Raw genomic sequence first — 72,089 nt, forward strand, 5'->3', positions numbered from 1 at the left:
CATCTTTTGTATGCCCTTTATGTTTCTTCAGAACTAGAATACCCCTGTAACCCTCCTTCCTACATTCTCTTTGCACCATGTATTGATAAAAATCATGAAATCCATACCATGCATTTACTTTTGTAGATATTTTTATGGGCACAGCTTTACTTCACACGGGAGCATTGAGGTTGACTAACTACACTGGTTCTATCAATTGGCCATTTGGCCTCTTTGTCTAGAATGTCTATAAATTTTTTTCCCCCGATACATATAATTATGCATTAATATTTTGTCTATGATATTGACTACATATGACAATATATGTGACTATATAGATACATGTCCTCGACATTATTAAAAGTGGCTAGCGAGAATAGGTCAGTGGTTGCTGTTGTTGGGAAGGGGCATCTCCAAGGAATAAAGAAGCATTGGAAGCAACCTGTAATGGTTAGTGAGCATTTTTTTTTCCTATGTTGTGTAATTTTATATATGCTATAATTTTGCCCTTCAAAGGTGATATCTTTGTATCATTCTTGATATATTAGATTTTCTGACCATAAGTTTGCTTTTTTACTATTATTTTTCAGATGAGGGATCTAATGACAGTTCCATCCCCAAAACCAGCTATGTCTGCAATCAAAATCCTCACATCTGTGGGTGTTGCCGTGGCTGGGGTGGCCATCATATCGGGCATATATCTTTCATCCAAGAAATGATTCACTTGACAGATACAGAGATACTATCATCTACAAACTACAGGATATTAAGTATTAACTGAATCATGGGCTTAAACAAATGTTGCTATCCGCAGAAAAGTTGGGGCAAAGTCATTTAAATTTTTTCTTTTTTTACACATAATGAATCGCAATTTTACCTAAATCGCACATTTTATTTTATTTTTTTATAACTAAAGTAACTAGTTTGCGCTTATAAATGGCAAGATGCCGAGATTGAACATATATGCTTTCAACAGTGAACACATGCTAAACACCCGAGTTCCGTCATCCGAAACCCCATGATTGCAAGTTGCTCCTCACTGCAATCTTGTGTTCCTCACGCTGTCACGGGAAAGGATTCCTTAATAATTTATCCCTTTTTGGTTAATTTTCACTTCAAACATTCTCAATTCTCCCCCTCAACTCTGCCCCATCCAAACACCATTTCAGCAGGCAAAAATTTTAAAAGAGGATTACCCAAAATATTAAATCCATCCAACTCCACTCCTTTTTAGTTGCCGCCAACATTTGAAGGTAGTTTCAAAATTTTTTCATATGAAGTATGGATATTTTGTTAAATTGTCGTGTTGGTATATTAGACACATTCTGAATATGACACATACGCGTTTTTCATGTCCACACATGTCTTGTTCCAAAAAAAAACAAAGTTGACAGACACGGTGAGAATATAACATACATAGTACCCCTAACTTTTTCCCTTCCACCTTTTTTGTCTCCACACCCACTCAACCTCTCTTCGTCACTGTCAGTCTGTCGCCACCTTCCACCACCTTCGATCTCACCTCATACAGGTGATCGTCATCCTCGTCACACCCTTTCGGCCTCTCCACATCCACTCACTCTCAATCTCAGCATCTGCTCTTTGCTATCGTGGGTGTTTGTTGCTGCTCCCTGCTCGCTGCCGTGGGAGTTCATCGCCTCTCCGGTTGCCGTCTGCCTCCTCCATTTCAAACAAGAGAGAATTTTCCTTTTTCCATAATTCAAATTTTGGTTTTGTAATTGTATTTTGCTCTGTGTTTCTGAGCTTCTCTTTAATTCTGTTTTTACTCTGTGATTCTCTTGTCTCCTTATTGATTTATCATTCATCAATTGTTAAGTTAGACCTCTGCTATTGTGTGATCATCAATTCTAATACTTCATATTTGATTAGTGATTACATTATTCAGTAGTTGTTGTTTTGTACAAAAGATATTAGATTGTGCAAAAGTAACTTTTGTTCTTAATTATTGTAAGATTGTGAGAGATGAGTTCAGAGAATGTTCAAAACGATTCTAAAAAAAGTGTAGATAAATCCTTATGAAAATTTGCAATAAAGAAAGAAAAGGTTGAAAGTGATGAAAATCTTGAGTTTCAATGTAAATTTTGCAAGGTCTTATTTAGTGGTTCTTACACTAGAGTAAGAGTACATATATTGAAGATTTCAGGAAAAGAAATTAGATTTTGTGTAAAAGTTACATCAAAAAATCTTGAAGAACTTAAGAAACTTGATAGTGAAAGCACATTGTTGCATAAAAGTAAAAATTTTAAGTCAATTCCTCTTTCACCCTTATCTAAAAGAAAAAGAAGGATTACTGGACCTTTAGTGAATGCTTTTAATGTGAATGAAAGAGAGATTATTTACATATTGTTAGAATATTTTTTTCATCTGAATTACCTTTCCGTCTAGTAAAAAATCTTTATTTTGTCAAAATTTTTTCTTATGCTGTCAATAATTATATTGATGGTTATATTCCTTTTGGGTACAATAAATTGAGGACAACTTTACTTGAGAAAGAAAAGCAACATGTGAAAAAAATGTTAGAGCTTACCAAAAATTCATGGAGTGGAAAGGGAGTAAGCATTATAAATGATTAATGGAGTAATTCTTAAAGGATGCCTCTTCTTAAAAGTTGTAGATTGTTGAGATGAGATCAAGGACAAGGATTATGTTGCAAAGAAAATAAGAGAAGTCGGTCTCTCAAATGTAGTGCAGATTGTGGCTGACAATATGCCAGTTCGTAAAGCGGCTGGTTTATTGATTGAAACTGAATTTTCATCTATTTATTAGATTTTTTGTGTTGTTTATACTCTTAGTCTTGCTTTTAAAGGATATTTGTGCAGCTAAGAATAAAGAGAAGAATAATTTTGTTTATGAAAAATGTTCATTGATTATTCAAATTGCTGAAGATGCTTCTTTCATAAAAAAAAATTTCATTGTTAATCATCATATAAGATTATTTATTTTCAATGAATTTAATTTATTAAAGTTATTTAATGTTGCTCCTACTCGATTTGCCTCCACCATTATGCTGCTCAAAAAATTTAAGTTATTTAAGTAAGAACTCAAAAAGATGGTTATAAGTGAGAAGTAGTCTTCATACAAGAAAGATAATATTGGCAAAGCTGAGTTCAAAAAAAATTGAGTGAAAATTGATGGCAAAAAATTGATTATATTCTTACTTTCACAAATCATATTTATGATATTTTAAGAAGTACAGATATGGATGTACCTACAATTCATATGGTCTATGAGATATGTGATTCAATGTTCAAAAAGGTAAAAAGTGTTATATATCTCTATATAAAAAAAAAAGAAGATAAAAACAAATATCTGTACATCTAAATCTGTATCGTAGTGTGACCCTTATAACTTTTATTTATAAGTAAAGATAATTGAATTATTACTAATTTTTTTTAATCACTAATTATATAAGTATTATAACCATTAATGATTGAGAGAAGATTCTAGACAAATTTTTTCTTATCAAGATAACCAATGAAAGAGTTAAATGTTTGAAGATGTATTTTCCTAATGAAGAGAGGAGAAAAATAAACATTGAATTTATAAATTTTTCTTATGGTAGAGGTGCCTTTAATCCCTTGAGTGATAGAGGCATAATTAATTCAAAATCTTAGTGGCTAATTCATGGTAGTAAAATAAAACTTCAACCAATTAATTTTAGGCTACTAGAGTAACCATCTTCATCTTCTTGTTGTGAAAGAAATTAGAGCACTTATTTTTTTATCCATTTTCTAAAAAAATAAATTGAAGCCTAAATGTGTAGAAAATTCAGTAATTGTCCATACTAATCTTTGTCTTTTTTTAAGAAAAACTCCACAATACAACAAAGGAGAAACTATAATGTAGAATATTGCGAGAGATGACTTTTTACGAATTGATAAAGAAAATAGTATCTTTGAAGTTGTCCACCTTTCTCTTAATGAACCGAAGTTGAAAAAAATAAATTTTTTTAATAATGAAGATATCAACCATATATGATAGAGAAATAGTACGACTTTAGATAATTTTTTTAGTATATATATAATGTACAAAATTTTTACTAATTTTATTAAAATATAAGAATTTAAAATTTTATCTTTTGAATACCTATATATTATAAAAAAAAAATGCATATCATATAATTGTTTTCGAAAATAGTGATTGGTTGAATGTTAATAAATATATTATTTATATAGCGAATTCACATGTTCTTGCTGCTAATAATTCTCTATTTTCATGATTGTGGTATAAAAGACTTAGGCAAGCTGCTACTAGAACTATTCATACTATTCTTCTCAATGTAGTATTCAATCTTCTAATAAAATTGATCCATCTGTTCTCTTAGTTTGTGATAATTGTGCCACTGTCAAGATCCATACAAATGTGCCGCTACTATTAAAATTATGACCTTGCTCCTCTTCAAATTGTCGATTCTATTAGGATGTTTGGGCTTTGGGCCCTGCTCTCTTGATTTCACAATTAGGATATATATATGTCACATTGCACCGGATTCGATGGTTTCAGAATGTTTAGACTATTAAATAGTCTTATAATAAAATATATTTTTTAAATTTTTTAATAACTGCTAAATAGTTTTTATCTAACTTTAATTATAAATTAATTCCTCATGTATTATTTAATTATAAAATCTATTTTTTATTTTATAAATTATTTTATCATTCATCTATTATGTTTATAATAACCAAAAACAAAAATAATAACGAATTAGATCTTCCATTTATCGAATAACTTTTTTGGCAATCCCAATTGATTAAAATTTTATCTTTGATCCATTACATCCGTAGAAGGTTGTGAAATCGCGTTTCTTAGAAAATCAATCGATTGGATTAACAAAATAATCGATTGGATTTCAGATTTCCCATAACTCAATCGATTGAAATTCAGGTTACCACAAAACAATCAATTGAAAGTTGCAAGACAGTATGGTTTGTCCAAAAATCAATCGATTGGTCATATTACCCAATCGATTGAACTCATCAAAGCAATCTGGGTTTAATTAATTCAATCAATTGGTTATGTTACCCAATCGGTTGACTTACGCTATTAGAATGATATATGAAAGTTTAATCGATTGGTATGTGATGAGCGGATAATTTATACGCTTTTTGGCATTGTTTTTAGGTAGTTTTTAGTATGATCTAGTTACTTTTAGGGATGTTTTCATTAGTTTTTATGCTAAATTCACATTTCTGGACTTTATTATGAGTTTGTGTGTTTTTCTGTGATTTCAGGTATTTTCTGACTGAAATTGAGGGACCTGAGCAAAACTTTCATAGGAGGCTGACAAAGGACTGCTGATGCTGTTGGAATCTGACCTCCCTGCACTCAAAATAGATTTTTTGGAGCTACAAAACTCCAAATGGCGTGTTCTTAATGGCGTTGGAAAGTAGACATCTAGAGCTTTCCAGCAATATATAATACGTCATACTTTATTCGTAATTAGATGATGTAAACTGGCGCTCAACGCCAGTTCCATGCTGCATTCTGGAGTCAAACGCCAGAAACACGTCACGAACCAGAGTTGAACGCCCAAAACACGTTACAACTTGGCGTTCAACTCCAAGAGAAGTCTCAGCTCATGGATAGATCAAGCTCAGCCCAAGCACACACCAAGTGGGCCCGGAAGTGAATTTATGCATCAGTTACTTACTTCTGTAAACCCTAGTAGCTAGTTTAGTATAAATAGAACTTTTTACTAGTTTATTAGATGTCTTTGACTATCTAGTCTTTTGACCACATATCTGGTCCTTCTCCCTATTTTCGAATTTCATATCATATTTTGGGGGCTGGCCATTCGGCCATGCATGGACCTTCATCACTTATGTATTTTCAACGGTGGAGTTTCTGCACACCAAAGATTAAGGGTGTGGAGCTCTGCTGTGCCTCAAGTTTCAATGCAATTACTATTTTCTATTCAATTCGACTTATTCCTATTCTAACATATTCGTTACACTTCAACATGATGAATGTGATGATCCGTGACACTCATCATCATTCTCACCTATGAACGTGCGTGACTGACAACCACTTCCGTTCTACCTTAGACCGGGCGCATATCTCTTGGATTCCTTAATCAGAATCTTCGTGGTATAAGTTAGAATTGATGGCGGCATTCATGGGAATCCGAAAAGTCTAATCTTGTCTGTGGTATTCCGAGTAGGATTCCGGGATTGAATGACTGTGACGAGCTTCAAACTCGCGATTGCTGGGCGTGATGACAAACACAAAAGGATCAAGGGATTCTATTCCAACATGATCGAGAACCAACAGATGATTAGCCGTGCTGTGACAGAGCATTTGGACCATTTTCACTGAGAGGATGGGATGTAGCCATTGACAACGGTGATGCCCTACATACAGCTTGTCATAGAAAGGATTGACAAAGATTGGATAAAAGCAGTAGGAAAGCAGAGATTCGGAAGGAACATAACACCTCCATACACTTATCTAAAATTTCCATCATTGAATTACACGAGTAACTCTATCTTTATTTTCTGTTTAATTTATTATTATTATTCGAAAATTCAATAATCTCTTAATATAGTTGAGTTCGCCTGACTGGGATTTACAAGATGACCATAGCTTGCTTCAAACCAACAATCTCTGTGGGATCGACCCTTATTCACGTAAGGTATTACTTGGACGACCCAGTACACTTGCTGGTTAGTTGTGCGGAGTTGTGACAAAATGTGATTTATGTTTGAGAGCACCAAGTCTTTGGAGCCATTGTTGATGATCACAATTTCGTCCACCAGTATGATAATACAATCGATTGAAGTTTGTACGTGACTAATGGCATATTCCAATTCAATCGATTGGTATGAGAAATCAATCGATTGGTTGTGTTATCCTATCGATTGAACTGTGCACTACGTTTTATGTTACGCCGTTCTCAATTTTCCTATGTTTTTATAAATTATTATCTTATTATTCATCTATCTTATCTTTAAAATTCTATCTTTAACTTTTAAATCTTTATTTTGATTTAGATACTATAATATTATCTTTTCTTTAATATTAAGATTATCAATTGGTGAATACTCTATCATCAATTACTCAATCCCACAATTGGAATCATGTATCAATCTCTTTGATTATCAAAATTTTTATTATTTTTCTTTCGGATATCCATCTACTTAATATCCAATTTTTCTTCAGTTTTTATCCATCTATTTAATATCCAATATTTATTCATCATTAATTGATAATCACAGTTGCAACAATCAGCAAAGATCCAATCAATTTTTTCATTGTAGTGTTCAAAAAATAATCCACCGTTTTGATTACAAAATCGAGGTCAATGAATAGAAACTCTATAATTTTGCAGTTCTTCGTTTTGATTCTTTATTCGTGAAATTGATTGTGTAATAAAATTTTTTTCTTTTAATAATTCACAAACATTGAGAAATACTAAAAAGTAAATAAATTTTATTATTTTTTATTATTAATTAGCTAGCAATATTGGATGCTATTTATTTTTTTAATCTTATAAGACGTAGTGCACTGAATTTTTTTTCATTGGACATTTTTAAGATGTCAGATATATTTACGGACACTGAGATGGATCAGCAATACCAGGAGGACAATGTCATTAACCAATAAGAATAGCTAGTTTGTGACCAAGATATGATGAATAAAATGCATTCGAACAAGATTTCAGAGATGAATTTATTGAGGGAGCGTATTTTTCTGAATCTGATCTGTTAGAAGATACCCTTGAAGCTGCATATGCAGTTGACTCCGTGTAAGGCATTACAATTTTGAATTTCAGTGAAAATTATGCGGAGAAAATTGGTAAATATCACTTTTCTACTTTGCAGTTTGCATTTTATTTTTATCTGAAGTACTCAAAGTCAAAAAACTTTAGTGTAAGGAAGAGTAAGACTTTCAAGAATAGTATTGGCGAGGTTTACAAACAAAAGTTTGTATGTCATAGGCAAGGATTCAAGGAGGAGAAGTATTACACTATGGAAAAAAGGAAGAATGAGCCTAGATTGGAAACAAGAACTGGGTGTGAAGGCCGAATGGATGTTAAATTTGTACCAGAAACTGGAAGGTGGCATATCTTTTATTTCTCTGACGAACACAACCATGATCTATTGGATACACAATTCAGTGCTGTGTTGCCTGCCCACAGAAAAATATCAGATGTAACACCCCAATTTGCCTAAGCTTTACCTCGCGTCGTAAAGCAAAGATTAATCAAGGATTACGACAGTTCTAAGTTCATACATATGATATATAGAAGGAATAATATTATCTAGAAGCCTGATAAAGGATATAGTTCAAAAACGGGCTTTAAAAGCGCAAAACGAATTAACGAAATGTCTAACTTAAAGCACAAGGAATAGATGTGATATAAACAAAAAATAATAGTATAATAGTATAGTATCATAAGAAACTAGCCATGGCTCGCGGAGTTTAAGTCGGCTAGCTAGATATATAGACAAAAGAAATTGAAGTTTAAAATGGCTTATACAAGTTTTGTTCTCTCTCAAATACAAGCCTCTAGGCCAAAACAAAAATACAAAAGCGAGAGACAAATTTAAAACAAACCAAAAAGACTCCAAATGGTATCCGGATCCTCCGCTTCTGTCACCAACCAAACAACTCACCGAGGTGGGTTGCGACCTGTATATGAAAAACACAACAGAAATATGGTATGAGAACCGGAGGTTCTCAGTATGGTAACAGTGCCCAGTGATGTAGGATATAAGACCCCGGGACGCCAAAGGCAATCCTAGACTCCATATCCATCACAAGAATTCAAGCTTAAAGCATTCTAAACCAAATAAGCCTAATATGTAAAACCTTAACAAAACTTAAGCCTTAGCACCATAAAAGGGTGATCTATCTTAGGGGATTTCTAATCTAATCAAACACCGCTGTCCCACAGCATTCACCAACCGATCTTCTATGCGATCCCATCGCCACCGCCTTCCAAACCTCCTCAATCCCAGTAGAAAACACAAATATATACAATACAAGTAAAACACAGATAGAAGAATGTATAGCAATTAATTCAAATAGCAATTAGACATGTTATACAGATATGAAAACAATATCAAGTCGGCAAAGCATACAAACAGATAGAAAATGCACATGATGAATGCCTGCCCTACTGGCTGTGATATCACATTGTCGGTTCAACTGCCAACCCGACATATCTCTATGGAGATGTTGCCCTTCGGAATCATGGTGTGGGACCCCGAGATATAGTGCTCGAATCACTATCCAGGGTTTTGCGCCTGTACGCTCTGATGATCCGAAGGGATGCGAGCGGGATCTTTTGCCACCGACCTCACATCTAAGCGCAAGCAGGACGAACCACCGACCTTACGCCGCCGCTGCTACCTCGACAAGCGGGATCTAACCTCGGCCCCTGTCGGGCGAATAGCGTCTCATAATCTCAATGAAAAAATAGTGCAGTGGTTTACAAAAATATTTTTAGTATAAGATAGATTCATCACTTCATCCGGAGCCCTCGACTCTTTTCAACCACTGTTCATTCACATTTCAGTTCCAAACTCAACAGTTCCCTAATTCTCATATCATTCATCAACCATTCATCACATGACATTGAACCACCTTCAATATGCCAGAAACCTAGGCCTCTATTTTCTAAATTTTCCCAATAATATCGTCTAAACCCTTAAATCCTTTCCCAGTCTTCAAGTATCCAAACATATGCCCAAGATCCTTAAAAAGGTGTTATAGAAGCTTACAACCTCGTCGGGAAGGTGAAATAGTTGAAAATAAAATAAAATTTGAGAAACAGGGCATGTGTAGACGCACAGGGGGTGTGCATGCGTACGCCCAAGAAGATTTTGAAAGTGTGCGTATACATAGGGGTGTGCGTACGCACATGTGCTAAAATTTACAAGCCTGTTCACTCGTACAAGCTGTGCGAGCGCCTCCAACAGATGACCCTTCCCGACTTGTGCGTGCACTTAGGGCTGTGCTTACGCATAGGTCGTAATTCTTCATTGATGTGCACGCACACAAGCTGTGCTAACGCTGCAACCAGAGCCATTTTTCCTGCCTGTACGTATGCACAGGTTTGTGCGTCCACACAGAATAAGATTTTTGCAAGGTTGTGCATGCGCACATATAAGAAATCCTGAAATTCTGCAACTTAGCAGATTTTCAAATTTTCAATACCAACTTTGAATGATCATAACTTCCTCTACAAAATTCCAAATTTTACAAACCTTATATCAAATTAAAAGGTTTTAATGAACTTTAATTTCAAACAATTTTCAACCAATTTTTAAAATTGAGGCATAAGTTATGATCAAACAAAGTTCATTAAAAATCAACTTTCACCCAAAGTTCCCAATTTACCAATTCTCTCAATTATCATATCTCAAACCAACCAAAACAATACCAAACTCCCCTCTACAACACAATTTATCCACTTGGGTCACTTTTCACAATTAATACCAATCTTTCCATCCTACTTCATCATTCTCAACATTAATAATCAAATATGTATAACATTCTAAACACATATCCCCTAATAATCATTTATCACCATCAATCTTCATCATTAACTCAACCATGCTTCATATTATTAATCAACGATGCTCAAACATCCAAATCCATCATATCTCAACATCATCATTTAACCATATCAATAATACCAATTTATTGTACACCATCAACCAACCAATCATCAACAACATACAGAATTTCAAACCTATCCTATGGTCACTAGCCTAAGTGTCCATGAATATTATATACTACATAGAGGAAACCGAAACTATACCTTGGTCGATCCCCAATATGTCCAAAACCCACCAAATTGAGCCCAAGACAAGCTTTCAAGTACAATCTATGCCACCAACAATCTCCAACAAGCACTAACAAGCTCCAAACATCACCATAAACAAGCTATATGTACATAAACCATCATAAATCAAACTAGGACTCATTATAATTGAAATTTCACAAGAGTTTCAATGCCTCATACCTTGCCCAACAGTTTTGGAAGCCAAAACCAACATCAATCAAAGGCTATAGTGTACCTAAACACCCAAAAATAAAAAAACCTCACTTAGCCAAAACCCTAAAAACTCGAAACTTTAAGGAGAAGAATAGAAATAATTTCGTGGTTACCTCTCCAATTTCTTGTATGGGTTTTGTAGAGCTCTTCACAAGGAACGCGTAGCCGCAAACGGTGCGGTGTTTGGTACACGAAATCGTGAGTTCACACTTTTCTCACAACTCCGCGCAGCTGACCAGCAAGTGCACTGGGTCGTCCAAGTAATACCTTACGTGAGTAAGGGTCGATCCCACAGATATTGTCGGTTTGAAGCAAGCTATGGTCATCTTGTAAATCTCAGTTAGGCAGATTCAATTGGTTATGGGGTTTTGATAACTAAAAGATAAATAAGACATAAAATAAGATAGAAATACTTATGTAATTCATTGGTGGGAATTTTAGATAAGCGTATAGGGATGCTTTGTTCCTTCTGAATCTCTGCTTTCCTACTGCCTTCATCCAGTCATGCGTACTCCTTTCCATGGCTACCATCCGTTGTCAATGGCTACCATCCGTCCTCTCAGTGAAAATGGTCCTCTACGGTTTCCCACATGGCTAATCAGCTGTTGATTCTCGATCGTGTCGGAATAAGATCCATTGATCCTTTTGCGCATTGTCACTGCAACCCACAATCGCGTGTTTGAAGCGCGTCACAGTCATCCCATCCCGGATCCTACTCGGAATACCACAAGCAATGTTTAGACTTTTCAGATCTCAAGAATGCTGCCAATTAATTCTAGGTTATACCACGAAGACTCTGATCGCACGGAATAGAAGACTCTGTTGTCAGGAGAGGCGACCATGCGTCGTGAACTAGGAGGCCAAGAGCTATGCATTCAAGGTTATTTTCAGGTAGAACGGAAGTGGTTGTCAGGCACGCATCCATAAGTGAGAATGGTGATGAGTGTCACTTGATCATCACATTCATCATGTTGAAGTGCGAATGGATATCTTAGAACAAGAATAAGCTTGAATTGAATAGAAAACAGAAGTAATTGCATTAATTTATGAGGGGCAGCAGAGCTCCACACCTAATCTATGATGTGTAGAAACTCCACCGTTGAGAATACATAAGAACAAGGTCTAGACATGGCCGAATGGCCATGCCTCCCAAATAACATGAAACAATCAAAAAGGGTTCAAAGACCTGATCCCAAGATCAAAGATGATCAAAAGATGAAAATACAATAATAAAAGGTCCTATTTATAGAGAACTAATAACCTTGGGTTTACAAAAATAAGTAAATGATGTAGAAATCCACTTTCGGGGCCCACTTGGTATGTGCTTGGGCTGAGCATTGAAGCTTTCACATGCATAGGCTTTTCTTGGGGTTAAACGCCAACTCTGGTGCCAATTTGGGCATTTAACTCCAGCTTTTATGCCAGTTCTGGCATTTAACGCCAAAAAGGGTCTCTGACCGGTGTTTTGACGCCCATTTGGACCATCAAATCTCGAGCAAAGTATAGACTATTATACATTGCTGGAAAGCCCAAGATGTCTAATTTCCAATGCAATTGAGAGCATGCCAATTAGGCTTCTGTAGCTCCAGGAAATCCACTTCGAGTGTAGGGAGGTCAGAATCCAACAGCATCTTCAGTCATTTTTCAGTCTCTGAATTAGATTTTTGCTCAGGTCCTTCAATTTCAGCCAGAAAATATCTGAAATCACAGAAAAACACACAAACTCATATTAAAGTCCAGAAATGTGATTTTTGCATAAAAACTAACAATTATATACTAAAAACTAACTAAAGTATACTAAAAACATCATAAACATAATGCCAAAAAGCGTATAAATTATCCGCTCATCACAACACCAAACTTAAATTTTTGCTTGTCCCCAAGCAATTGAAAACAAAATAAAATAAAAAAAAGAGAATATACAATGAATCTCACAATATCAATGAAACTTAGTCCCAAGTAGATGAGCGAGCCTAGTAGCTTTTTGCTTCTGAACAGTTTTGGCATCTCACTTTATCCTTTGAAATTCAGAATGATTGCCATCTATAGGAACTCAGAATTTTAGATAGTGTTATTGATTCTCCTAGTTCAGTATGTTGATTCTTGAACACAGCTACTTTATGAGTTTTGGACGTGACCCTAAGCACTTTATTTTCCAGTATTACCACCGGATACATAAATGCCACAGACACATAACTGGGTGAACCTTTTCAGATTGTGACTTAGCTTTTTTAAAGTCCCCAGTTAAAGGTGTCCAGAGTTCTTAAGTGCACTCTTTTTGGATCATGACTTTAACCACTCAGTCTCAATCTTTTCTCTTGGACCTTCATGACATAAGCACATGGCTAGGGACAGCTTGATTTAGCCGCTTAGGCCAGGATTTTATTCCTTTGAGCCCTCCTATCCATTAATGCTCAAAGTCTTGGATCCCTTTTTACCCTTGCCTTTTGGTTTAAAGGGCTATTGGCTTTTTTTGCTTGCTTTTTCTTTTTCTTTCTTTTTCTTTTTCGCCAATTTTTTTTGCCACTTTTTATTTTTTTTCACTGCTTTTTCTTGCTTCAAGAATCAATTTCATGATTTTTTAGATTATCAATAACATTTCTCTTTGTTCATCATTCTTTCAAGAGCTAACAATTTTAACATTCATAAACTTCACTATAAAAAATATGCACTGCTCAAGCATTCATTCAGAAAAACAAAAAGTATTGCCACCACATCAAAATGATTAAACTAATTTCAAGATAAAATTTGAAATTCACGTACTTCTTGTTCTTTTATAATTAGGAATATTTTTCATTTAAGAAAGGTGAAGGATTCATGCAATTATTCATAGCTTTAAGACATAGACACTAGATACTAATGATCATGTAATAAAGACACAAACATAGATAACACATAAAGCATAAAAATAAAAAAACAGAAAGATAAGAACAAAGAAATCAAAGAACGGGTCCACCTTATTGACGGCGGCTAATTTTTCCTCTTGAAGATCCAATGGAACGCTTGAGCTCCTCTATGTCTCTTCCTTGCCTTTGTAGTCTCTTTTCCACTGAGCTCCTTCTACACATATGTCCATGAGGACTTGGTCCAACCTTTGATCAAAGTTGACCCTTCTAGTGTAGGGGCGTGCATCTCCTTGCATCATTGGCAAGTTGAATGCCAACCTTACATTTTCCAGACTGAAGTCTAAGTATTTTTTCCGAACCATGGTAAGCCAATTCTTTGGGTTCGGGTTCACACTTTGATCATGGGTCTTAGTGATCCATGCATTAGCATAGAACTCTTGAACCATTAAGATTCCGACTTATTGAATGGGGTTGGTGAGAACTTTCCAACCTCTTCTTCGAATTTTATGTCGGATCTCCAGATACTCATTCTTCTTGAGCATGAAAGGGACCTCAAGGATTACCTTCTTCTTGGCCACAACTTCATAGAAGTAGTCTTTGATGGACCTTTGAGATGAATCTCTCCATCTCCCATGACTCGAAGGTGGAAGCTTTTGCCATCCCTTTCCTCTTTCTAGGTGCCATAAATGGTTATGAAAACACAAAAAGCAATACTTTTTCCACACCAAACTTAAAAAGTTTGCTCGTCCTCGAGCAAAAGAAGAAAGAAGGGAGGAGAAGAAGAAGAAAATGGAGGAGATGGAGAGGTTTGAATGGTTCGGCCAAGGGGGAAAAAGGTGTTTATGATGTGTGGAAATGAAGGAGGGATGAGGGGTTTATATAGAAGTGGAGAGAGGGGTAGGGTTCATGAATTTAGGGGTTGGGTTTGAGAGGGAAAGTTTTTGAATTTTGGATGGTAGGGTAGGTGGGGTTTTTGGGGGAAGAGTGGGTGGATGTGAGTGGTGAAGAGGTGATGGGGAAGAGAGATGGAGGTGATTGGTGAACGGTGTTTGTGGAAGGGTGTTATTGGAATGTGTGAAGAAGAGAGAGAGTGAGTTGAGGTAGGTGGGATCCTGTGGGATCCACAGATCCTGAGGTGTCAAGAATTTCTCATCCCTGCACCATTCTGGCGTGTAAACGCCCTCTGAGTGCTAATCCTGGCATTAAACGCCAAGTTGCTGCCCATTTATGGCATTTAACGCCAGCTTTTCTTCCCTTTCTGGCGTTTAACGCCAGCTTGGTGCCCTTTTCTGGCGTTAAACGCCAGTCTGGTGCCCTTTTCTAGCGTTAAACACCCAGAATGGTGCTAGACTGGGCGTTTAACGCCCATTCTGCTACCCTTACTGGTGTTTAAATGCCAGTAAGCTCCTCCTCCAGGGTGTGATATTTTTATTGCTGTTTTTGAATTTGCTTTCATTTTTGCAGTTGTTTTTGTGACTCCACATGATCATCAACCTAAAGAAAATATAAAATAATAATGAAAATTTAACATAGATAAATAAAAATTGGGTTACCTCCCAATAAGTGCTTCTTTAATGTCTATAGCTTGACAGTGAGCTCTCATGGAGCTTCACAGATATTCAGAGCATGGTTGTGGCCTCCCAACACTAAACTTAGAGTTTGAATGTGGGGACTCTGTTTGACTTTGTATTGAGAGAAGCTTTTCATACTTTTTCTTCACGTGTATAGAAGGAGATCCTTGAGCCTTAAACACAAGGTAGTCCTCATTCACTTGAAGGACCAACTCTCCTCTGTTAACATCAATCACAGCTTTTGCTGTGGCTAGGAAGGGTCTTCCAAGGATAATGGATTCATCCTCATCCTTTCCAGTGTCTAAGATTATGAAATCAACAGGGATGTAAAGGTCTTCAACCTTTACCAAGACATCCTCTACAAGTCTATAAGCCTATTTTTTTGATTTGTCTGCCATCTCTAGTGAGATTCTTGCAGTTTGTACCTCAAAGATTCCAGTTTCTCCATTACAGAGAGTGGCATGAGGTTTATGCCTGACCCCAGGTCACACAAAGCCTTCTCAAAGGTCATGGTGCCTATGGTATAGGGTATTAAGAACCTTCAGGGATCCTCTTTCTTTTGAGGTATCTTCACTTGAGCCAAGGTGTTTAGTTCATTAATGAGCAATAGAGGTTCATCCTCCCAAGTCTCATTACCAAATAACTTGGCATTCAGCTTCATGATTGCTCCAAGGTACTTAGTAACTTGCTCTGCGGTAGTATCTTCATCCTCTTCAGAGGAAGAATACTCATCAGAGCTCATGAATGGCAGAAGTAGGTTTAATGGAATCTCTATGGTCTCTGTATGAGCCTCAGATTTCTTTGGTTCCTCAATAGGGAACTCCTTTTTGTCCAGAGGACATCCCATGAGGTTTTTCTCACTGAGAATAATGTCCTCCTCACTCTCTCCAAGTTTGGCCATGTTGGTCATGGTTATGGCTTTGCACTCTCTCTTGGGATTTTCTTCTGTATTGCTTGGGAGGGTGCTAGGAGGAGTTTCAGTAACCTTTTTACTCAGCTGACTCACTTGTGCCTCCAAATTTCTAATGGAGGATCTTGTTTCATTCATGAAACTTAGTGTGATCTTAGATAGATCAGAAACTATAGTTGCTAAGCCAGAACGATTCCGCTCAGAGTTTTCTACCTGTTGCTGAGAAATGATGGGAAAGGTTTGCTATTGCCAAACCTGTTTCTCCCATCATTATTGTTTTTGAAGCCTTGTTGAGGCTTCTGTTGATCCTTCCATGAGAAATTTGGGTGATTCCTCTATGAAGAATTGTAGGTGTTTCCATAGGGTTCTCCCATGTAATTCACCTCTTCCATTGCAAGATTCTCAGGGTCATAAGCTTCTCCTTCAAAGGAGGCTTCTTTAGCACTGCCAGATGCAGCTTGCAATCCAGTCAGATTCTGAGAAATCATATTGACTTGCTGAGTCAATATTTTGTTCTGAGCCAATATGTTATTCAGAGTATCAATCTCAAGAACTCTTTTCTTTTGGGTTGTCCAATTATTCACAGGATTTCTTTCAGAAGTGTACATGAACTGGTTATTTGCAACCATTTCAATGAGTTCCTGGGCTTCTACAGACATTTTCTTCAGATGAATAGATCCACCCACAGAATGGTCCAATGACATCTTGGATAACTCAGACAAACCATCATAGAAGATACCTATGATGCTCCATTATGAAAGCTTGCCAGAAGGACACATTCTAATCAATTTCTTGTATCTTTCCCAAGCTTCATAGAGGGATTCACCTTCCTTCTGTTTGAAGGTTTGAACTTCCACTCTAAGCTTACTCATCTTTTGAGGTGGAAAGAATTTAGCTAAGAAGGCATTGGCCAGCTTTTTTCAAGAGTTCAGGCTGTCTCTAGGTTGTGAGTTTAACCATATACTAGCTCTGTCTCTTACAGTAAAAGGGAAAAGTATGAGTCTGTAGACCTCGGGATCAACTTCATTGGTCTTAACAGTGTCACAGATTTGCAAGAATTCAGCCAAGAACTGATGAGGATCTTCCAATGGAAGTTCATGAAACTTGCAATTCTGTTGCATCAGAGAAACTAATTGAGGCTTAAGCTCAAAGTTGTTTGCTCCAATGGCAGGAATAGAGATGCTTTTCCCATAGAAGTCGGGAGTAGGTGCAGTAAAGTCACCAAGCACCTTCCTTGCATTGTTGGCATTGTTGTTATTTTCGGTTGCCATGTCTTCTTCTTTTTCGAGAACTTCTATCAGGTCCTCTCCAAAGCGTTGTGCTTTAGCTTCTCTTAACTTACTCTTCAGAGTCCTTTCAGGTTTAGGATCAACTTTAACAAGAATGCCTTTATCTTTTTTCTTACTCATGTGAAAGAGAAGAACACAAAGATAGTATGGAATCCTCTATGTCACAGTATAGAGATTCCTTGATGTGTTAGAGGAAAAGAAGAATAGAAGGATGAGGTAGATAAAGTAGAATTCAAACTTATAGAGAGAGAGGGGATCCGAATTATCAAAGGAGGATAAGTGTTAGTGATTAAATAGAAAGGGATGGGAGAGAGAAGAAATTCAAATATTAAAATTAAAATGATTAATTCATTAAAAAGATTTTTGAATAAGTGGTTAGTGATTTTCAAAAATTAGAGAGAGAAAGATAGTAAGGTGGTTTTCAAAAAGATGAGAAATAGTGAAAAGATTTGAAAATCAATTTTTGAAAAGATAAGGAGTTAGAAAAGATTTTTGATATCAAAATTTGAAAAAGATATGATTTGAAAAAGATTTGATTGAAAAAGATATGTTTGAAAAGATATGATTGAAAAATATTTTTTTTAAAAAAAGATTTGATTTTTAAAATTGATGACTTGACTAACAAGAAATTAAAAGATATGAATCTAGAATTCAAATATTGAACCTTTCTTCACAAGAAAGTAACAAACTTGAAATTTTTGAATCACAACATTAATTGTTAACAAGGATTTTCGAAAATATTAAAAGAAAAATGAAAAAAAAAGATTTGATTTTGAAAAAGATGTGATTGATATGAGAGGATATGAAAACGATAAGATCTTGAAAAATTAGTTTTAAAATTTGAAAAGTTGAAAAAGATTTGGATTGAAAACAAAATTACCTCCTTCGTGCTATCCTGGCGTTAAACGCCCAGAATGGTATCCATTCTAGCGTTTAACGCCCACTTGGCTACCTCCTTGGGTGTTAAACGCCCAGCCAGGTACCCTGGCTGGCGTTTAAACGCCAGAAATCCTTCTTTACTGGGCATTTTGAATGCCCATCTTTTTCTCTGTGATTCCTCCGCTGTATGTTCTGAATCTTCAATTCTCTGTATTATTAACTTGAAAAGACATAATTTTGAAAATTTTTTGAATTTTTAATGATGAGAGAGAAATGAAAAACTAAGATCAAATAAACAATGCATGCAGGAACACTTTGAATGTCAAGATGAACATGAAGAACATATTTTTTTTGAAAATTTTTAAGAAAAGAAAGACATGCAAGACACCAAACTTAGAAATTTTCATTCTAGAGACACTAACAAATTGAGAATGCACATGAGAAACAACAAAAGTCACAAAACAAGAGAATTTAAAAATCAGACAAAGAAAATCATCAAAAACAACTTGAAGATCATGAAGAACACCATGCATGAGTTTTCGAAATTTTGCACAAAATGAAAACATGAAATTGACACAAAACTTAAAAATTGACACTAGACTCAAACAAGAAACACAAAATATTTTTTATTTTTATGATTTTATAATTTTTTTGTATTTTTTTAGAAAATTATTTTGAAAAAGAAAATAAGAAACTCAAAATTTTTGATAAGAATTCCAGGAATCATTCAATGTTAGTCTAAATCTTCAGTCTAAAAAGATTAGACAGGGATAATCAAGCTTCCGCAGGTCATTACATGCAGCAGCCAAATTGATGGGAATCAACTAGCTCCTATGATGATAAAGGCATCATCTGAAACTCTAGAATTCGTTCTTAAAAATCCTGAAGAATAAAATAAAAGAAAAATACCTAATCTAAGCAACAAGATGAACCGTCAGTTGTCCAAACTCGAACGATCCCCGGCAACGGCGCCAAAAACTTGGTACACGAAATCGTGAGTTCACACTTTTCTCACAACTCCGTGCAGCTGACCAGCAAGTGCACTGGGTCGTCCAAGTAATACCTTACGTGAGTAAGGGTAGATCCCACGGAGATTGTCAGCTTGAAGCAAGCTATGGTCATTTTGTAAATCTCAGTCAGGCAGATTCAATTGGTTATGGGGTTTTGATAACTAAAAGATGAATAAGACATAAAATAAGATAGAAATACTTATGTAATTCATTGGTGAGAATTTCAGATATGCGTATAGAGATGCTTTGTTCCTTCTGAATATCTGCTTTCCTACTGCCTTCATCTAGTCATGCGTACTCCTTTCCATGGCAAGCTGTATGTTGGTGGATCACCGTTGTCATTGGCTACCATCCATCCTCTCAGTGAAAATGGTCCTCTACGGTTTCCCGCATGGCTAATCAGCTGTCGGTTCTTGATCGTGTTGGAATAAGATCCATTGATCCTTTTGCGCACTATCACTGCGCCCCATAGTCGCGAGTTTGAAGCGCGTCACAGTCATCCCATCCCGGATCCTACTCGGAATACCACAGACAAGGATTAGACTTTCCAGATCTTAAGAATGCTGCCAATGGATTCTAGCTTATACTACGAAGACTCTGATTGCACGGAATGGAAGACTCTGTTGTCAAGAGAGGCAACCATGCGTCTGAATCAGGAGGTCAAGAGATATGCATTCAAGCTTGTTTTCAGGTAGAACGGAAGTGGTTGTCAGGCACGCGTTCATAAGTGAGAATGGTGATGAGTGTCACTTGATAATCACATTCATCATGTTGAAGTGCGAATGGATATCTTAGAACAAGAATAAGCTTGAATTGAATAGAAAACAGTAGTAATTGCATTAATTCATGAGGGGCAGCAGAGATCCACACCTTAATCTATGATGTGTAGAAATTCCACCGTTTAGAATTGATAAACCACTATTTCATAATTTATCTTGTGCTCAATTGAGTGATTTTTATCAACTCTTTACCCACTTATTCATACTATTTGCATGGTTTTACTTTTTTCTTCCGAATTTTGTGTTATGATTGAAAATATGCTTCTTTGGGCTTTAAATTTGCTATGTTTAATTCTCTCTTATTACTATTTGATGCCTTGATATGTGTGTTAAGTGATTTCAGGGATTACAGGGCAGGAATGGCTTAGAGGATGGAAAGAAAGCATGCAAAAGTGGAAAGAATACAAGAACTTGAAGAAATTGCTAAGCTGTCCAGCCTGACCTCTTCGCACTCAAACAATCATAACCTGAGCTACAAAGGTCCAAAATATGCGGTTTTAGTTGCGTTGGAAAGATAACGTCCGGGGCTTTGATTTGATATATAATTTGCCATAGTGGCCATAAAGCTAGGCGACGCGAACGTGTGCTCCACACGGACATGTCGCAGTGACGAAAATCAGCGTGGCAGATTTCGTCCTCAGCAATTTCTGGGCTATTTTCGGCCCAGTTTCAAGCTCAGAAAACATAGATTAAAGGCTACAAAGTGGAGGAATGAAGGGAGACGATTGATAATTCACTTTTCATAATTTAGATGTAATTTTTAGAAAGAGAGGTTCTCTCCTGTCTCTTAGGATTTAGGATTAGGATTCCTCTTAAAGGAATTAGGATTTCTCCTTCTCAAGTTTCAGGTTCAATGTTCCTTTTATTTATTTTTAATTTGGTTTATGAACTCTTTATGTTTTGATTAATTTTCTATTTAAATTTGAGGTATTTCAGTTATATGATTTTTATTTAGCTTTCTATATTCTTGGCTTTGGTTGATTAATTGGTAACTATTGAGTTATCAAACTCCTTGTGATTGATAATTGTTATCTTTGCTAATCGATTTGAATTCCAATAGCTCTAGTCTTTTCCATAGGAATTGACTAGGACCTGAGGAATCAAATTGATTCATCCACTTAATATACCTTCATAGTTAAAGGGTGACCAAGTGGGAGCAAAAGCCAATTCTCATCACACCTGATAAGGATAACTAGGATTGGACTTCTAATTCTCATACCTTGCCAAGAGCTTTATTAGTTATTATTTTAATGACTTGTTATTTTACATTACTTGTTTCCTATTTCAAAAACCCAAAAATATATCTTTTTCCATAACCAATAATAAAACACACCTCCCTGCAATTCCTTGAGAAGACGACCTGAGGTTTGAATACTTCGGTTATTTGTTTTTATTGGGTTTACTTAAGTGACAAACAAATTTTTTGCACGAAAGGATTCTTTGTTGGTTTAAAAACTATACTTACAACGCGATTATATTTTTAATTTTCTTTACCGATAGAAAATCCGAACGTCAAAATGGCGCCGTTGTTGGGGAATCGCAAACGTGTGCCTTATTATTGGTCATTGTAAATATTTTTCAAAAAAAATAATAAGAAAAAAATTTCAGATTTTTATTTTAAAATTTTATCTTATCTTATCTTAGTTTTAAATTTCAAAAATAATTTTTTTTTCAAAAATCATATGTTTTTCAAAATCTTATCTTATCTTTTCAAAATCTTATCTTATCCTTTTTAAAAAAAATCATATCTTTTTCAAAATCTTATCTTATCTTTTTTCACAAATCATATCTTTTTTTTCAAAATATTTTCTTTTTATTAATTTTTGTTTTTATTTTCTCTCACTACTATGAATTCTCACCCCTTTGGCTATAAGTCTGAATATAATTATGTTGCAGGAAGAGGAGATTATAATGACAATATGCACCATGGTTGGAACAATCAAAGATAGGAGGAGCCACAAGGATTTGATCAATCCTCATGGCAACAACCACCTCCAATGGACTATCAACAACCATTCTGTGATGCATATCAAGGCAATGGCTATGGCGAGCAATCTTTTGATTATCAACAACCACCACCATATGCCTATGAACCCCTTCCTCAACATGACTTTGGATCACCATACTCACAAGCCCCTTTCCACCATTCACCTCCATATGACCCTAACCCGTATCCACCATACCAACCACCTTATGAGCCAAATGAACCATACATAGAACCACCTCCATTCCAACATAACTACTCTAGTGTACTTCCTTTTCAACCACAGAATGATCTCTCCATCCTATCACCACCATCTATGGAAGAGCACCCACATCTATCAATCCAAGAGCAACATGATCCCAATGATGCTATTGACATAGAACAAGAGAGAAGGGATCATCTTTGCGAATCCATACTTCATAAGGAGCTAGAGGAGGCACTAAAGGTGAAGGTAGAAGAGACCTTTGCAGATGAAGGAGTAGTTGAAGGGAGTTGTCATAGAAAAGAAATCATTAAGGAGGAGTACGATTTTATACTGAAACAACTGCACAAAGCAGCAATTATTGAAAAGAAAAAAGTGGTTGAAGACTTAGGAAATGCTGAACCTCCATGGGAAAGTCAAGTCATAGAGCCTCTTTCCAAGACGGGTGAATTTGATGTTCAGGAGGGTGTACAACCTCCAAGGCATATCATGGTTGAAGTCTTGGAAGAGGATGATCAAGAGATGGAGATTCAAGAAGAAGAGGCACAACCTGAATTGGAAGAAAGCTACCAAGAGGAAGAGGTTGAAATTGAAGAAGCTTGCAAAGAGGTGGAAGATGTCAAAGAAGAGCACAAGGAAGTGGAGCTTGCAAGTTCATTAGAAACACCTCTCCCACGGCCATTACCGTCCAACACAATGTTCAAGTGGGTGAAATTCTTATCCTTGACCTTTACCTTCCCACTTGAATATGGGCTACTGGAGACGGATGGTTAACTTAGAGCTCTTTGTGGCATTAAGAGTAAGAGGAAGATGGTTAGTGGTGGGCAACACAATCCTAGGTTCATTATGGCTGAAAGCTCAAAGTTTAACTGCAAGTGTTGGTGCAGAGCTTAATTGAATGGGTCTAGGATGTTGTTTGGCCACTTCAGTGAGAATTCAAATTGCTTGCCACCCGATGGGAACAATGATGATCAACTTGAAGACGGGTGTCGAAACAAGATTTGGGATCCGGGAATATATGAGGTTCAATTTTGGGAGCTCAAAGCTTGTGAAGAAGTCCATCAAAGCTTGAGGAATTTACTTGGAATAGATAGAGCTTTATGGAAGTCCAAGCATTGGTGGAAGTTTCAAGAAGAGTTCAAACACAAGCCACCATGACAAGGAGCTCACCAAAATGTCCAACTTAAGGACAATAACTAAAAGTGCTAGGTGGGAGACAACCCACTATGGTATGATCGTTCATTTTTCAGTTTTAATTCTAGTCTGTTTTGTTTGTTTTTGAGTTTTGATTGGACCTAGAATCATGCATAGCATTCATATTAGCATTGCATTCTACATATTGCATTATTATAAAAAAAATGGCACGCGACGCGACAACGTCGTCGATGCATCCGCGTCATATGTTTCTCAAGGAAGAAAAGAGATTTAACAGAGAGTCACGTGAAAGTGTGGCTGGAGGCGTGCCTTAGGCACAAATATGCCCACGCGACCGCGTCATTGACGCGTTCGCGTCATTTGCGAAAAATGCCTCCCATGCGTCCGCGTCACACATGCAAACACGTGACCTGAAAATCGGCATAAAAAGGGGTGTATGGCAGCAAGTTGTGATGGAGTGGGGCTGGACTCGTGCTAGAAGCACAAACCCTACCACGCGAACGCGTGCCCCACGCATCCGCGCCGTTTTTCAGAAAAAGGCCAACCACGCGATCGCGTCCCCACGCGATCGCGTCTCCCACGCGACCGCGTCACCCTAAAATTTGGCAAAATGAGTTTCAAACAGAGAGTTGCGCGATCGCGAGGCTGCCCTCGCGCCAATAGCACAAATCACTTCGTCACGCGTCTGCGTCACTTCATAGAAGCGCTAACCGCGCGAACGCGTGATCCACGCGCTCGTGTCACATGCGCGCACAGCTTATCCAGATCAGCCAAATATCTTATCTTTTCTTCCCCGAATCCTAATTTCTCTTACCCTTTCTTATTTCTTTCTTCTCTTTTCTTCCTTCTTTCTCACTTTCTACTTCCTCTTTTTCACCACCATTATCAAGGTTTTTCTTTTTTTCTTCCCTCTTTACTTTTCTATTCTTATTCTTATTTTTATGTTTTCTTCTTCTTTTTCTTTTTTTTTTTACTTTCATTATCTATGTTTTCTTTTTCTTTCTTTCTTTTTGCATTATTTTTATTGGTGTTCGAAATTTAATTGGGTCATTATTCTCTATCTTTTGCTAGTGGATTATTGAGGATCTGTTGGGACAATTATATTACTTTTTCATGGGATTGCTTGCATGTTCAAGTTTACTATTTTTCATCATATTTTCACCATGCATGCTATGTGTTTGTGAAAACGCCCGTATGGCAATATGCACTACTTTTATGTTATCATACTTTAATGCCTGTTTTTCACAAAATTCCTTTTATATTTTATTAATTTAATATAATTGTTATTACAAACAGACTTTTAGTTTGAAAGACTTGGTAATCTAACTTGGACATTGAATGCTTGATCTATGCTACTCATGCCCTTTCCGGCATGCCAATAAACATCTTGCATTTAATTATTCTACCATGCACTTGCTATATTTCCATTGATGACTTTTCACATGTAGTCATGACCATGTTTTAACGACATTCTTCTTTACTGTGCATTGATTACCTCCTTTACCGTTTGCTCCCTTGCTCTAACCCTTAATTTTAAAAAATTGCATTCTCTTTCCCTTTTCAGGATGGCCACCAAGAAAGGTAAGGAAAAAGCTACTCTCAAACCATCGGCAAGGAAAGGAATAAAAAGAGCACTAGCTGCGGGGCCACCCGTCCACTTGCACAGCTTTGCATGCACCGAGGACGGTGCAATCTTTAAGTGTGGGGAGGTCGATACCGATCTCCACGGGTTAGTTATTCTCTTCTCAACACCAATATTCTATTTCTTTGTTTGTTCATTGTTGCATTGCATAATAGATTGCATGTGTAGTTGATTGTTTGCATTTAAGTACTACTTGGTTGAAAAATAATAAGTTTTTTTAAGACCCTATTTTTGAAAATTTTCACTAATTTAAATTAAAAAATTAAAATTTTCTATGTGTTAAATCTGTTTGAAGATTGTAAATTGGAACATGGTTTTTGAGCTAAAGAACACACAACCTATGAGATTTTGAGCTTATTTATATGGTTACATTATTTAACTATAAATATTTTATTCTTGTGTGTTTTCTTCTCTATGATTGCAATCTTTGCTTTGTTCCATTCTATATGTCCATTATTTAGTGTATTTACATGCTTGCATATGATTGAGGCCATTACTTGTTTTTGCTCACTTATCCCAAATAAGCCTACCCTTTTATGTCACCCTTGTTAGCTACTTTGAGCTTTTTAATCCCCTTCTGTTCTATAACCACATCACTAGCCTTAAGCAGAAAAACAAATTAAATATCCCAATTGAATCTTTGGTTAGCTTAAGATAGAGATTGTGTATCAACTAAGTGTGGGAAAACTGTGGAAACATGAGTTAATAAGGGAATGTATCATGTTTCTAATTTATTTGAATATTGGGAATTTGGGAACATACTCATGAAAAACCAAAATAGAAAAATAATGAAAAATCCATGTGCATTGATAAGTTATGATTATTTTTCTATTAAAAGAAAAAAAAGGAGAAAAATCCAAAAATATTCAATAAATAAGTAAATAAATAAGGGGACAAAAATACCCCAATGTTAAGCTTTAATAGAAAGATCAATGCACATGTGATAAAGAAATATCAAAATTTTGGTACATGAGTATGTGATACAAAAGTGGGAATTATGGGTAGCTAGGCATGATTCTAAAGTTATATAGAGTATGTATGTTAGGTGAAAGCTTAGGTTAATTAAAGATTCAATTTATAAAGCTCACTTGGCTATACATATATCATTACCTTTACCTCAGCCCCATTACAACCCTGAAAAGACATCATGATGTTTGCATTGGTATACTAAATATTTGTTAATTGGTTAAATGAAGAATAAAGTTTAGAAAGCATGATTAGAGAAGAGTAGAGTGAATTACCCTATACACTTGAGAGACTAGAGTGATATATACTACCAGTGAGGGTTCAAGGCTTGATTCTATGTTCCCTGCTTTCATGAGCTATCTTCTTATAAGTTTACTTGTACTTTATTTTGTGATTTGAATTAGTGAAATCCAATTCATATTTGTCTTGAAAAGCTTATTTACTTTTAACCAAGTAGGTAAAAATATTTGACATTTAGTTGCATTCATATAAATAGGTTACATTTCATATATTTTACCATTCCTCTTCATTCCTTTATAGCTTCTCTTGAGTTTAGCATGAGGACATGCTAATGTTTAAGTGTGGGGAGTTTGATAAACCACTATTTCATAGTTTATCTTGTGCTCAATTGAGTGATTTTTATCAACTCTTTACCCACTTATTCATACTATTTGCATGGTTTTACCTTTTTCTTCCGGATTTTGTGCTATGATTGAAAACATGCTTCTTTGGGCTTTAAATTTGCTATGTTTAATCCTCTCTTATTACCATTCAATGCCTTGATATGTGTGTTAAGTGATTTCAGGGATTACAGGGTAGGAATGACTTAGAGGATGGAAAGGAAGCATGCAAAAGTGGAAAGAATACAAGAACTTGAAGAAATTGCTAAGCTGTCCAGCCTGACCTCTTCGCACTCAAATGGTCATAACTTGAGCTATAGAGGTCCAAAATATGCGGTTTTAGTTGCGTTGGAAAGATAACGTCCGAGGCTTCGATTTGATATATAATTTGCCATAGTGGCCATACAGTTAGGCAACGCGAACGTGTGCTCCATGCGAACGCGTCGCAGTGACGAAAATCAGCATGGCAGATTTCGCCCTCAGTAATTTTTGGGCTATTTCCGGCCCAGTTTCAAGCCCAAAAAACACAAATTAAAGGCTGCAAAGTGGAGGAATGAAGGGGGACGATTGATAATTCACTTTTCATAATTTAGATGTAGTTTTTAAAAAGAGAGGTTCTCTCCTCTCTCTTAGGATTTAGGATTAGGATTCCTCTTAAAGGAATTAGGATTTCTCCTTCTCAAGTTTCAGGTTCAATGTTCCTTTTATTTATTTTTAATTTGGTTTATGAACTCTTTAGGTTTAGATTAATTTTCTATTTAAATTTGAGGTATTTCAGTTATATGATTTTTATTTAGCTTTCTATATTCTTGGCTTTGGTTGATTAATTGGTAACTCTTGAGTTATCAAACTCCTTGTGATTGATAATTGTTATTTTTGCTAATTGATTTGAATTCCAATAACTCTAGTCTTTTCCATAGGAATTGACTAGGACCTGAGGAATCAAATTGATTCATCCACTTAACATACCTTCATAGTTAGAGGGTGACCAAGTGGGAGCAAAAGCCAATTCTCATCACACCTGATAAGGATAACTAGGATTGGACTTCTAATTCTCATACCTTGCCAAGAGCTTTATTAGTTATTATTTTAATGACTTTTTATTTTACATTACTTGTTTCCTATTTCAAAAACCCAAAAATATATCTTTTTCCATAACCAATAATAAAACACACCTCCCTGCAATTCCTTGAGAAGACGGCCCGAGGTTTGAATACTTCGATTATTTATTTTTTTTGGGTTTGCTTAAGTGATAAATAAAACTTTTGCACGAAATGATTCTCTGTTGGTTTAGAAACTATACTTACAACGCGATTATATTTTTAATTTTCTTTACCGATAGAAAATCCGATCGTCAAGAATACATAAGAACATGGTCTAGACATGGCCGAATGGCCATGCCTCCCAAATAACATGAAACAATCGAAAAGGGTTCAAAGACCTGATCCCAAGATCAAAGATGATCAAAAGATGAAAATACCAATGTTCTGAAAACCGGTTCGAACCGGCCGGTCGAACCAGTTGAACCGCGAACCGATGAGAAATACGATTCGGTTATATGCTAAAACCAAAAAAAATGAAAACCGTTGTTGAACTGCTAAACCGGCCGGTAACCGGTCAGTCGAACCAAACTGGGACCCGGCCGGTTTTTTTCACTTTGCCCAAAAACTCTCAAAACGCGCCGTTTAGCATTCAGTAACCCCAACCTTACCCGTTACCAACCCTAACTCACTCCAACACTCTCTCCAACGGCGCAGCAGCAGACCCTCCCTCGTCCTTTCCATCACCCTCGAGCTAGCCGTTCCTCTCAACGTCGGCGAGCTCAGTCCCTCCCTTTCGTTCAGCCGCCGGACTACTCCTGACGCCGTCGCTGGTTGGAGCTTCAAAGCTCACTCAGTCCCTCACTCAGCTAACGTTTCAGACTCTCAGCAGTGGAAGCATAGTCGCCGGGTTTGCCTCCTGCCTCCGTCGCGAAGCTTTGTTCCACCGTCGCCAGCTCTCCGTTTCCAGCGCCGTCATCCTTCCTTGCATTTGAATCTGTAATGGAGCCTCTGTTTGATTTTAATTCTGATCTGTTTTTATTCTGAAATTTTTTATTCTGATTGTTGGTTTGATTCTGATTTATTTTTATTCTTTCGTCGTCCTCCCTATTGTTGATTCTGATTTGTTCTTTGGTTGGGTTGTTCTTGATTCTTTGGTTGGGTTGTTAATTTTTTTTTTTACTTTGAACTTTTTGTTCTGTTTTTTTATTAGTTGCCAAATTAGAAGGTACAATTTAGTATTACTGTTATGGCTGATTTGGATTTGCTGAGGAAGATTCAAGATTTATTATCCCTCTCTTGAGTTGAATGAAGTTTTTGTCAAAGTTAAAAGAATGTATCTGAGCAATTGCAACATGCATTGTTACTATTACACACAGTAATTTGATGATTTGTTTGATCTTTGTTGCCTGTGTTGGTATGTGTTGATGGCCTGGAGTTTTGAGCTATTTGTTAGATATGAGTTTAGATTGTGATAAATTTTGATAATTGTTATGTTTTGAGAAAGTTTAGCTCAGTGATTACGATGAGCTTAATTGCAGAAGAGGTCTTGCTACTTTGTTGAATTTTGAGGTATACATACTTGCTTCTCTCGGTGTCTTTGTCTGTCTCTGTCCCCTTCTGCAACCATTCTCTCTTTTATAGTGATATCTGATATGTGGTCAAATTGCTTCTCTTTAATATCACGGTTACTAAAATTCAATTAATCTTTCCCATAATCTGATGAGAACTCGATCAACCAAATTGGATTTCAATAGAACAGTTACATAAATATAAAGACATAGAATTGAAACTGAAATTGAAGTTTATAATCAAACATGGAATTACAATCGACAGATTTGAAAAAGAAATAATAAACGGGAATACTTATCCCCTTATATAACCTACATGCTTGTTACATATACTTAGAGAAATAATATTTGAGGATACTTATATAACTTACATGCTTGTTACATAGACCTAGAGAAACTTACAGTACATGCTTAATCGAAGAAGGGGTTTTAACTTTTAACAAGAGTAATTGTAGTGAGAACATGTATGTAGTGAAGCTATGCGAACTCTGATTCAAGTAATTCAACCTGAACTGAAATGGTGATATAGTGATATAGTTTTTTTGTGAACTGTGAAGTGTGAACTGATATAGTGATATAGTGATTGAATAAATAATTGAATATTGTTCTTGCTATTTTAATTTTAAGTTTTGATTGATCTTATTAACTTGTTAATTTGATAAATTATTGTTTTGGTGTTGTTCTTGACCTTTTGACTTTTATATTGTGTTTTGCTGTTGTTGATTTAATAAATTGTTCATTGAGTGGAAGATGAAAATTTGCCATGACAAACCTACTCTTGCCATGTTAAACATGTCATGTTAAACCTACTCAATTCATTTCATTATTGGCATTCATAACAAGGCCTCTCATCTCCTCTGGTTGTTCTGTTAGGCATATCCACAAACAAGTCTCGCAAGCCACAAGGTTTTACATAAGTGAGGGATTAATGTAGCAAAACTGCAGCAAGTTATAGCGGATTTTGATGATTGATGATAAACTTAGATGTTGTCATTTTATGTTTGGTTGGTTGTTTTTGTTATTTGATTTTTGAGTATGTATTTGAATGAGATTATAACATTTTGGTTTATGTAGTACTTTTAATTTGGATGATATTTTAAATTTATATTAGACTATAATTATGTTTTAGTGTGTTTATTTATATTTTATTTATTATTTTATTATAAAACGGTTTTTTCGGTTCAACCACGGTCAAACCGGTTGAACCTATAAACCAGTAAACCAGTAACTAAAACGGTTTGATGACCAGTTCGGTTTTCAAAACCTTGGAAAATACAATAGTAAAAGTTCCTATTTATAGAGAACTAGTAACCTTGGGTTTACAGAAATAAGTAAATGATGCAGAAATCCACTTCCGGGGCCCACTTGGTGTGTGCTTGGTCTGAGCATTGAAGCTTTCATGTGCATAGGCTTTTCTTGGAGTTAAATGCCAGCTCTGGTGCCAGTTTGGGTGTTTAACTCCAGCTTTTATGCCAGTTCTGGCGTTTAACGCCAAAAAGGTCTCTGACCGGTGTTTTGATGCCAATTTGGGCCATCAAATCTCGAGCAAAGTATGTACTATTATACATTGATGGAAAGCCCAAGATGTCTACTTTCCAACGCAATTGAGAGCGCGCAAATTGGGTCTCTATAGCTCCAGAAAATCCACTTCGAGTGCAGGGAGGTCAGAATCCAACAGCATCTTCAGTCCTTTTTCAACCTCTGAATCAGATTTTTGCTCAAGTCCCTCAATTTCAGCTAGAAAATACCTGAAATCACAAAAAAATACACAAACTCATAGTAATGTCTAGAAATATAATTTTTACATAAAAACTAACAATTATATACTAAAAACTAACTAAATCATACTAAAAACATCATAAAAACAATGCCAAAAAGCGTATAAATTATCCGCTCATCAGCGATCGGAGCTCTGTAGCTCAAGATATTAGCTTGGAAAGATTAAAGTGAATAGTATAAATGGAGGTTCTCATCTCCTCCTTCTCAGCAGCATGGGTGTGTTTGTTTATATGTGATGCTTGATGATTGGATTTTTGACGGTTTAGAATTTCACAAATGAATTCTCATTGCAAGTACAGTTTCTAAACCAACAATAATCCTTTCACACAAAAGATTGTTTGTCACAAGTAACAAACCACTAAAATTAATAACCGAAGTATTCAAACCTCGAGTCATTCTCCCTAGGAATTGTAATGAAGTGTTTTGTTATTGGTTGTGAGTTATTTTTGGGGTTTTAATAAGAAACATGAAAGATAAATGGCAAGAAAGTAAACTAAGGCCTAAAAAGGTCTTGGCAAGGGTTGGTGGTCAAGGATCTCTATCCTAATCACTAACCACAATATGAGAATTGGCAAGGATTAATCTCATTAAATCATCCTCTAACTAGTAGTAAAGGAAAGTCAAATGAGCTATATCAATCCTAGTTCATAAGTCCTAACTCTCCACTAATTCAATTAGTGAGAACTAGAGTCAATGGATCCCAATCATCAATTACTTGGACATTAGTAACTCAAGAGTTCCTAAGTTACCTTTTCAAGCCAAGAACATAAAACTCTACTCTAAAATCCAACCAAGAATTTTATCAAACACTTGGAAGGCATAAAAGGAAAGCATAGTAAATTGATAACAAGAATAGAATCTAACAACAATTATTGAAATGAATTAACAACAACAATCAAAAGAAACACATTTATTATGAATTACCTTGATTGAATTGAAAGAGAGTAGAAGAAACAAAAGTAGATCTACAACAAAACACAAGAACAACATAAAGAAAATTACAAAAAAGAATGGAAGGAGAATGAATGTAACAACAAGGAATTGAGAAGATAGAAGTAGAAGAAGATGTATTAAAATCTAGATCTAAGAACTAAACCTAATCCTAATCCTAATCCTAGAGAGAAGTGAGAGCTTCTCTCTCTAGAAACTACTTCTAAAACTAAACTATGACTAATGGTAATAAACTAATGTCCCTTTGCTCTTCAATCCTTGGCTTTAAATAGCAGTTTAGGCGCCAAAGTTGGTTGGAATTGGGCCCCACAACCCTTGAGAATTCATTGGTCACGTTTTCATTAAAAAATCATAAACCAGCACCGACGCGTACGCGCACAGCACGCGTACGCGTCCATGGTGTGATTCGCAAGGTGCGCGCAAGCGCCAGGTGCGCGCGCGCGTCCATGGGCGAGTTCAACTTCTTTGACTTTTCATGATTTCTCCACTTTGCATGCTTTCCCTCTTCACTCCTTTGATCCATTCCTAGCCTTTTCAATCTGAAATCACTAACAAACATATCAAGGCATCTAATGGAATCAAGGAGAATTAGATTTAGCTATTTTAAGTCCTAAAAAGCATGTTTTCACATCTAAGCACAAATAAGGAGACAATCACAAAACTATGCTAATTCAATGGATAAATGTGGGTAAAAGGTGATAAAATCTCTTAAAATCAATACAAGATAAACCGTCAAAATGAGATTTATCAATGCTGAAATGGGTTCACTTAATGAACCCTTTTATATGTTGGGCTTGGGTCCAACTTAGGCCCGGTCCAACCTGTTAGTGTTTTTAGTCCGTTTGTCCTAACTTCGGGCCAAATCTTTAAAATTAATGCCTGGTTTTTCATTTCTAATATTTTTTTCTAAGGTTTTTTACTATTTCCACTTTTTCTCGTGCGGTACCGGGCAGATTTGAACCGGTTCAACCGGTTTGACTGCCGGTTTGTTGTTTTTTACGGTTTTTCATAGAAAACACATTTTCCAACTCAAAAAGACCTACTGAGTCCAAAAATCATATTTAAATCTCCAAATTCTCATCCTAACTTTTCAGAATTTAATTTGGACATTTAAATGATTTTATCCGTGAAAAACCCGGTTCTTACATCCTCCCCTCCTTAAAAAGATTTTCGCCCTCAAAAATCCGAATTACGCGATGTAATATATATATATATATATATATATATATATATATATATATATATATATATATATATATATTCTCCATGAAACATCCCACTTTTAGCATTACCAACCCAACAAGTTATCAACGCACCTCGTTCTCCAATTCTCAAGTATGCTCTCCAACTTCTGCTCTTCTCCAAGCACCCTTAACCAATGAAACTTCCTTTCCTAGCAGCTTCTTTACACGGTTATCATCGATTCTTACTGTGTCACTTGGAATATCAAGTCCTCTCTTAACTCGATTGACTTAGGCTCTAATACATGAGCCGCATCCGATGTGTACTTACGGAGTTGGGACGTGTTGAATACGTCATGCAAGTTAGACAAATGGGGTGACAAAACTACTTGATAACTCATTTCAAAATCGTAGTCCTTAAGCAACTCCATCCATCTTCTCTAATGCATATTAAGATCTTTCTAATCAAAGACGTACTTGAGACTTTTATGATCAGAAAAGAAGCTAAACCTTACTCCATACAAGTGGTGTCTCCAGATCTTTAATGCAAACACAATCACCGTTAATTCTAAGTCATGAATTGAGTAATTCACCTCATGCGGTCTTAGCTGACGCGATGCATAAGCCACCACATTTCGGTGTTGCATCAACATGCAACCTGATGAGCGGATAATTTATACGCTTTTTGGCATTATTTTTACATAGTTTTTAATATGTTTTAGTTGCTTTTTAGTATATTTTTATTAGTTTTTATGCAAAAATCACATCACTAGACTTTACTATAAGTTTGTGTGTTTTTATGTGATTTCAGGTATTTTCTGGCTGAAATTGAGGGACATGAGCAAAAATCTGATCCAGAGGCTGAGAAAGGACTGAAGATGCTGTTGGATTCTGATTTTCCTGCACTCGAAGTGGATTTTCTGGAGCTACAAAAGCCCAATTGGCACGCTCTTAATTGCGTTGGAAAGTAGACATCTTGGACTTTCTAGAAATGTATAATAGTACATACTTTTCCTGAGATTTGATGGCCCAAACTGGCGTCCAAACGCCGGTCAGAGACCCTTTTCTGGCATAAAATGCCAGAACTGGCACCAAAGCTGGAGTTAAACGCCCAAAGTGGCACAAAAATTGGCGTTTAAACTCCAAGAAGAGCCTATTCATGTGAAAGCTTCAATGCTCAGCCCAAACACACACCAAGTGGGCCCTGGAAGTGGATTTCTGCACTATCTACACTTAGTTACTCATTTTCTGTAAACCTAGTTTACTAGTTTAGTATAAATAGCACCTTTTACTATTGTATTCATATCTTTAGATCATTTTTGAGACTATCTTAGGATCACTTTTGATCTCCTGATCATGTTTGGGGGCTGGCCATTCGGCCATGCCTGGACCTTCATCAGTAATGTATTTTCAACGGTAGAGTTTCTACACCTCATAGATTAAGGTGTGGAGCTCTACTGTTCCTCATGAATCAATGCAAAGTACTATTATTTTTCTATTCAATTCACGCTTATTCTCGTTCTAAGATATTAACTCGTACCTCAACCTGATGGATGTGATGATCCGTGACACTCATCATCATCCGCCCTTATGAATGCGTGCCTGACAACCGCCTCCGTTCTATCTGCGAGAGCTTGAGTGTGTATCTCTTGGCCTCCTGGTTCATGATGCATGGTTTCTTCTCCTGACAACAATGCCTTCTATTCCGTGAGATCAGAGTCTTCGTGGTATAAGCTAGAATCAATTGGAAGCATTCTTGAGATCCGAAAAGTCTAAACCTTGTCTGTGGTATTCCGAGTAGGATCTAGGATGGGATGATTGTGATGCACTTTAAACTCGTGACTGTTGGGCGTAGTGACAGTGTTCAAAAGGATCATTGGATCTTATTCTGACACGATCAAGAACCGACATCTGATTAGCCACGCGGAAAACCGTAGCGGACATATTTTCACTGAGAGGATGGTTGGTAGCCATTGACAACGGTGATCCACCAACATACAGCTTGCCATGGAAGGGAGTACGCATGATTGGATGAGGACAACAGGAAAGTAGAGGCTCAGAGGGAACAAAGCATCTCCATAGGCTTATCTGAAATTCCCACCAATGAATTGCATAAGTATCTCTATCATATTTTATGTTTTATTTCTTTTTTTTAATCATCAAAACCTCATAACCATTTGAATCCGCCTGACTGAGATTTACAAGATGACCATAGCTTGCTTCAAGCCGACAATCTCCTTGGGATCGACCCTTACTCACATAAGGTATTACTTGGACGACCGAGTGCACTTGCTGGTCAGCTGCGTGGAGTTGTGAGAGAAGTGTGAACTCACGATTTCGTGTACCAAGTTGTTGGCACCGTTGCCGGGGATTGTTCGAGTTTGGACAACTGACGGTTCATCTTGTTGCTTAGATTAGGTAATTTTCTGCTTGTTTCAACCTTTATTTTCAAAAAGTTTTCAAAAACCTTTCCAAAAATTTTCTCTTCTTTTTCGTTTTTCCAAAAAAAAATTTCAAAAAATTACAAAAAAATTAATAAAATCATAAAAACAAAAATATTTTTGAGTTTCTTGTTTGAGTCTGGTGTCAAATTTTAAGTTTGGTGTCTATTGCATATTTTTAATTTTCCTTAAAAAAATTTTCGAAAACTCATGCATATGTTCTTCTTGATCTTCAAGTTGTTCTTGATGATTGTCTTTGTTTGATCTTGTGTTTTTCTTGTTTTATTTCTTTTCTTGTTTTTCATATGTATTTTTGAATTTTTAGAGTCAAAAGTTTAAATATTTCTAAGTTTGGTGTCTTGCGTGTGTTTCTTTTCTTAAAAAAATTTCAAAAATATGTTCTTGATGTTCATCATGATCTTCAAAGTGTTCTTGGTGTTCATCTTGACATTCAAAGTGTTCTTGCATGCATTTTTTGTTTTGATCTTAAATTTTCATGTTTTGAGTCATTTTCATATTTTTTTCTCTCCTCGTTAAAAATTCAAAATTAAAAAAAAGTATCTTTCCCTTATTTCTCTCATAAATTTCAAAATTTTGTATTGACTCAGTCAAAATTTTTTTAAAATTTAGTTGTTTCTTATGAGTCGAGTCAAATTTTCAATTTAAAAATCCTATCTTTTCAAAAAATTTTCAAAAATTAAATTGTTTTCATTTTTCTTCTTAATATTTTCGAAAATTTTAAAAAATTGATTTTCAAAATCTTTTTCTTATTTTTATTTCATATTTTCGAAAACCTTCCTAACAATTAAGGATTTGATTAAAAAAAATTTCAAGTTTGTTACTTTCTTGTTAAGAAAGGTTCAATCTTTAAATTCGAGATCATATCTTTTAGTTTCTTGTTAGTCAAGTCATCAATTTTAATTTTCAAAATCAAATCTTTTTAAAATTCTTTTTCAAATCTTTTTCAAAATAGATTTCAATCATATCTTTTTCAAAATCTTTTCTAACTTCTTATCTTTTCAAAACTTACTATTTCTTATCTTTTTCAAAATTACCTAACTACTTTTTCACTTCTCATTTTCGAAAATCACCTTCCTCTTTTCAAAAATCTTTTTAATTAACTAATTATTTTAAACTCTAATTTTATTTTATTCCCTTTTTTAATTTTCGAATACTGACCAATAATTAAAATAAAAAATATTTTTCTTTTCTTTTCTTCTAATTAATTTTCAAATTTCTTCTCTCTCTCATCTATTTCTATTTATTTATTTAATTACTAACACTTCTCTTCTTCTTTAAATTTGAACCCTCTCTCCCTCTCTGTGTTCGAATTCTCTTTATTTTCTCTCTACCTCATTCCTCTCTTCTTCCCTTCTTTTACTCACATAAAGGAATCTCTATACTATGACATAGAGGATTCCTCTTCTTTTTTGTTCTCTTCTTTTTCACATGAGCAGGAATAAGGATAAAGACATTCTTGTTGAAGCCGATCCTGAACCTGAAAGGACTCTGAAGAGGAAACTAGGAGAAGCTAAAGCACAAATCTCTGGAGAGGACCTGACAGAAATTTTCGAAAAAGAAGAAGACATGGCAGCCAAAAATAATAACAACAATGCAAGGAAGATGCTTGGTGACTATGGTGCACTAACTTCCAACTTCTATGGAAGAAGCATCTCAATTCCTGTCATTGGAGCAAACAACTTTGAGCTTAAGCCTCAATTAGTTTCTCTAATGCAGCAGAACTGCAAGTTTTATGAACTTCCATTAGAAGATCATCATCAGTTCTTATCTGAATTCTTGCAGATCTGTGATACTATTAAGACCAATGGGGTTGATCCTGAGGTCTACAGACTTATGCTTTTCCCTTTTGCTGTAAGAGACAGAGCTAGGACATGGTTGGACTCACAACCTAGAGAAAATCTGAACTCTTGGGACAAGCTGGTCAATGCTTTCTTGACCAAATTCTTTCCACCTTAAAAGATGAGTAAGCTTAGAGTGGATGTCCAAACCTTCAGACAGAAGGAAGGTGAATCCCTCTATGAAGCTTGGGAAAGATACAAGCAATTAACCAAAAGGTGTCCTTCTGACATGTTTTCAGAATGGAGCATCATATGTATATTCTATGATGGTTTGTCTGAATTATCCAAGATGTCATTAGACCATTCTGCTGGTAGATCTCTTCATCTGAAGGCACCTGCAGAAGCCCAAGAACTCATTGAAATGGTTGCAAATAACCAGTTCATGTACACTTCTGAGAGAAATCCTGTGAATAATGGGGTGACTCAGAAGAAAGGAGTTCTTGAGATTGATACTCTGAATGCCATATTGGCTCAGAACAAAATATTGACTCAACAAGTCAATACGATTTCTCAAAGTCTGGCTGGATTGCAAGCTAAAGACGCCTCCTCTGAAGGAGAAGCTTATGACCCTGAGAATCCTGCAATGGAAGAGGTAAATTACATGGGAGAATCCTATGGAAACACCTATAATCCTTCATTGAGGAATCCCAAATTTCTCATGGAAGGATCAACAGAAGCCTCAACAAGGCTTCAATAACAATAATGGTGGGAGAAATAGGTTTTGCAATAGCAAACATTTTCCATCATCTTCTTAGCAACAGACAGAGAACTCTGAGCAGAGCCTCTCTGACTTAGCAAACACAATCTCTGATCTATCTAAGGCCACTCTAAGTTTTATGAATGAAACAAGGTCCTCCATCAGAAATTTGGAGGCACAAGTGGGTCAGCTGAGCAAAAGAGTTACTGAAACTCCTCCTAGGTGCAGTGGGTGAATTTGTGACTTAGTCATTGTAATCTTTTGTTATATGGTGTGTATAGTTACTCTAAACAAAGATGAAGTATTTGCTTGGTACCAACCAGTTCTTAATTAATTATGAGGAATGAGATTGTAGTTGAGGTTGTATTATTCTTGAACATGAGTATGATTATATTGTAATTGCTGATGATGTCCAAAGGAAATCAAAGACAGAGAGAATCAACAATGTAGCTAATTAAAACCTATCTTCAATGATGTTAATTTTGTTTATTTTGTTATTCATCTCATATTTTAAACCAAGTTCAAGAAATTCAAAAAAAAATACCAAATTTTGGTTAAAAAATTGATGTAACTTTTAATGAATATTTTTTAAAAGTTTTTTTTATTTAGTATATTAATATTAGATTTTTCTATCTAAATAATTTTTATTTTAGTTTATTTTTTTCAGGAACTAGAGAAAACATGTTCAATGTAAGAAAAATAAATATAAATGGTTGGCTTCTTTACAAAGTTAAAAATTTATTATTTTTTTCTTGTTCTAAAGTTTTTGTATGTTCCTGATAACTGGCAATTAAAAAGAAACAAAAAGTTAATAATTAATTTCATTCGATATTTTTTGTAGTTTATTTTCTATTAATAAAAATATGTTTTCTGTTTTATTTTTTATATTTTATATCTTTAATCTGTTGTAGTTTCAAATATTGAATTGATGTTGTTATATTTTTAATTGGTGTACATAGTATATAAGCTATTGAATATTTTAGTAAGTAATGTTATTATTTGTTGTTAACTAATTTAAAATTTTTAAAATTATTATGTAAATAATTAAAATGATAAATATTATAAACAATGCAGCTAATTAAAACCTAACATCCATTATGTTAATTTTTTTTATTTTGTTATTCACTTGAGTTTTGAAACTAAATTGAAGAGATTCAAAGAACAAAGTATTAAAGTTTGAATAAAAAAATTGATGTTGGTTTTAATGAATATCTTTCAAAAGTTTTTTTTACTATGTTAATATTCGATTTCATAACAATTTTAAACTCAGTTTCAAATAATGTAATATATCATCATGTAATCCAAAAATAAAGTATATATACTATTTAATATTTAATATAGATAACATGTGATGTTGTTATTATTGTGATATTATTATTATTAATTTACGGTAACATACTAATAATTGTATAGTCTTGGAATACATAAAGAAAATGGTGATATTTATAATTAACATTCAATGTAGGATAGCAAGTATATTTTTTTTTACTTATTATTGATTTTATTATTTGAAAAGGGTTTATATTTTTAACAGCTGACAATTAATTTTACTATGCCTCTTCAAATACTTAATAAAATGAAAATGTATACAGTTTTGTGTTTATTATTTAAAAATAAATCCTTTTCTTTTTCTTATAATTTTTAATATATACACTTCTCTTGATGGCATATGTATTTTGGTCTAATAAAAAGTTAAGTATGCCTCATGATAATTATCTGCAAACATTTAAATTGTAGGTTAAAAAATTTGATAGGTCAAGTTCAAGACAAAATCCAAAAGTTACCATTAAATGATTTCTACTCCTTATATTAGACTCCATTCTCTCCCTCAAGAATCACTCAGACTCGGTATTTCTCAATTTTAATCTGTAGCTTGTGATCTCCAACATTTTGTAATTCGTACCATCTTCCCTGGTTTTCTTTTTTCACAATTCTAGTTATTTTCATTCTGTTTTTCCTTTGGACCTGATTGTTTGTTCTTGATTTTGTTAAGATTGGCTGTTGTTATTTATTTAATCATTGTAAAACAATCTCTCTTTTTTATATAATAGATAAAATATTAGATTTTTTCTACAGTGTTGATAAGGATATTTAAAGGATCAAACAGCTGAATGGTGATATATGCAGGTACAAGTGGTTTCAACATGTAAATTACTCAATATAAAGTCCGTTCGATTTGACAACATTATTTAGATTTCATCACAATCGGTAATGGTACACACATTTTTTTCTAAGTTCTATTTTAGCATCATGCTGAATAGACATATATTTTACTACGTTGACTGAAATGTCTATGTGTCCTACAGTAGATATCCTCGATCTCCTTGCTACGAGAAAATAATGACAAATTCAGATCTCGGCACAACTCGATTGGTAAAATAACTTTAATGAAGTCAGTTCTTTCTTTAACAAACTTATGAAATATTGACTTTGTATTTACTTACCTAGAAAATGCCTTCTAAATTGCTAAATATTATATATTCATTGCAGTACTTGTCCACTAAGTTTGCTGCATATCTGAAACCATTTGGGCATGATTCTGTGTGGAAGATAACTGGTCCACTTTCAAGTGTAGGAAAAAATATTTTTTTTCCATCTCCTGAGAAGTAGAGGAAGAAATTCAGAATGAAAATTTAAAGTTGAGTGCAAGGAGTGTTGTAGATTATACAAGTTAAAGAGGAGGGACAAGCTTATCTTGAGGTTAATCTCCATACAAGACCAGCACATACAGTTGGAGATCAAGAAATCTTAATTTATACTTAAAAATGGCTATTTATCTATTAATATGTAGAAACAGATATTTTTTTTATGTTTTCGATTGTATTGGATATGTTTTTATTTTCTTTTTTATTTTTATGGATATTTGACAATCTATGTTTTAAATTTACCAAATAATAGGTTTTCTTTTGATTCGGATTCCTTTTAATACTAACCCAAATAATACTAATCCAAAAGGAAGGGGTAAAATTTGGGTTAGTCATGATGAAGACACGAATTGACCTATTAAATATAGTTTCTCTAATAATCGAAGATGAACTATTGTGAATGAGTGGTTGAAGCAAATTTTACAATGAAAATAAGTTACAAATTAGTGATGTTTTTACAATTTTTTAATTATTTTTTCTTTTATTTTTCATAATTTGTATTCTTATAAATTTTATATTGCGTAAAATTTTAATTAATTAATCACTCATTTTTTAGATAGTGAAAATAACACATTTTACTTAAAGACAGTATTATTTCATTTTTTCAAGGTTCTAATTTTAACTTTAATTAATTGATTTATTTTTACATAAGGTCTATTTTTTATTGTTAATGTTTCTTAAAAAATTTTAAATTTTGTGTTATTGATTTACATAATATAATATCATTAATGGAATGCTTGCAACTTTGTCAAATATATTTTCATATATATCCATTTTTGATCCATGAAAACGACTGTGTTGTTATATATCATGAAATTATCTACTAAATTATATGTTTATTATGTTAATTTTTTTATTTTGTTGTTCACCTGATATTTGAAACCAAGTTAAAGAAATTCAAAGAACAAAATATTAAATTTTTAATAAAAAAATTGATGTTGGTTTTAATGAATATTTTTCAAAAATTTTTTTATTTACTTTTTTAATATTAGATTTTTTTACCTAGATAATTTATTTAAGTCTTTTTTTTTTTCAAGAACTAGAGAAAGCATGTCCAATGTAAGAAAAAAAATAACATGGTTGAAAGTTTCTTTATACAGCTGAAAAATCCTTCTTTCTTTCTTATTCTAAAGTCTTCGTATATTCATAACAATACTAATCTACTGGTAATTGAAAACAAACAAAAAGTCAATAATTAATTTCATTCTATATTTTTTAGAGTTTATTTTCCATTGGTAAAAATATGGTTTTTGTTTTAATTTTTATGCTTTATATTTTTATTTGTTGTAGTTCCAAATTTTGAATTGATATTATTCTATTTTTAATTGTTATACACAGTAAAGAAACTGCTGAATATTTCACTAAGTAATTTTAGTGTTCATTGTTAACTAATTTAAAATTTTTTAAATCATTATATAAATAATTAAAATGATAAATATTGTAATTATTATCGTATTATATTTTTATACATAAATATATTATATATTTTTAATTAGATAATTGTTTTTTATTAAAATAATTAAAAATATAATATATTGTACTTATGTATAGTTACATGATAAAAATTTTATAAAATACTAAATATGTTTTTTATATGTAATAATTGATTAATGAGTGAATTGTATTTGCAACACACAACATATACTTTATTCATTTTTTAGCAATACTTAGATGAATTAAAAGTGAGGGACAAAATTTGAGTTAATGACGATGAAGACATGAATTAACCCATTAAATACAGTTTTCCTAATATTCAAAAACAAATTATTTAATTGGTGGTTGGAACAAATTTTACAAGAAAAATAAGTTATAAATTGGTAATGTTTTATAGTTTCATAATTTTTTTCTTTTATTTTTCATAATTTATTTGTTTATAAAATTTATATTGCCTAAAATTTTCATTAATTAATCACTAATTTTATAGATAATAAACATAACACATGAAAATTAAAAACAATATTAAAAAATAAACAAAAAATCAGTAATTAATTTCATTCCATATTTTCTAGATTTTATTTTCCATAAGTAAAAATATGTGTTTTTATTTTATTTTTTATGCTTTATATTTTTAATTTGTTGTAGTTTCAAAATTTGAATTGATATTGTTATATTTTCAATTGTTATACATAATATAGACACTATTAAATATTTCAGTAACTAATCTTATTCTTTATTGTTAACTAATTTAATCTTTTTAAAATCATTATATAAATAACTAAAATGATAAATATTGTAATCAATGGAGTTAGTACTTACAAATTTAGGAAACTTGCAAAACAGATCAGTTTAGATGCACTAAACCCTCCCCCCTCCCCCCCCCCCAATTTTCCCATTGTGTATTGTGAGATTATACTTTCCTCCCAACGCAGGAACCTTAGCAACCCACACAACGGCGCAGTTATCTTCCTCCCTTCACCCTCGCTAGGTCTCGTCCTTCCTATCAACGCCGGCGAGCTGTCTCCGTGACTTCCCTCCAGCTGCTGAATGACTCCCGTATGTTCCACGGTCGCCATTCGTCTCTACGTCATGCATCTCTACTCCAGCATCGTCGGTGTAAGCTTGGTTCCACAGGTCCAGTTCTCCCTCTGTTTTGTGCTTCTAGCTTCTGGATTTTATTTTTTACAAGAATAATTGCTTCGGAGTTTAAATTCTTTTATTTAAAAAAATAAGTTATATTAAAGCTAATCATTGTCAGTTTTATTCTAATTCAACTGAATAATTTTTGTTTCTTGTTGAGCTTGCTAATCCATTTAGTTTTATTTTGTGTTTGAATTCTGTACTTTGTTAATTTTCTATTTCTATAATAAGTTGATGTTGTACAGTTGTACTTCATATACTAATAGGGTATTTTTAGTCTCTGATTTTTAATTTACTAGTATTTTGCAGGAACAATATTTAGATTCCGAAGATGTGACACTTGAGAATCTTGAGGTAAACTCTCCATCTGTTGATGATTGTCCCAATATCAAGAAAGCATATCTGGATATTTATCCTACACATAGGGATTTTGCTTGGGTTCCTAATGTCCTCTGGGCACTTTGCAAAACAAAATTCTTGTGGCTGCAACTTTCAATAATAGGGGTGATTTGCTTAATGAAATGATGAATTTATGCTTTTAGTGATGTGTTGAAATTAATATCGAATGATCTTCTGCATGCAGTGCTTGATTAGTGCACCAGTACTGGAGCTTCCTAACTTTTGCAATTTGATTCAGCTTCAAGTCAATTTTCATAGTTTTCAGAAGAGTTTTCTAATAGATTTGCCTCACAATTGTCTTAAGCTTCAAGCTCTAAAAGTTTATATATCTAATGTATGGTTGATCCCATCACTTCAACTTTTTGTCTGTTTGCAATTTGTTTGCAAACTTTGACTTGACTTGTTCCTTGTTTTCAGTTCATGGATGATTGATCCGGGTCTTACCTAAACTCCGATAAACGCAATGGTTGGACACATTCCCTTTGTAGTCTTAGCTGCATTGTATTGCATTTGAACACTGTTGAGCATCGATGATATGTAAACACTCCAGAGTTGCATGAATTGACTGCATATAATTTACATAGAGGGCTTGTGTTGAAATAAATGAGAATTCATGCTAAATATAGCCTAGATTCAAAATCTAAAATTTAGCAGGTACTATCTGAAATACAAAGGGACTCTAGCATGTGCTGACTTGAAGTAAACTAACTGATCAGCATTCACCTGTGATAAGGACTTTGTTGATGTATGGTCTTGGCTCTCTGCTAAACTATATGCTTCTTTTGCATCAATGGTTACATGAATTATCAGTAATGAGATAACCATGAATCTTTGCAATTAATCTGGGTTATTTTTCATATAAATATCATAGTAACCACATGGGTGGTTTATCCTCGTTGATATTATGATATGGTGATGTCATATGGGGTTGTTTATATGCTATAAATTGCTTTCAGCCTTTGCCAATGCCTAATAGATTTTCCTGAATAGCATGCATGTTTCTATAATCTATCCTATTGGATTTATGTGTTGATTTCTGCATTTACTTATACTATTCTTCTTTTTTTCAATAAATACTGAGTTTTTTTATTTAAAATGGTATTTCAATTGTGTCTCTGTTAATTTTGTGCTAAAGGATTTTTTCTATTGCTACTCCTGCTGGAAAGTACTTTCCTAACCTCTTCTCTGTTTTACTAATTTAACATACCTGAAAAGATTTACAAATTAGTGGGTTAGTTGAAAACTTGAAATCTGAGGCTTGAAAGTTGAAACCTCCTATATTCATTTTTTCTTCTATGGGCAACAATTTATTAGCTAAACTATTCTATTTTGAACTTACAATTACAACAGATATGATTATGATGATGATAATTCTATAATATAATTGATTGATTATTATTGTTTTGTGTGTGAATCATGGAAGTGAAAACCACTTACTGTGGGGGGTTTCTATATATGACACTATCATGGTTCTTCTATTACATTGTGTGATGCAGTTTGTTTTTTTTTTTAATTCCTAATTCTTATACCATTAATATAACTATATATTTTCTTTAGACTAAATTATAATTTTAGTTCTCATAAAATTTAATTTATTTACAAAATCATTTTTGAAAAAAAAAGGGATATTTTAAGTTTTCAAATGTCATCTTAATTTGATCGAATTTCAGAAATTTTATTTTGTACATGAAAATAATTCATATATTTAATCGTTTTTTTTTGTTGTTGTGGGTTAATTAGAAATTTTATTCTAGAGTACATATATACAATTATTATCTAGATATAGTTTATCTTTTTTTATGTTATACAAGTTATCCATATCGCAGATATAAAAAAAGGGAAAATCACTTTAAAAGATTGTTAGGAAGATTTAATTATTAAAACGAATTTTTAATATTAAAATTATTAACAATAATTAATTTTTATTTTAACATGTATCATATTTAAGAGGAAAGAAACAAATTTTTTATTAAAAAATAAATATATTCTTCATAATTTTTTTAGTTATTTTTCCTAATGTATGTATGTTAATCTTTTTTATATTGCTAAAATTTTCATTGATTACTTAATTATTTATTTCTTTGTCTTCTGTGATTTTCCATCGTTCTTTTCCCTTATTATCAATATAAAATAAAAAAAAATTATGAAAGTTACTTAAACTTCGGAAGAAATAAAATTTATTCATATAAAAAACTCTGAAATAAATAAAAAATGATATTATGATATATTTTTCTTAATATTTAGTTCTTTTTAACTATCATAAATATTAACAAAAATTTAGTCCTTAATAATTGTGTGATTATTTGTCTTCTTGAATAATTAATTTGTCATAACCGTTATTTAGTGTAATTTATTTTAAAAAAATTATCCAGATAATTTTAATTATTATCTTCTATCTTCTACTATCTTCTATTAGTATTTTCCCTTTTTTAAAGTCACCAACAAAACCTAAAAAAAACCAAAGGTCCCTCCCTTCTCTCTCCCCCACACGCAATAAAAAAAAGAGAACCTCAGAAGAAGTAACTGAGTGACCGTCTGTCATCTCTCTCTGGTATCTTGGTGGACGAAATTGTGATCATCAATAATGGCTCCAAAGACTTGGTGCTCTCAAACATAAATCACACTTTGTCACAACTCCGCACAACTAACCAGTAAGTGTACTGGGTCGTCCAAGTAATACCTTACGTGAGTAAGGGTCGATCCCACAGAGATTGTTGGTATGAAGCAAGCTATGGTCATCTTGTATATCCCATTCAGGCGGACTCAACTATATTAAGAGATTATTGGATTTTCGAATAATAATAATAAATTAAACAGAAAATAAAGATAGAGTTACTCATGTAATTCAATGATGAAAATTTCAGATAAGTGTATGGAGGTGCTGTGTTCCTTCCGAATCTCTGCTTTCCTACTGCTTTTATCCAATCTTTGTCAATCCTTTCTATGGCAAGCTGTATGTAAGGCATCACTATTGTCAATAGTTACATCTCATCCTCTTAGTGAAAATGGTCCAAATGCTCTGTCACAGCACGGCTAATCATCTGTCGGTTCTAGATCATGTTGGAATAGAATCTCTTGATTCTTTTGCGTTTGTCATCACGCCCAGCATTCGTGAGTTTGAAGCTCGTCACAGTCATTCAATTCCAGAATCCTACTCGGAATACCACAGACAAGGTTAGACTTTCCGGATTTCCATGAATGTTGCCATCAATTCTAGCTTATACCACGAAGATTTTGATTAAGGAATCCAAGAGATATGCGCCCGGTCTAAGGTAGAATGGAAGTGGTTGTCAGTCACGCATTAATAGGTGAGAATGATGATGAGTGTCACGGATCATCACATTCATCATGTTGAAGTGCAACGAATATCTTAGAATAGGAATAAGTCAAATTGAATAGAAAATAGTAATTGCATTGAAACTTGAGGCACAGCAGAGCTCCACACCCTTAATCTATGGTGTGCAGAAACTCCACCGTTGAAAATACATAAGTGATGAAGGTCCAAGCATGGCCGAATGGCCAGCATCCATGAAAGACCGAATGGTCAAAAGAAATAGATAGTAAAAGACATCTAATAAACTAGTAAAAAGTTCTATTTATACTAAACTAGCTACTAGGGTTTACAGAAGTAAGTAATTGATGCATAAATTCACTTCCGGAGCCCACTTGGTGTGTGCTTGGGCTGAGCTTGATCTATCTACGAGCTGAGGCTTCTCTTGGAGTTGAACGCCAAGTTGTAACGTGTTTTAGGCGTTCAACTCTGGTTCGTGACGTGTTTCTGGCGTTTGACTCCAGAATGCAGCATAGAACTGGCATTGAGCGCCAGTTTACGTCGTCTAATTACGAGTAAAGTATGGACTATTATATATTGCTGGAAAGCTCTGGATGTATACTTTTCAACGCTATTGATAGCGTACCATTTGGAGTTCTGTAACTCCAGAAAATCCATTTTGAGTGCAGGGAGGTCAGATTCCAACTACATCAGCAGTCCTTTGTCAGCCTCCTATCAGAGTTTTGCTCAGGTCCCTCAATTTCAGCCAAAAAATACCTAAAATTACAGAAAAATACACAAACTCATAGTAAAGTCCAGAAATGTGAATTTAGCATAAAAACTAATGAAAACATCCCTAAAAGTAACTAGATCATACTAAAAATTACCTAAAAACAATGCCAAAAAGCGTATAAATTATCTGTTCATCACAACACCAAACTTAAATTGTTGCTTGTCCCCAAGCAACTGAAAATCAATTAGGATAAAAAGAACAGAATATACTATAAATTCCAAAATATCAATGAATATTCACATGTGTTGTTGATTTTCTCACTCTTGATATAATTTGATTGGTTGATAAGTTTGTTACATTCAAAGTGTACTGATTACAAGAATCAATTTCCATCTCATAATGTTCTGTATAAGCTTATCTTACATCTTTTACTGTTACTATTTTTAGTTTGTTTATATTTTTTCTATCAATTAAAATTGAAATATATAGATGTATTGATGAACATCACAGCAAGAGATTGACTGAGTATGATATGAAGGCTGATCGATTTGTAAGTTTGTGTAACTATTATTTCATACTTATTGGTGAATTTATTTTTTATGACCTATTTCTAACCTTTTTTTTAAACAGTATATTTACCGTGAGTTTGCTAGATTATTAGTTAAGAGTGGAGGATCAGAACAATGGAAATTTATTGTTAAGGACTCAAAGATTACTAAAACCTTTGCAATGAATGTCTTGAAAAGTAAGGGCAGGAATCGAGAGTACAAAATCGGACCCAAATAAAAAGATTTTGTCAGGATGCATAAACTTAGGCCTGGATATTTATGTGTATTTAGGAGTGTTTCGAACAAAGATCATTTGATTCAGGTTTCTGTGGTTAGAAAGTACTTATTCAGCTTCTTTGAGACTTTCTTTTATTAATTTGGGATATGTATTCTATTTTGGACCCTGGGTTTTTCATTATCTAAAATTCAAAATATGTATGGGATGTGAACTTCTTGGTTAACTTAAATACCTTTTGATATCAGATGTGAATAGTCAGATTAATATGTTATTTGGTTATCTCATTCCCCCAATTAGTTTTATACTTATTGTAATTAGATGCTTCTCTTTTTATATCATTATCATGATGTGTTAGATCCTAATTAGCATTGATATAATGATATTAAATCGGCAGATTACTATGTTTAGATACAATTTATATTTAACAATATTACAACTTGATGTTCCTTTCAACTTTTCTCCTAATAAAAAATGCCTAATTGGTTGACATTTGTGAAGTTCTGAACTTTTCTAACCATTTAATTCTGATATGATCATAACTTTTTTAAATTAATTTTATTCAGCTTGATCATCTACTTTATTTCTCTTTAGAACATTGTCATCTTTGAATATGGCTATGTTTGATTGATTGGATATCTAATCCAATCATTATTGAATAATTTGTTTTTCGGGTATGTTCATAAAATGGTAATTCCGTGCAGTTTGCACGGATCCTCCTGCTAGTATATATATATTTACCCCACGACCTAAAATTTTTAGATTCGTTATGAACTTTGCTGAATAAATACATTAGAGTGGAGGTATATTTGGGCCAAAGAAGGTGGGAGTGGATGAAATAGGATTGAAATTGGAGATAAGATTAAGAGGAAGAGATGACTATAATAATAGTAGTGGCCATGGTGGTAGGCAGGTAGGGGTTTGGAAAGGAGGTTTGAAAAAGAGAAAAATATTTTAGAAAGAGGAAGTATATGGAGCCAATAGAATATTTGTACAATGTGTATAATGAAGATTTAAGGATGTCTGATTCAGTATTAGAGATATAACTATTAGTGTTATCTTTTTCCATCAGCTTAAATTTTTGTATATTATTTAATATTTTTTATTGAGATTTTTTATAAATTTAAATATCATTTAAAAATATAGATGACCATTATTAAATATATTGAATAAATATTTATATATAAAATTTCGAATGATATATATATTTTCTATAATAATTTAAAGGGATAAGTATGATTTTGGTCCCCAACATAAAGGCTGAAAATTTATTTTGTCCCCAACTTTTTTTCGCTCCAAAATGGTCCCCAAAGTTTCAGTATATTTTAAAATCGTCCTTCGGACGAAAATACCCTTCTCCCTTCACCCCAAAATCAACCAAAATCAACCACCACCAGCGCCACTAGAACAGAACCACCACCACCACCACCACCACCACCACATTATCATCATGGTCATCATTATCATCATCATCATCATAACAGAACCACGACCACCAGAACAGAACCACCAACACCACCAGAACCCATCACCACTACCACCAATTTTAAAATCATCATGGTTATCATCATCATTATCATCAGAAATCTACAACAATATTTCACAACAAATTTCAACAACAACAATATTCCACAACAAATTTCATAAAAAATCTAGAAATTTCACAAACAAATCCAGTTCCAGAAGAAGAAGAAGAAGAATTGGTGGTGTGGTGGTGCGGCGGAAGAAGAAGAAGAAGGAGGAGGTAGTGGTGGTGCGGTGCGGTGGTGCGGCGGGGGTGAGGTGCGGTGGTACGGCAGAAGAAGAAGAAGAAGAAGAAGAAGAAGAAGGTGGTGGTGGTGTGGTGCGGTGGTGCGGCGGGGGTGCGGTGCGGTGGTGCGGCAGAGCGGCGAGGCGGCGGCGTCCATGAAGACCGGTGGCGACGGCGAGAACCCTTTCCCTTCCCCCTCTTCTTCCCGAAACCCCCTCCCCATCTTCTCCCTTCGCATTCCCTTCCCCCTTTCCCCGAGGAGCAGAGCGGCGGCGACAACAAGCAAAGCGGCGACGGCGACGAATAGCGGCGACGACAGCGAAGAACGGCGGCGGTAATGAAGACCGGTGGCGGCGGTGAGGAGAGAAGAAGAAGAAGAAGAAGAAGAAGAAGAAGAAGAAGGTGGTGGTTGTGCGGTGCGGTACGACAGGACGGCAATGCGGCGGTGCGACGGTCCCTTCCCCTCCCCCTCCCCCCTTTTTCTCGCGCCCCCACTCCTCTTTCTTTTTCTCCCCACCTCCCCTTCTCTGTATCTATCCCTTTCTTTCTTTTTTTTATTTATTTTATACTTATTTTATATTTATTTTATTTTATATACTTTTTAATGAGGGGTAGTTTGGTAATAAAAAATAAAATTGGTGAAAAAGGACGATTTTTAAACAAACTGAAATTTTGGGGACCATTTTAGAGTGGAAAAAATGTCGAAAACAAAATAAATTTTTAACCTCTACGTTAGAGACCAAAATCATACTTATCCCTAATTTAAAATATCATGAATCAAATTATTTCGAAGGAAGTTAATTTAATAAGATTTGTCTGTTAACAGTATAATTTTGGATGTTTTGAAAGCTATAATATTTATTGTGTTAAATTATAATAATAGTTTTAATGTGAATCAGCACATATCGAATGTAGGTTAAATTATTTGTCAAATTTTATTTACAGAAGTTATCTATTTATTCAAGTTATTGTATTTATTATATTGCAGAGTAAACTGATAATTGAATTTCTAAAAATTTTAATTTTAAAATAATTAATTCTTAATAAATATTAATTAAATTTTTTACGATATTAAATGATAAATATTTTATATTTTTTTACTCAAAAATAAAATTTAGGAAACTATTCGATAATGATATTTAAAATATTTTTTTAAAAATATTTTATAATAATTAAAATTTAACACATAAAATCAATTTAAATTTAATCAAAAAATAATAAATTAAATTTTAAATCGATTTAAATTAATATTATTTTTTATAAAAAATAACTATAATACTTTTATTATAAAAAATTGACTAAAATATTCTTATTATATATATTAATTTTAAAAATCTAAATTTTAACATTTTTTTTCTGTCCTCATACGATTAAGATTTAAAATTTAAAATTTTAAGATTTAAAATTTTTAAAATTAATGTATACACTTATATAAAATAAAAATATTTTAATTATTTTTTATAATAAAAATATTATAATTATTTTTTTAAAAAAATATTAATTTATACCAATTTAAAATTAAATTTATTAATCCTTTGACTAAATTTATTTATCTAGTCTAATTTAATAAAAATAATACAATTTAATTAATTATATATATTAAATTTTAATTTTTAAAAAAATATCTTTTAAAAAGACATTTTTAACCACTTTCTCTAAATAACTCCCTAAAATTTAACAATTCATTATGCAAAATTCAACAACGGTACTCGCGTACTATTAACTATATAATGATGTATTTATCTATAAAAAAATCGCAGAAATAACATTTAAACTAAATTTCATTTTAAACTAAATTTCTCCTGCTTCGTTAACTATTTATATTCGAAAAGACATGGCGTATTTATCGATTACTATTATAGAAAATCTATTTAGTACTGGTTGTTTTTCCAAAGACTAATTAGCGATGAGATCAAAATGATTGGAACCTAATTATCACTTTATTCTATATATTTTATTGATGTTGTTTTCCCTCCACTAAGGGTGTTGGCGAGTTGCAACACAATGTGTACCAAACAAACGAGATTGACCCAAAACTCCACTCATACTCCATAGTGTATAGAACAACATACTCGATAAGTGATAAGCCATTAGCTACTTTTACAATTTACAAACAAGAGCCTACCAAAGCAAAAAGGTTGGATTTAAGTTGGCAGAAAATGTTGCAAATACCTAAGACCATCTTGAACACTAATATACCTCCAATCCACAACACTCAAAATCCCCACACTCACCTTATTCACCTTCACCTTCCCATTACTCCTCTTTTCACCGCACATTAATCCCACGTTCATATCCGCCACCACTGCACTCCCCACCGCACTCGAGCAACACCCTGGAGCTGGAAGCTCCTTCGAGAACCACCCCTCCGCACCAGCCACAAAATTAATTTTCCCCTTACAGCTCATCATGGTGAAAACCTCTCTCCACCCTTTTAATATCACGTTCCACGTGATCTTCACCTCCTTCACGCTTTCCTCAACCGCCGCACCATCGGAGCCAAAGCCAACGTCGAAGCGAAACACGCCCGGGGGATCCATAACCAGCGACTCGCCGGATTTTGTCACGGAGAAGACGCTGGAATCGGCCGAGGAAATTGAGACGGCGAAAACGAGGTCTGCGAGGGAGAGCTTCAGCTTTGTGGGATTCTTGCGGCGGCGCTTGACAGCGGAGTGGCCTATTCCGAACAGACGGCGGCATGAAACGGCATCTGCAGAAGAAGACGGAAGGTTCGAGAGAGAAGGAAAATGGGCGGTGAGGAATGGTATCCAGAGGTGGTCGGAAGACATTGAAGACGACCATGAGTTTGAGACGCAGGAAGCTATGGCGAGGGTTTTGGGGTCAAGGTAGTGAGCGACGAGAACAAGGACCTCCCATGGCGGTGGTAATAGCGTTGCAGAAGGAGGATTATCCATTTGGGGTTCTGAAGGGATGAGTTCCTGAATTTACAAAGATGGAATGTTATATATTTGTTAAGCAAAGGGCTGAGTTACGGTGGCACGTGGCAGGCGTGGGTGCTACGCATGGCTCTTTAGTGCCACGACAGACTGGGTGTCGGGCCTTTCATGCTGTCGCCGAAACACACGTTCCTAAAGTGAGCTTTTTCGGTGGTTCCCACTACGTTTTTCACCGAATTGCTGAAACATTGGAAATTTGCATATTGACCCCAAACCATATTTAACTTATTTGCGAAATGTACCACCAGAAGGCGCTGCTCTGCGTGGTAGGTAAGGCTGGGAATTACATTGTTGCTGGACTTGGTTACATTATCATTATATCATTGTCAATATATCAATATGATCTTTGCTTTCAAGTTTTAACAAGTTGTTCCCAGGCAAGATGTTATCTGATAGGTGTAGGAGGGATAGTGCGTGCAATGTATTATATCTTCGGGGTTGGTTTGAGGATTTTTTTATTTTAATAAATTAAATATATATAATAATTATTGTTTAAATAATTTTAAAAATTATTACCGAAATTCGTCAATTTCTCATATCTCGTTTACATGGTAAACGAGATAATTATAAATGAGATATACACGTATCACGTATACGTGTATATCTCATTTATAATGTAAACGAGATACGTGCAAGCTTATTTCGTTTACACTATAAATAAGATAAGGCTGGAGACGACTTTAAATACATGTTGTTCACAGTGTTGATTGTGCCCCCAATTTAAACTTTTTAACTACTTTCTCCTCTTTGTTACCCCTTTCTAATCATATTATCGATAAATAGACGATGACACGCACAGTTGGTAACAATGGAGACATCATCAGGCTAAACGAGACTTCGCATTACGTTGGGACAGTCGACTTTGCGGTTAATTCTGTTATGTTGAATTTTATGCAATTCCATATAGATATATGTGTGTGTCATGGTTAAAGTAGTCGCCAAGAACTAGAATATAGTTTGTATCGTTAGGAATAGGCACGGGTAGAAATTTGGAACTCTATTTTATTTTATTTGTGTTAGGTTGTTACTACATAATTATTAGTTTGAAACTCTATTTTATTTCTTATAGTTTTACCAAATTTATAATTAGATTTTTATATTTTTTTTAATTTAGTTGTTATACTACTTTATTTTTATAATTAGATTTTTTTATATCAAATATATTAAAATTAACATAATAATATTTTTCTCAAAAATATATAGTTAAAGATCTAATTATGTTCTTAATTATAAATATTTTTAATTTATAAAAAAATATTTATTTAACTTTAATATTTTTTATACTAAAAAGATATATATATATATATATATTTTATTATAGGTGTTTCCTTTTATTAAACGTGGTACTAACCTCATTGAATCATAACTTGTCGATCGCTACTCTTCATTGCAGGACTCTGACCTTATGTTGATCTCTGTTCTATTGCTGCAATTCAACCAACCTGATACCAATCAAAAGAATAAAAGCAGTTTATTATGGAGAAGGTCATAAAAAGTTACAAATTGATAACTAAATAAAGACATAAACAATCGTTCCTTCGCAGCCATAGGATAGATGTAGATCCCTCGCTTTGGTGGACACCACTGAAAAAATTTCTGGTATATCCAGGACATCAACAGCAGAGTGCAGCCAATGATGTTCGTGACGTCTCAGTATGCCGCTGAATACAGTAACTGGTACGTTCAAGCCAACACAACCATTCTCAAGACAACGGCCGATACCGCCCAAAGTCCTAGGTAGAACCCATATAGGTGACATTTGAGTTTTTATAAAAAGAAAAAGAAAACCTAACTCAAATGTCAACTCTAAACCCAGATAGAAGTATCACACGATAAAATGAATATTCACATGCTAAAATGCCAACCCTAACTCAAGTGTCAGAGCACATGATAACTCCAAAACCTGTGGCATCAATAGATCAAAATTAATTTTGGCTGCCTCTAATACAAGCATCCAAATTTTTTCATTGATTTCTGAACAGAATATTTTGAAAGAAAAAATACAAAGATGAAGGAACAACAAAGCACTGGTTTTCAAAAATTAAAATCATAAATAAAATCCAAATATGAAATGTCATCATGAAGGGAGAGGCAGAGATCACAGGGATAATGCAACCAAACAATGAACAAAACAATGATAACAGAATTTCTTTTAAATAATAGAACAATCAAAACATGAAGCATATAATAAATCAAAAGATTACCAATTTTAAATCTTTTTAATAAGAACAGAAGTTAGAACAATGAAAAATGAAGCATATAAAAACTCATACAATCCCCAAGTAGAAGAGAATAATGAAAACATTCAGCATATATCTGAAAATAGCCTGAACAGAGCAAATTGAAAAAGAAAAAATGGAAGCATATCAGAGATTCCGACAGAAGCAATGGAGCAATGAGGGAATCATCCATAGATGCATTATTATCGGCAAATCCTTCTTAATTTATATTATCATCCATAACTGACAGTCACAATCTAAGCACAATAACTCACACAAAAAAAATGGTAGTACATCACTATCAATAATCAATTAATAAAAACACAAAACGCCAGCAATGAGCACTAGCACTAACAGTGACCCTCGAAGAACAAGCATGAAGAAAGAGCACGAAGAGGGTTTGATTTCTGAACAGAGCATAAAAAAACGAAGAACAAGCACTAGCAATAAGCACTGGCTTTCAATGGACGCAGAGAGCGGTTGAGCGCGATAGATGACGGTGACCAGGACGGCGACCAGGCGATTTGTGAGAGCGAATAGGGGTTGGACCGTTGGAGAGCGAACGCCGATAGCACAAAGAGGGAAGCTTCTAAGTGCGATGGATGGCGACAGGGACAGTCTCTCACTTTGACAAACGGACGACGCTAACGATTGGTGGAGGCTAGCGTTTTTCTTGGTTGAAGTTGAGCCAGGGGTGGGACGAGTTTGCTTTTTGTTCCTGAAGGCGATTGGAGAAAGGGGGGACATTGGCACAATGCGTGCAAGTACAAAATGACGTCGTTTCCAATAAACCGGCCAGGTTCTACCCCGATCCGATCAATCAGTTCTCGGCCGATTCAACAATTTGTCTCCGCTTTTAGAATAGCTGTTTTTGCTATTAAATCAAACCATAAAAATTATCAATTCGCAGTTGGATTAGTTCGACCGACTAATTCGGTCTAATTTTCAGAACCATATCTTCGACCAACATATTTATTTGGCCCATAGAAAAAAAAATACATAGACTCAATGTTGGTTTGGATTAGTTTATTCGAATAAAAAAATTATTTTTTATTAAAAATAAAATATTTTTATGAAATTTTAAATATGTTTAAATATATTTTTTTAAAAAATACTTTTATTGAAAAAACAAATTATATATTTTTAAAAAAAATAATAATACTTTATTTAAAAAAATGATTTTAATATTTAAAAACTCTTTTAAAAATTCAATCCAAATTAACATTTTATTTTGCCAGTGTAGTTTTTACTCGTTCTAAATATGTTTAATTATTCTGTTAGTTTTTATAATTTTATCAAATTTGTAATTATATTTTTATATTTTTTTAATTGAATTTTTATGTTGTTTTAATTTTGTAATTAGATCATTTTAATGTCAAAAATATTAAAATTAATAAAAAAATTAAAAAAATTGTGATTAAAGATATAATTAAAATTTTAATTATAAATATATTTAATTTACAAAAAAATATTTAGTGAATTCTAATATTTTTTATAATAAAAATATTTAATTACAAAACTAAAAATATTATAAAAATTTAATTAAAAAATATTATAAAAATTTAATTAAAAAATAAATATAAAAATTTAATTACAAATTTAGTGAAATGATGAAAAAAAAAACTAATTTAACCTTTAGAATATTATAGACTGTGGTAAAGGCAGGGTATGAGCGGCACACAGTCGCATCAAGGATCAAATATTAAATCTCGCTTTTATAAAATACAGACATTTTTTTATTTGTTATGTTTGTATATTGGACACATTTTAGATACGATATTTATTGATATTGGTCCGACATGCATATTTTTTGTGTCTAACCGTATTTTAATAAAAAATAAAAGAGTATATACCAGTTTTGGTCCTGAAAGAATTTCAGACTATACACTTTTATCCCTAAGTAAAATTAATTACTCGATTGGTCCCTAACAATTAGCTCCGTTAATTCTAACAGATGACAAAATAGTCTCTGACAACTTTAACAGGGGACAAAATGGTCCATAATCTCCTCTGTTCGGAAACGACAATGTTCCCTCCCAATTTCCATCATATCTTGCATAACACTAACAGTCTAATACCGTAACTTCAAACAACACAATGCACACTCTATAAATTTAATGTTCAGAAGAAAAAAAAAATCTCAACTTGTTCTGAACCGATTCATACTCAGGAAACTAATGCCTATGTCTCTCAACTAGTTATCGTCTTTGATGGATCCCATGAATCTAGACAGCAAGTCTGATTTGTTAAGACTCGTCGTCATTGTTGCCATCTTCTTCCTCCTCTACCCTATCATCTCCATGACCACATTGTCCACCACTCCGATCGCTTCCTTCAACTTCTTCTCCAAACCAATATTCAGTAATTGCTTTAGTTTTCATATGAGCGGCAACGGTAACATTGCTCGTTGTACTGATAACTTGAATGCGAAGTCAAAACTGTCTGCCAACTTGGACTCCAGGAAAGAAGAAATGAAGCACTCAGTGTCTATTTCAAATGAGAATTTGCATATGATGTCGAAGAAGAATCTTCTCATGATGTCCTAATGTCCAAAATCTATATTGCTTGTCGGAGAGTAGAGAAAGGCGTGCCCTTAGAGTAGTTGTGGAACTTGGTCTTGAGGATGCTTTTGGTGGGTGAAGTGTAGAGGAGGTAGATGTATCAGTCACAAAGATTTAGGAAGTGTGTGGTCCATGACATATTGAGGTAAGTGTGACACGTGTGACAATTACACTATGGCTTAATCTTGGAGCTAAAGAAGAGGAAGGAAAAGATGGAAAAGAAGACTGTGAAGGTGAAGAAGGGGAGTATGAATGTTGGGGTTATGCGAGATATGATAAAAATTGGGGAAGAATCATTTTCGAATAAAGGGGTCAAAGATCATTTTGTCCCTTGTTAGAGTTGTCAGGGATCATTTTGTCCTTTGTTAAAGTTTTCAGGGACCATTTTGTCTTCCGTTAAAGTTGACGGAGCCAAGGACCTAAATGACTGACGGAATTAATTGTTAGGGATCAATCGAGTAATTAATTTTAGTTAGAAACTAAAATGTCTGGTCTAAAATTTTTTGAGAACCAAAATAGATATATACTCAAAATAAAAAGTTTTTTTCAAACACATTTAGATATATCTAAATATCATCACGTATCATCATATCCAACTTTATTCTTAATAAGTATTACTGAAACGAGTTTATAAATAGTATATATTATTAATTATTAAAATAAAAAATATTTTATATAATTAAAATAATATTATAATTTATTTAAAAAATATTTTATATATATGTTGTGTCTATATTTTACAAGAATTTTAAATTGACGTGTTTCCGGCATGCGAATTTATGTGCTTGTGTGCTTGTGCCGTTGTGCGTAGATGTGTGTGACAAAAAGAGAGAAAAAATATTATAGGTGGATAATTTTATGGTGTTTACTATGGTACGATGATAAATTCATATGTATCGATACGTTTAAAATATAGACAAATAATAACAAGCCACTTAGAATCTATTTTTTCACATCAGCATTTAATTTTTTCTTTTTTAAATATATTTTATATCACCACTTTTATTAATACACCCCTTTAATTAAATAAAAATAAAAATATATTATTTATTTAATTTTATAAAAAGTCTTAAACATCCTTATTTTATTTGATTAGACAAAAATACCCTTTTAAATTAATCAAATTTTAGAATTCAATTAATCCTAATTTTATAGTTTCAAATAATTTAAATAATAAAACAAAAACATATAAAAAAACCAAAAACCAATCTTTCTTCATCTTCTCCAATTCCCCTAATCATTAGTATCCTCCTCTAAAACAAAGTAAAACATATCAAAAAAATAAAAAATCAATCTGTTCTTCATCTTCTAATATTATTCGTACCCCCTCTCATCTGAAGCACACCAAAACAGCAAAATCCTAGCAATAATTAACTGTGTTGATCTCGGTAGCTACACCACCCACAGAATTTAAAGAACCTAAAAGAGAAGGAAGTTTAAACTACTCAACTGGACAAACGCTGCGTCTTTCTCCTATACGGAAGTTCTTTGAATGCCTCTTTCTCAAAGGTCTACGATATATTGATTGAGCGTGGTAGTTGGCTGCTCTGTCTGACTTCTTTGCCGCCGGTGTCCCCAGGCTCAGCGCTTCTGCTTCTTCCTCTTCCCTCTGTCCGAAACCCAGGTAGCTCGTCCCCATCCTCGCTGGCTTCTCCGTCCGTGGCCAGGGAAAAAGTTAATATCTTCCCCTCCTTCCCTGTTTTCCTAGTTTCCAAAGTTTAAAATCTACTTTGCGACTTGCATTCATTCCACACAAAGATGTTGCTCTCCCTCAAGTACTACAGCCCTTTGCTCTTCCAGCTGGAGGGAATGATATAGAGAACAGGTGAAGATTTAAGACTTAATATGCTCTTTTGCCTTCTGTTGTTAATTACTTGATTATGAACTGGAAATTGGAATATGTATGTTCAGATGACTTATTATTATCCTGCATTTTGGTTCTGGATTGTCTGTTAATCTTTTTATGGCCACCTTGACAATGATGCTAAATTGCTAATTACTTGATATTTCCAGGAATCAATAGAATCCTTGATAAACCACTATTTTATGGTTTATATTGTGTTTTATTGAGTGGTTTTATCAAGCTTTTCACCCACTTATTCATATGATTTGCATGTATTTACAATTCCTTCCCAAATTGTTCTATGATTGAAAACTTGCTTCCTAAAGACCTTTTAGTTGTATATTTTTATTTTCCTTCGTACCATTCGATGGCGTGATCTGTGTGTTAAGTGTTTCAGGCTTCATAGGGCAATGATGGCGTAAGGAATGAAGAGGAAGCATGCAAAAATAGAAGGAACACAAGGAATTGACGAGATGACCAGTGAGAAGTCACGCGGTCACATGGCTCACGCGACCGAGCGAAATGGAAGAAATCAGAGTGATGCGTTCCCGTGCCTGATGCGACCGCGCGGACTGGAAGCTGCACAAATGACACGAATGCGTGGACGATGCGCACGCGTGGTACGAAAAATGCTTAGTGACGCAATCGCGTGGACGACGCGGCCGTGTGACGTGCGCGATCTGCAGAATTACAAAAGTCGCTGGCAGAGATTCTGGGCCGCATTTCAACCCAGTTTTCGGCCCAGAAACGCAGATTAAAGTCAGGGAACATACAGAGACTCAGGACATCACTTCACATTCATTCATAATTCACTTTTCGTATATTAGATGTAGTTTTTAGAGAGAGAGAGAGAGAGAGAGGCTCTCTCCTCTCTCTTAGGATTTAGGATTAGGATTTTTAGAACTTAGGAATATTTTTTATCTTCTTCAGACCAGGTTCAATGTTCTTATTTATTTATTTTCTCTTTTATTTGTTTAATGATCATTCTTGTTATGATTTTCTTTATTTGATATAAATGAAGGTATTTTCAGACATATGATTTTTATCTAGCTTTTTATATTCTTGGCTTTAATTGATTAATTGGAGACTCTTGAGTTATCAAACTCATCGTGATTGATAATTGTTATTTTTGCTAATTGAATTGAATTCCAATAACTCTAGTCCTTTCTTAGGAATTGGCTAGGACCTAAGGATCAAACTAATTAGTCCACTTGACTTTTCTTTGATTTGGTAAAGGTTAACAAAGTGGGATTAAAACTCAATTCTCATCACCATCAATAAGAATAACTAGGATAGGACTTTCAATTTCTCATATCTTGCCAAGAGTTTATTTTATAGCCATTTATTTATTTTACTTGTCAATTAACATACTTCTTCCTTACTTTCAAAACCCCCAATTTACAAGACTCATAACCAATAATAAGAACATACCTCCCTGCAATTCCTTGAAAGATGACCCGAGGTTTAAATACTCGGTTATCAATTTTAAAGGGGTTTGTTACTTGTGACAACCAAAACGTTTGCAAAAAAGGACTTTTGTTGGTTTAGAAGCTATACTTGCAACGGGAATTTATTCTGAATTCTAGATCGCGCAAAAGTTCTCTCTTCAAAATGGTGCCGTTGCCGGAAAATTGCAAACGTGTGCCTTATTATTGGTTATTGTAAATATTTTTCAAAAAAAAAATTTCAGATTTTTATTTTAAATTTTTTTATCTTATCTTATCTTATTTTTCAAAATTCAAATCTTTTTTTTCAAAAATTATATCTTTTTCAAAATCTTATCTTATCTTTTTTTTTTTTCAAAAATCATATCTTTTCCAAAATATTTTCTTTTTGTTAGTTTTTGTTTTTATTCTCACCTACTACTATGAATTCTCACCCCTTTGGCTTCAAGTTTGATTCTAATGTTGTTGTTAGGAATGGAAACTATAATGAGAACATGCATCAAGGTTGGATGAATCAAAGATGGGAGGAGCCACAAGGATTTAATCAACCCTCGTGGCAACAACCTCCTCCAATGGACTATCAACAACCATTCTGTGATGCATATCAAGGCAATGGCTATGGTGAGCACTTTTTTGATTATCAACAACCACCACCACATGCCTATGAACCCCCTCCTCAACATGACTTTGGACCGTCATACTCACAAGCCCCTTTCTACCAAACACCTCCATATGACCCTAATCCTTATCCACCATACCAACCACCTTATAAGCCATACTTAGAACCACCACCTCAATATACACCATCTCCATATCCTTATCAAGAGGTACCACCTCCATGTTATGAGCCTTTTTTCCCAATAAATGAACCCTCCTACTCACCCCAAACCTCCATGGAGAGCACACTTGCCACTATCACTAGTCTCACCTCTACTCTTCAAGCACTTATATCCCGTATGGACCAACCCTCCACCTCCAATGTTCAACCCTCAAGCTCCAGTGCACTTCCATCTCAACCACAGAATGATCTCCCTATCCCATCACCACCATCCATGAAAGAGCACCCACATCCATCAATCCAAGAGCAACATGATCCCAATGATGCTATTGACATGGAACAAGAGAGAAGGGATCATCTTCGCGAATCCATACTTCATAAAGAGCTAGATGAGGCACTAAAGGTGAAGGTAGAAGAGACCTTTGCAGATGAAGGAGTAGTTGAAGGCAGTTATCATAGAAAAGAAGCCATCAAGGAGGAATACGATTTCATACTTAAACACCTGGATCAAGCGATAAATCGATTACCTTTCCGACGTTTGAACATTCAAGGAACTCCATGGCTTCATGTGGAGAATCTACTAAAGAACGTGGCATGATGGAGAAGTTAGAAACTCCGGTGGACAGTGAGCAGCACGATTTGGTATTGGAACAATTGGAAGAAGCTACGCCTGTCATTGAAGAGGAAAAAGTGGTTGAAGACTTAGGAGATGCGGAACCTCCATAGGAAACTCAAGCCACAGAGCCCCCTTCTAAGGAGTTTAAATTTAATGTTGAGGAGGGTGTACAACCTCCAAGGCATATCATGGTTGAAGACTTTGAAGGGGACGATCAAGAGATGGATTCAATCATTAATGAATTCTTATCTACCATTGAATCCTCTCCCACTGAACTTGACATGGAGATTAAAGAAGAAGAAGCACAACCTCCCATGCCCTTGGTGAGCAGTGAAGAAGAGATCAAATTAGAAGAAAGCTACCAAAAGGAAGAGGTTGATATTGAAGAAGATTGCAAGGAGGTGGAAGTTGTCAAAGAAGAGCCCAAGGAAATAGAGCTGGAAATCACCTTGCCAAAGTTGTTGGATAACTCTCCCCCAAAGCTATCACCGTCTATTCCTTCATTCAAGTGGGTAAATCTCTCATCTCTAAGCTTAATTAGCTCACTTGAATATGCTTTACTTGAGACAGATGGTCAGCTTAGAGCCCTTTGTGGCATTAAGCGTAAGAGGGAGATGGTCAGTGGTAGAAGTTGTCAAGCAAGGTTCAACATGGTTGTGTGCTCAAGGTTTAAATGCAAGGGTTGGTGTAAAGCTCAACTGAATGGGTCTAGGAAGTTGATTGGCCGCTTTAGTGAGGATTCAGATTGCTTGCTACCCGGATGGAATCATGGTGATCAACAAGAAGACGGGTGCTAAAGCAAGGTTTGAGACCCCGGAATTCAGTCCAACAATCAACACTCTTGGGGCCTTGTCACTTGCTTCAACTTTCTTGAAGGCTCTTTATGCCTAATTTGGGATCCCAGAGGCTATTGAAAGTACAAACGTTGGTGGAGATTTCTGGACGAATTCAAGCATAAGCCACCATAGCAGGAAGCTCATCAAATGTCCAACTTAAAAACTTTAACTAAAAGTGCTAGGTGGGAGACAACCCACCATGGTATGATCGTTCTTTTTCTATTTTAGTCTGTTTTTGAATTCTAATTATACCTGGAATTGCGCATAACATTCATTGCATTCAGCGTTCTGTATACTGCATGGAAAAAAATTTCACACAAGACGCGAAAGCGTTGCCGACGCGTTCCCGTCGTATGTGCGTTGGGAAGAAAAGAAAAGTGAGCAGAGAGTCACGCGAAAGCGCGGTTGGAGGCGTGCCTTTGGCACAAATTGGTCCACGCGACCGCGTCGATGACGCATCCGCGTCATGTGGGAAACACGCCTCCCACGCATCCGCGTCACCCACGCGAACGCGTGCCTCAAAATCGACATAAAAAGGGTGTATGGCCGAAAGTTGAGCTAGAATTAGGCTGGACTCGTGCTTGAAGCACAAGCCCTGCTATGCGTACGCGTGCCCCACGCGTCCGCACCGTTTTAAAATTTAGGCCATCCACGCGATCGCGTCATCCACGCGACCGCGTCACCCAAAGTTTTGGCAAAATTAGTTTTCACCAGAGAGTTGCGCGGCCGCGAGGCTACACTCGCGCTGAAGGCACGAATCACTTCACGCGAACGCATGACCTACGCGTTCGCGTCACTCCATCAAAGCGCTATCCACGCGACCGCGTGCCCCACGCGCTCGCGTCGCCTGCGCCGCACAGCTTATCCAAATCAGCCAAATATCTTATCTTTTCTTCCCCAAATCTAAATCTTTTCTTTCCCTTCTTATTTCTCTCTTCCTTCCTTTCTTTTTCTTTCTTTTTCTTTTATTGGTGTTGAAAATTCATTTGGATCATTATTTTCCATATTTTACTTGTGAATTATTAAGGAATTATTTGACAATTATATATTGCTTTTTTATAGGGTGCTTGTATGTTCAATTTAACACTTTCAATAACTTATTTACCATGCATGTTTTGTGTTTGTGAAAAAGCCTATATGGCATTGTGCATTCTTAATTATTCTATCCTTCTACTCTAATGCCTATTTTTCACAAAATCCTTTTCAATATTTTATTAATTAAATATAATTGTCAATACAAACGTTATTGTTAGTTTCTCACGACTAATAATACATTAAGGCTTTTAATGCTTGATTTATGCTACTCATGCCTTTTCCAGCATGCCAATAAACATCTTGCATTTAATTGCCTCAATTCATCATGCTATGTTTCCATTGATGTCCTAATTTCATGGAGTCGCGACCATGTGTTAACAACATTCTTCTTTATTTTGGCATGATTATTACTTGTACCGCCCTCTCCCTTGCTCTATCCCGTTGACTTCATGTCCCTTTCTCTTCTCCCTTTCCAGGATGGCCACCAGGAAGGGTAAAGAGAAAGGCTCTACAACGAGCACCGGCTGAGGAACCACAACCCCCGCCCACTTGCACATCTTTGCATACACCGAGGACGGTGAAATCTTTAAGTGTGGAGAGGTCGATACCGATCTCCACGGGTTAGTTAGTCCCTTCTCAAACACCAATTTTTGTTTTTCATTGTTGCATTTGCATGTTTGATTGCATGTCTATTTGATTTTGTGCATATATTACCATTACTTGGTTGAAGTAATATTTTTCTTTTTCAAGAAACTTTTCATAGTATTTCACTAATTTAAATTAACAACTTTTTGAAAAACTTGTTTGAAGAAATATTATACTGGAACATGGTTTAGAGCTCGAACACACAAAACCAGTGAGATTTTGAGCCTACTTGATTGGTTGCATTTTATCAACCAATATATTTTATTTTTGTATGTTATTCTCTCTAAAATTGTAATCTTTATCTTGCTTAATTCTATATTTCCATTGTTTGATGTATGTATGCACTTATATGATTGAGGCCTTGTTTCACTAAGCTTACATATCCATATGGCCTTACCCTTTCGTTATCCTTTGCAAACCAATTTAAGCCTATTTTACCCATTTGTTCTTTAGTTTAGCTCATTACTAACTCTAAGAGGAAAACAATAATGTCCTTAATTTGAATCTTTGGTTAGCTTAGACTAGTAAAAGTGCTCATGATTTAAGTATGGAGAAGTTTGGTTTGAAAATATTTGGTTTGAGTAATTGGGTGTTGTATATTTTTGTGAAAATGTGCAAAATAATAGTTGAACACATATTATTGCATTCAATACTTTTTTCATATGCATTGAGAAAAATAAGAGAAAAAAATATAATAATAGAAAAAAATAAAGAAAAAAAGTGAAAAAGAAAAGAAAAAGAACAATTAATAAAAGGGGACAAAATGTCCCAAAATAAGTGTTGGTATCAATGCATATGTGCTGTACTCAAATTTAGGATGCATGAATATGTGAAAAATACAGTTAATGGGAAGTTAGATTCTGTATTTTAATTAAATGGATTGTTTTAAGTTAGGTGGAAAGTTTATGTTAATTAAGGATTCAGATTTTAGTCCACTTGACCAAATACAATCCTACCTTGACCCTAACTTCATTACAACCCTTAAAAGACTTCTTGATTTGTGTATTGGTGCATTAAATTTTTGTTGATTGTTAGATAAAGAGCAAGCTATAGAAAGCAAGATTAGTAGAGAATTGAGAGAATTAACCCTAGACACTTAAGAGTTAGAATGATATACACTACCATTAAGGATTCAATGATTAATTCTATGTTCCCTGCTTTCATGAGCTATCTTCTTCTTGCAAGTTATCTGTACTTTATTTTGTGATTTGAATTAGTGAAATCCAGCTCATATTTATTCTTCAAAGATTTATTTACTTTTTCACCAAGTAGGTAGAATCATTTTAGCATGTAGTTGCATTCACATTCATAGGTTGCATTGCATGAGTTTTGCCTTTCCTTACTCATTTATTTAGTCTCCTTGAGTTTAGCATGAGGACATGCTAATGTTTAAGTGTGGGGAGGTTGATAAACCACTATTTTATGGTTTATATTGTGTTTTATTGAGTGGTTTTATCAAGCTTTTCACCCACTTATTCATATGATTTGCATGTATTTACAATTCCTTCCCAAATTATTCTATGATTGAAAACTTGCTTCCTAAAGACCATTTAGTTGTATATTTTTATTTTTCTTCGTACCATTCGATGCCGTGATCTGTGTGTTAAGTATTTTAGGCTTCATAGGGCAATGATGGCATAAGGAATGAAGAGAAAGCATGCAAAAATGGAAGAAACACAATGAATTGAGGAGATGACCAGTGAGAAGTCACGCGGTCGCATGGCTCACGCGACCGAGCAAAATGGAAGAAATCAGAGTGACGTGTTTCCGTGCCTGACGCGACCGCACGGACTGGAAGCTGCACGAATGACGCGAATGCGTGGACGACGCGCACGCGTGGTACGAAAAACGCTGAGTGACACGATCGCGTGGACGACGCGGGCTGCGTGACGTGCGCGATCTGCAGAATTACAAAAGTCGCTGGCAGAGATTCTGGGCCGCTTTTCAACCCAGTTTTTGGCCCAGAAACACAGATTAAAGTCAAGGAACATGCAGAGACTCAGGACATCACTTCACATTCATTTTTAATTCACTCTTCGTATATTAGATGTAGTTTTTAGAGAGAGAAGCTCTCTCCTCTCTCTTAGGATTTAGGATTAGGATTTTTAGAATTTAGGAATATTTTTTATCTTCTTCAGATCAGGTTCAATGTTCTTATTTATTTATTTTCTCTTTTATTTGTTTAATGATCATTCATGTTATGATTTTCTTTATTTGATATAAATTGAGGTATTTTCAGACATATGATTTTTATCTAGCTTTTTATATTCTTGACTTTAATTGATTAATTGGAGACTCTTGAGTTATCAAACTTATCGTGATTGATAATTATTATTTTTGCTAATTGAATTGAATTCCAATAACTCTAGTCCTTTCTTAGGAATTGACTAGGACCTGAGGATCAAACTAATTAGTCCAATTGACTTTCCTTTGCTTTGGTAAAGGTTAACTAAGTGGGATTAAAACTCAATTCTCATCACCATCGATAAGGATAACTAGGATAGGACTTCCAATTTCTCATATATTGCCAAGAGTTTATTTTATAGCCATTTATTTATTTTACTTGTCAATTAACATACTTCTTCCTTACTTTCAAAATTCCCAATTTACAAGACTCAACCAATAATAAGAACATACCTCCCTGCAATTCCTTGAGAAGACGACCCGAGGTTTAAATACTCTATTATCAATTTTAAAGGGGTTTGTTACTTGTGACAACCAAAACGTTTGCAAGAAAGGAATTTTGTTGATTTAAAAACTATACTTACAACGGAAATTTATTCTGAATTCTAGACCACGCAAAAGTTCTCTCTTCAATCCTGAATCTTGAAATTGGTCATAACACACAGGTCTTCAATTTCTAAATAACCTTAAGCTGCAGTTGCACTTCAGTTGATTTTTTAGTAACATAGCTGAATATTATCTTATTTGTAATATCTTCCACGGGGAGGTCATTGGTTGCAAAGAGATGAAAAAGCAAAGAGATGAAAAGTATTACTGTCACCAATGACTTATAATCTCCATATGCAATGAAAAACATAGATTAAGTTTAATTATTGATCCTGCATGAACTATATTTAAAATACATATATTATTTTCTTGTACAATGGTATGGAGAGGTGATACATATCATGAACTATCATTGGTTGATGTCTTAGTGCCAATAGCTGTCTTGTCATGGTAATATGTTAATAATGGTAATGAATGGTTTTTTAAGGATTAGTTTGTGAATAAGGAATGAGGATATGGCAAAGTGTTTGAACTTTGTTTCGGATATGCAGTATTAGCACCTAGTACTGATATTACATAAGATGCTAGGCTAATATGTGTTGGAAATATTATCAATTGTTGGAGGTTGTGGTTTTTATGAATGTCTTGATGATCACCTATTTGCCTTCGGTGAAGAATTAGGGACTGGAATTTCATGTAGTAGGAATTATGATCATTTTGATAGTTAAACTATCATGGAAGATGCTAAGATCTTATTTTAGCTTACTTCTGTTTCTCTCGTTTTCATGTGGATTTATGCTTAAGTTTTGTTTATTAATTCTTTTTCTTAATGCCTTTGAACTTAGTTTTTGCTTCTGTGAGTTCCCTTATTCATGTTTGTACTGAGGATCTGCTTTTTAGCCCTTTGTGCGTGCATGTCTTAACCATTTGAAGCAGGTTCTAGAGATTGAGAATGTGTATCCTGCCAAAGCACTGATGCCTAAGCTTGAGGAAGATTGGTGTTCTCTCCATAATCTCTCCCAGCATCTTTGAAGCCTCAGATTTAGAATTTGAAGTGATCCATGATGATGTCAAAGCAACAAAAAAAGATGATGCACTTCGCTTGGCTGTCTCACAACTTGCTAATGAGTTTAGTGAGGAATTAATGTTATCTTTGCAGAAGTTTTTCGGTGTGCGCCGCGCTCAAGTGATATCTACGGGCTCCCTAAAGCTTGACATAGCTCTTGGAATGGGAAGATTGCCAAAGGTGACATTAGTGCAGCCACTAGTTAGACATAGCCACAAAGATAGGAATTTGTATTACGTTTTGCAGTTTGATGGTTGTTGACACACGTTGTCAAATGCTCTGGTGTTCCCTTCTTTTGCTTAAATGTTAGTCATATAGCTTTAGCATCTCACTCAGCTAGTTCGTTTTCTGTGTTAGCAAGCTTATATTCTGAGAACTCCACCTCTGGCATCCTATTATATATTCATGAGGTTTCCTAATTTCTATTACGTTTTAACACGTTAGGGTAGGATTGTTGAAATTTATGGACGAGAAACAGCTGGCAAGACAACACTTGCACTTCAAGTTATTAAAGAAGCTCGAAAGCATAGAGGTGTGTACAAAGATTGGTGATAGATGATATTTTGACAAAGAAGTTCTTCATGTGTTTGAGTTCAAAATATGAATACACTTTATTAGAGTTGAAATATAAAGGTGTTTGAGTTCCTTATGAATATTGGTGTCATTAGTAAGTGATTATAGGCAATCAATAATAAATAATTAATTCTTGGAGCACACTGGAGAAAATGATTTTCTCTGTATATTCTGTTGGCAGGATATTGTGCATATCTTGATGTAGAGAATGCATTGGACGCTTCACTTGTGGAATCAATAGGTGTGAATATCGAAAAATTTCTTGTCTCACATCCAGACTGTGCCGAAAATGTGTTGAGCATGGTTGATACATTAACGAAAAGTGGAGCTGTAGATGTGATTGTGGTTGATAGTGTAAGTATATATGTTAACTAGCGAGGATTTGGTAGAGCAAAAATTTGTCCCATACTAAATTTGTCCACAAACAAACCTTCATCCAAGTATTTGTCTAGCTTTTGATCATTTCCTCTTTGGTTCTGTTTCTTATATGATTATAACTTATACGATGACTTTGTTGTCCCAGGTTGCTGCCCTTCTACCCAAGCGTGAACTTGATCAGTTAGGTGTTAGCACCAAACTAGATTTACAACCCCAACTGATGACCCAAGCACTGCGGAAAATTCAGTATTCATTATCACATTCACAAACTCTTATCATTTTTGTTAATCAGGTTGAAACCATACTACTTGATCAATTTCAAACCTTACTCTTTGAATTTCTTTTTGTAATATATTTACGATTCACTGGGTTTATCATTCCATCTTCGTACAAAATTGTAATATCCCGGCAAGTGGCAACTCAAGGAAGGTGAAGAATGGATTTATGCACATTGCCAGCAGGAGTTAATAGCTGCTTCCCTGCCTCTAACTAGATCAAATTGTAACCAAAATTCAGAATAAACAAGAAATAAAAATCCATGAATTAGGAGAAAGGCTTCAATTTTAGTAAAAACTGAAGCTTCAATAAACAAACCATGTCATAACAGCTATGCAAATAAAAAGAGCAACTAATTTCGGAAAAGAAAAAGAACATGAATATATGATTAAATGAAATGAAGTGAGGAAATAATTGAACTGAAACATGTCTAGTAAACTCCTGGGTACCAAGGAAGATCAGTAGTTACATTCAAAGAATTAAAAGAAGGAAGAACACATGAAGAATTCAAAATAAGATTACATAGAAATATGCTTGGTTTAGTAACTTGTTCTTGCCATTCAGGTCTCAACTACCTCAATATTGAATTCTACCTCAACTTTCTTTAGATAATGTACAAATTATGCTTTTAAAAATCTTTTAATTCAATAATACATACTTGATACTTCTTCCACCTTGTGGCTCCCCTTCTACCAACTTGGGCATCATAACACATGCTTGCTCTTAATTGCTCTCAGCATTGACACCAAGGAACCCAAAATATCAAAGCATTCTATTGCTAACCAATATTTCATCCTAGCCATAAATATTACTACAACACTACCTACAACACAATAAATGCACCAAAGGTCAACAATTCAACAACATTGAAGCGTACGAGTAGAGAAATATATTGAGGTATAAACTGGGATCATATCTGATCACGGAGGAGTGACAATAGTTTATTAGTGCCACTCTCTGATAAGCCATTCTCAGGAGTAATCTGCAGCTTGGGACACTTGAAGGGATACCCAGGTAAGCATCTATAAAGAGAAAGAGACAGAAGGGCCAATTTAATATCAATTCACAATAAAAAAAATTAAAAAATAAAAAAAATAATAACAAAAGCTATCTTAAATCTAGTTGAATGTCAAACTATTAACATCTACATATGAATTGACAACAAAGGTGCAAAAGACGATAATGAAGAACTCTAACTAATGCATCTGAACAAATCAAGGCTTATGTAGAAATCATGACAGACTAACACTGTTATGCTATTCCTTTGATAGCCATTTGGATTTTGGACCTGTAAAATATTCTCTTTCCCTCTTGAATGGTTCATATTCATCTTCGTTTTACAAATTAGATTATGTAAATAAGCATGATTTTCAGTCACATATAAGAAGACTTCTCTGATGCATGCTGGTTAACAGGAGGAGTTACTTCAACAATTATAATAACAACAAATTAGATTTATACCTAGGGTTAGTGGAAGACAGGAGGAGTTACTTCAACTCTGATGATTTTTAGCAAAGAAAAAAAAATTAAACTCGGTGATTATTCAGCAAGACAGCAACAAATTCAAGATTCAATCGCTAACAAATTAATTGATTA

General features: G+C 34.4%; 2 protein-coding genes, 2 long non-coding RNA genes and 2 other non-coding genes across 10 annotated transcripts in view; 3 read left to right on the forward strand and 3 right to left on the reverse strand.

The window, feature by feature from the left end:
• LOC112789667 (uncharacterized) overlaps positions 1–863 on the forward strand; it is a 5,669-nt gene extending 4,806 nt beyond the window's left edge. Inside the window, exons 8-9 of the mRNA XM_025831659.3 lie at positions 318–429; positions 570–863. Of these exons, the coding sequence (XP_025687444.1) occupies positions 318–429; positions 570–698 (241 nt within the window). The 3' untranslated portion in view covers positions 699–863. The remainder of the gene's footprint in view (positions 1–317; positions 430–569) is intronic.
• A 16,227-nt stretch (positions 864–17,090) lies between these two features.
• LOC112792822 (small nucleolar RNA R71) lies at positions 17,091–17,198 on the forward strand. Its single transcript, XR_003197544.1, has one exon. It is a non-coding gene; the product is annotated as a small nucleolar RNA R71 (small nucleolar RNA).
• An 11,373-nt stretch (positions 17,199–28,571) lies between these two features.
• Positions 28,572–30,563, forward strand: LOC112769696 (uncharacterized). The gene is made up of 2 exons (XR_003186550.3): positions 28,572–28,897; positions 30,343–30,563. It is a non-coding gene; the product is annotated as an uncharacterized lncRNA (long non-coding RNA).
• Positions 30,564–37,807: 7,244 nt separating this feature from the next.
• On the reverse strand, positions 37,808–37,911 carry LOC112793025 (small nucleolar RNA R71). Its single transcript, XR_003197737.1, has one exon. It is a non-coding gene; the product is annotated as a small nucleolar RNA R71 (small nucleolar RNA).
• A 14,768-nt stretch (positions 37,912–52,679) lies between these two features.
• LOC112789668 (probable F-box protein At5g04010) lies at positions 52,680–55,251 on the reverse strand. The gene is made up of 2 exons (XM_025831660.2): positions 55,021–55,251; positions 52,680–53,474 (listed from the first exon to the last, which is right to left on the reverse strand). Exons 1-2 carry the CDS (start codon positions 55,249–55,251, stop codon positions 52,680–52,682), a joined length of 1,026 nt encoding a protein of 341 aa, XP_025687445.2.
• A 14,563-nt stretch (positions 55,252–69,814) lies between these two features.
• LOC112789669 (uncharacterized) overlaps positions 69,815–72,089 on the reverse strand; it is a 2,800-nt gene continuing 525 nt past the window's right edge. The window contains exons 2-5 of one of the 5 annotated variants that reach the window (XR_003816283.2): positions 71,152–71,515; positions 70,547–70,706; positions 70,270–70,449; positions 69,815–70,167 (exon numbers count right to left, since the gene is read on the reverse strand). This is a non-coding gene — a long non-coding RNA (uncharacterized lncRNA). Of the gene's footprint in view, positions 70,450–70,541; positions 70,707–70,939; positions 71,516–72,089 lie in introns of those variants that run through there. The other 4 variants (XR_011879557.1, XR_003816282.2, XR_003816284.2 and 1 more) reach the window with 4 other exon arrangements.

Source organism: Arachis hypogaea, chromosome 3 (genome assembly GCF_003086295.3).
Source record: "Arachis hypogaea cultivar Tifrunner chromosome 3, arahy.Tifrunner.gnm2.J5K5, whole genome shotgun sequence".
In the NCBI taxonomy this organism is placed as follows: domain Eukaryota; kingdom Viridiplantae; phylum Streptophyta; class Magnoliopsida; order Fabales; family Fabaceae; genus Arachis; species Arachis hypogaea.

What these genes read in the sequence shown, in the direction of transcription:
- LOC112789668 (XM_025831660.2), bottom strand. Translation starts at nt 55,251, where the DNA reads ATGTCACCTATATGGGTTCTACCTAGGACTTTGGGCGGTATCGGCCGT. An exon ending in ATGGCTGCGAAGGAACGATT is followed by an intron (nt 53,475 to 55,020) that starts GTTTATGTCTTT and finishes TTGTAAATTCAG; the next exon opens with GAACTCATCCCTTCAGAACC.